This window comes from Podarcis liolepis (genome assembly GCF_965112155.1).
Source record: "Podarcis liolepis genome assembly, chromosome: 6".
NCBI classification, from domain to species: Eukaryota; Metazoa; Chordata; class Lepidosauria; order Squamata; family Lacertidae; genus Podarcis; species Podarcis liolepis.
In genome coordinates this window covers 4717176-4781426 of record NC_139559.1, presented here as the reverse complement: position 1 = coordinate 4781426, position 64251 = coordinate 4717176, and the positions used below count along the sequence as shown (strand labels likewise).

At 47.2% G+C, this 64251-nt stretch overlaps 1 protein-coding gene across 2 annotated transcripts; it reads right to left on the bottom strand.

Annotated features, from left to right (window-relative positions):
* Nucleotides 1-9466: 9466 nt before the first annotated feature.
* Nucleotides 9467-47746, bottom strand: RSPO4 (R-spondin 4). Of its 2 annotated transcripts, none has more exons than XM_083507751.1 (6): nucleotides 47728-47746; nucleotides 46744-46822; nucleotides 16246-16434; nucleotides 15091-15234; nucleotides 12935-13120; nucleotides 9467-10392 (listed from the first exon to the last, which is right to left on the bottom strand). In XM_083507751.1, exons 2-6 carry the CDS (start codon nucleotides 46820-46822, stop codon nucleotides 10310-10312), a joined length of 681 nt encoding a protein of 226 aa, XP_083363877.1. In that variant the 5' UTR covers nucleotides 47728-47746; the 3' UTR covers nucleotides 9467-10309. The 2 variants fall into 2 exon arrangements, with proteins under 2 accessions (XP_083363877.1, XP_083363876.1); XM_083507750.1 differs by lacking the exon at nucleotides 47728-47746 and adding an exon at nucleotides 47189-47305.
* Nucleotides 47747-64251: the final 16505 nt, after the last annotated feature.

The window sequence follows — 64251 nt, the reverse complement described above, 5'->3', positions numbered from 1 at the left end:
CCCCTTTCACTGTTTTTTCACCCCAGATTCTGCTTCAGTTTCACACCCTGCTCGTTCTTTCTGCCTCTTAGCCTTGCACCACTTCTCTAGTCAGAGGCTGCTTGGTTGCAAGAGTGTGGCACCCTGGCCCCATCCTAGGAGGCAAAGCAGACAGCGACCCTCTGAAGCAAAGAGCATTTCTTTCTTAGCACCCCTCCGCTCTCCATGCCATAACTCAGCAAATCCTTCTCTGATCAGTACCAGCTGTGACCTTGCTGGGTTCAGCTGAGCCACATTCAGATTAGATTCAGGGCTTCCTCCTTCTCTGTGGTCTATTTATAACATCCCAGGGAAATGAGTCAGGACTCGCCTGCAAACCTTTCTCACATCAAGGGATATTCTCTCTCAAGCCACAAAGGATTTGGAGTCCTTGAGAGGACTTCTGAGACTTCTTGAATAGGATGGGGGAGTCCGTTTGATTTGCATTTAAAGGCAAACTGCCTGAGTCGCACTTTCTGAAAAGAGACGCAGAGCAAAACACAACTGTCTGTTGAAATTTGCACCCTCCCGAATTTTGCAATGCAGTTCTCTGGCTCATTGAAATATACTCGGAGTTGAGAGTGGATTTCATGCTCTTTATTTAGCTCACAGTGGTGAGGAGGAAAGGAAATTCCCCCAGAATGTCTGCTTTATATACATTATTTACACAATGGGCCCCACGTGATTGGCTAATTCTGGGATTCACCTGTAGGCCAATCAGGTTGCGGATTCACTTCCACCTGGAGTTGGATTGGGTGGCTCCTGTGGACCAATCAGACTGCTGCATTCTGGACCCTATTGTTCTAGGACCAATCAGACTGCTGCATTCTGAATCCTATTGTTCTAGGACCAATCAGACTGCTGCCTTTTGAATCCTATTCAACTCAGTACATAACATAACCACAGATGCTAGGATAAGTGTGCATATATATGCATGTATTAGTGAAAACAACACAGAAAAATGCATTGCATTGGGCCAAATTGCTTTGCAAACATTTGGGTATAAGACAAATTGCCCACAACCAAGTTCCTCAGCACTAAGGAACATACCGGTGAGAAACATTTGCTTTGGTGCCATTTTAATTTTGGGTATGGATTATTCTCGTGCATTGAGCACCAGCCTGTTATAATATGAATTTATCTGTCATTTCAAATTATATCCTGTCCTTCCTCCCAAAGCGGGAGAGAAAGAGACACGTTTTGTTGGATACAAACCCATGACTAGGGGGAATCTCTGGAAACCTAATGGAGAAGTGAGATCTGTTGGGGCGTGTTAATGCTGCGAGCCCCTTCATCCTACGCTCAGGTTGTATATGTGTGTAAATAAAACCATATATCTGAAAGACACCACAGTCTCCGCATACTTTCATTCCAAGGAAACAGAACCTGGGTAAGCACCTCAAACCCCTGGGGTCTTTCACCACTTGGAGACTGGGGCAGTATGGAACAATAAAAATAAGGACGAGAAAGAGCTGTGAAGCAGCATGGGCTCAATAATTCACACACAACAAAGAATGAAGTGAGATGATCTCAGGAATTACAACCTTCCTCCTGAGCCTTATATCCTGAATCTCAAGGGTGGAATCTTGGTGATAATGGGTGGATCCTACTTGATTTTAAAAAAGACCCAAAGTAGTTTACGAGAAAGATAAATCAATAAACTCATCAGTAAGAATTAGAAGCAATAATTTAAGACTTCTGTTAAAATAAAGGTCAAGGGACCCCTGACTATTAGGTCCAGTCATGGCCGACTCTGGGGTTGCGGTGCTCATCTCGCTTTATTGGCCGAGGGAGCCGGCGTTTGTCCGCAGACAGTTTCCGGGTCATGTGGCCAGCATGACTAAGCCGCTTCTGGCGAACCAGAGCAGCGCATGGAAACGCCGTTTACCTTCCCGCTGGAGCGGTACCTATTTATCTACTTGCACTTTGAGGTGGTTTAACCCACAGCACCACCCACGTCCCTTCTGTTAAAATAACTGTAGACTAAAAACAGATTACTGAAATTTCTCCACACTTCTTATTAGGGTCATGTTTTCTGGACCATCTTTGGGGCAAGTGATCTTGTGATGCACACTCCTTCCAGTTAAAATAATTCCGTAATCCCAAAGATGGAAAGGCTTTTGTTTGGAGAGATTTTGCTCTGTTGTCAGTCAACAAATGAAAAATGGTTCTACTATAGCTGGCTTTCAAACTTAGCTGATTACTCTCGAAGGAATTGGTAACCGGTTTTTCCATCCACCCCTCTTCTACAGACTTCAGGCCTGGACACCAAGCCCGGGACATGATTAACGGCAGTCGCAGTTCTCCGTGCCAGGCCAAGCTTGTTTTCGAGAGCATCCCCAGGGAAGTTGAAGAGGCCCTCTTTGCACAACAGTGTGTTGCCAACCATAACACCAGAGAGAGAGAGAGAGAGAGAGAAAATATGAACCAGTGGCCTCCCAGTTCTGGGGACCCCAAAGTCTTCCTCTGCATTGTTTCAAGACTACCTATTTATTGAGCATTCATCATCACTTGCTAGTGCAAAGGCTACAGCCACTGTCACTCTGTTTCCTGTGTCCAGTTCTGGGCGCCACAATTTAAGAAGGATATTGACAAGCTGGAACATGTGCAGAGGAGGGCGACCAAGATGATCAAGGGGGCTGAAACCAAGCCTTATGAGTAAATGGTTGAGGGAGCTGGGTATGTTTAGCCTGGAAAAGAGGAGTCCAAGAGGTGATATGAGTTGGTGCATGCTCTGGTTATCTCTCACTTGGACTACTGCAATGCACTCTGTGTGGGGCTACCTTTGAAGGTGACCCGGAAACTACAACTAATCCAGAATGCGGCAGCTAGACTGGTGACTGGGAGCAGCCGCCGAGACCATATAACACCGGTCTTGAAAGACCTACACTGGCTCCCAGTACGTTTCTGAGCACAATTCTAAGTGTTGGTGCTGACCTTTAAAGCCCTAAACGGCCTCGGCCCAGTATGCCTGAAGGAGCGTCTCCACCCCCAACGTTCTACCCAGACACTGAGGCCCAGCTCCAAGGGCCTTCTGGCGGTTCCTTCACTGCAAGAAGCAAAGCTACAGGAAACCAGGCTGAGGGCCTTCTCGGTAGTGGCACCCAGCCTGTGGAATGCCCTCCCACCAGATGTCAAAGAGAAGAACAACTACCAGACTTTTAGAAGACATCTGAAGGCAGCCCTGTTTAGGGAAGCTTTTAATGTTTAATAGGTTATTGTATTTTAATATTCTGTTGGAAGCCGCCCAGAGTGCGGGGTATAAATGGGCGGGGTATAAATAATAAAATTTTCTTCTTCTTCTTCTTCTTCTTCTTCTTCTTCTTCTTCTTCTTCTTCTTCTTAAATTATTATTATTATTATTATTATTATTATTATTATTATTATTATTAGCTGAGTGGGGGGTGCTTGTGTAATCTCACTGTATACAAGTTGTACAAGTGACAATAAAGTATTTCAGTAATATATTGCTGAAGGAATGAAATGTCCCTATTTTCATTGCAGGAATGTTGGTGAAAATCGCAGAGCCCAGGCAGGTTCATAGGGGAGAATTCGGTCCTTCAGATAGCCTGGGCCAAACCTTCTTATGGATAGAGAATATTCTGCAATGCCTTGCAGTACAGCTAAGGTTCTACAATGTGGTTTATTGCCTTCTTCTCATTATTCAAACCCAAGGTGATGCATTGCTTAGGTCCAAACAACGCAAGAGAGACTCTTCGCATTTCTAGTCCTTGTCAGAGATGTTGCAAGAGAAACTTGGAGGAATTCTCCCTTTCCGCCCTGCCAGGCACCCTGGGCCCATGCCAGCTGGGCAAATAAACATCCCAGCCGGCTCTGTTTACATGTTGAGCGGGATCGCTCCTTTGAGATGCTGCCCTTTGGCCTGCAGTTGGGATGGGAACTAGCCCAGCTTTTCCTGCGTCCTAATGGAAACGGGAACGCTTGATGCAAACCCAGCCCACGTTAGGCCGATGGGGCAGGCTTGCGAAGCCCCACTTTGCCCCTCCTGGGAAGCAACTGTGAGGCTGCTGCCACTTCTGGGAGGCTATTGGTGCAGCCCCACAGAATCCTAGAGTTGGAATGGGTCCCAATGAGTTATCCAGTCTAACCTCCTGCAATGCTGGAATCACAGCTAAATAATCTGGCTGTTCTTCTTCAAGCCTGCAAGAACTACTTGGTTTTCTACTGGAACCCGCAGGTCAAATAACCAGAACCAGGTGCAAAACAAGGGGGTGGAACCCTGGAAACACCCAGGACGGAGAAAATGAGGCATTTCCACCACATAGGTAGGGATGCCAGTTCAGGAGCACCCCAGATGCTGAAATTTCAGGACACAAAGCTGAGACCGGGGGGGGGGGGCATGGCAACGTCACTAGTGGAGGCCATTGGTGATGTTGTTGTGACAATCCCCTGATGATGTCATTGGCTGGGCCCTGGAGACGGAGGTTAATTGGGAGAGGGGAGCGGACAGAGTGTCTATGCCAGGGGTCAGCAAACTTTTCCAGACCTTGTGGGGTGGGGGCGGACTATATTTTGAAAAGAAAAAAATATATGAATGAATTCCCATGCCCCCCAAATAACCCAGAGATGCATTTGAAATAAAAGGACACTTTCTACTCATGTAAAAACACGCTGATTTCCAGACCGTCCACAGGCCAGATTTAGAAGGTGATTGGGCCGGATCCAGCCCCTGGGCCTTAGTTTGCCTACCCATGGTCTATATCAGTGGTTCTCAACCTGTGGGTCCCCAGATGTTGTTGGACTACAACTCCCATCATCCCTGAGCTCTGGCCTTGCTAGCTAGGGGTGATGGGAGTTATAGTTCAACAACATCTGGGGACCCACAGGTTGAGAAATGCTGGTCTATATGCTATACTTTGCAGGCATCTCCTGCTGAGCTGAAGCTTGCAAGGAGCAGGCACGGCCCTATTATCATCATAGTTATGGCTGTTATTGTTGTTATTGCTATTATTACTACTAAAGGCCATATTGTTCACCTGGAGATCCATATCCTCCAACCTGCCACCTGGAGAGAGCCAGGTGAATCTGGAGGTCTGGCAACCCAACACACCAGCGCATCTTTTTGCCTTCCCTCCACTGACTTGCCCACCAATTGAAAGGGATGGTTCTGAGAGTTTGTATTCTGTCCTAATCGAGCCACACCTGGAGAATCACATCTGGTTCTGAGCACTGCAGTGCTATAAAGGAGGAGAATCCTGCCAAAGGCTAAAGCCACGATCATTTTGTTTCCTCTGTCCAGTTCTCGGCACCACAATTTAAGCTGGAATGTGTGCAGAGGAGGGCAACCAAGATGATGAAGGGGGCTGAAACCAAGCCTTATGAGTAAATGGTTGAGGGAGCTGGGTATGTTTAGCCTGGAAAAGAGGAGTCCAAGAGGTGATATGAGTTGGCGCATGCTCTGGTTATCTCTCGCTTGGACTACTGCAATGCGCTCTACATGGGGCTGCCTTTGAAGGTGACCCGGAAACTACACTAATCCAAAATGCGGCAGCTTAATCCTCCTCTAAATAAGCAAGGCACAACCTTGATGGCAGAAAGTGAGGAGGATTAAAGAACCTTTTAATGAGGGTGAAAGAGGAGAGCGCAAAATATGGTCTGAAGCTCAACATCAAAAAAGCAGAAGACAGAAGTGCCTGGCATGCTCTGGTCCAGGGGGTCACGAAGAGTCGGACACGAATAAACAACTAAACAACAACAACAACATATAATGCACACATTCAGAAGTTTTGGTTTTTTTAAAAAAAGAACGTTTTTATTGGAAAGCAAACAAGTCAGACAGCTGCCCTGCTTTTGAAAATGATACAAGCAATATACAAAACCGTAGCAGTTGCAGATTTTGCGTTTCACTTGCATTCACTAGAAGGCAACAGCCGAAATTGTATTAAATGCAAGAACGGAGTACCAGCCATCCTCTACTCTGTAGCGCCCCCAAGTGGTAGCTGCAAAAAATGTGTATGTAAAAACAAAGCAAAAAAACAACAACAAAAATATCCCTTTCCTTGGAAAACTTTTCTTTTAAGATGTGGTTGTGTCCATCTTCCATGCAATCACATTTGTTTTTTTCAGCCTAAGTCTCGACAAGGTTTCAAACGGAGGTTGCTATTTACAATGCATTAAAAAAAAACAAAAAACAAAAATACATTTAAAACAAAATTGAAGAAATAAATCTATATGACGAAGAGCATTTTAAATACATTGACATTCTACAAATAAATTCTCTATATTATATATTTATTTATTTATTTATTTATTTATTATTCATAGCAACAATAAAATGTAATTTGCTTTCATCCAGAATCACAGGAACCTATCCAAAAATCTGCATCTTGCTGAAGAAATGTACCTATGTGTAGGCTTACAGTGCAAGTTTTCTCAAAGGCAAGTAACTAAAATAAAGGGGGTAGATTGTTGGGGTTTTGGACCCTCCACAAAGCCTCAGCTGGACAACATAAAGTGGGATGGGGGAGAGGATTTCTTTATTAAGTATAAAAATTAAGCTGATACTTAGCCACGAGTTCACTATGTAGACTCAGTTCCAAGATGCAGATCGGGCGCTGAATGTGGTGCTGTTTTGTACTTTCCCCCTTTCCCTTCCATCCCCCCCTCACTTCCTGCAGTTTGTGCAACCTCTAGGCTGATGAAGAGTTCTGTGGAACTCAAAAGCTCACGCCACTTTTGTGACGTATTGCTCAGTTATCCCAATAAAGGTCTTGCTCAGCTGTGGGTTCCGAAGGTCGCCCTCCTTTGCCACTTATAGAGCAATTGAGATTCCTTCATTTTTCCTGTAGAACTAACAGGATTTCTCCACTGGGAAGTTCCTCCCTGTTTGGGCCTTGTGGAAAACCATCGCTGCTATAGGTTTTGGTCATGCAGGAGAGCTTCCTGTGTGCTGTGTCAGGGAAATGCAACTCTAGGGCCCTGGTTAATTTTCAAATCTGAGGTTTTGTAGCAGGAAGGATGACGGCTATGGGACTGATTTAGCAAACGCACTTTCTCTCTCACTCGCTCTCTCTTCAAAATTTTGACTTGGAAACTCTGCAAGGCCATTGTAGCAGATGGTAGACAGAGACACAGCTCCAACTACAGGATAAATCCTCATGATCTGTCTGTACAAACTGGGTTGGGTTATTTCTCTTCTGGGCCCTGTCCCGGGGCATTTCAGGAGCTGGAGTCACTTCCAGGAGTTCTCCGGCAAGAGAGTTGTCCTTCCTTGACTCTCCAGGCTTGTTGAATCCAAAGTGAGCCCCGATCATAGCTGTCAACTTTCCCTTATTTTGCAGGAAATTCCCTTATTCCAGTGCCGTTTCCCGCTGCTTCCCACCGCTACCCCGGATTGTTAGATATCCCGTAGACTGTCCCCAGGACAGGTGAGGCTGCTGATCTCTTATTTTTGAGGCTGCTGATCCCTTATTTTCAAATCTGAAAGTTGACAGCTATGGCCCCAATGGCTCGGCTCCAGGTGAAGTTAGTTGCCCTTAGTTCCCACTGAAATTGATGAGATATAAGTCGTTCAGTGGCGGAGCAAGCCGATTGGGCGCCTGGGGCTGTGCGCGTGTTCTGCGCCCAGGGGTGGGGCCAGCTACCTAGGGGGCGGGGCTAGTTGTCTGTGGGGCGGGGCAAGCTGGGGCAGGCCACTCCACCAGGCCTCCGAGGCATCTGCCTGCCTCCTCCCAATCAGCCGCCTCACAGCTAAGGGGGAGGCAGTGGGCAGACCATCTGGGGCAACATGGAGCCTGCAGGCACCCAAGCCACCGCGTCACTCCCAGGAGAGACGCGTGGCTCAGGCGCGCTGCGGGCCCCGCGGTGAGTGCCGCCCAGCGTTTTGTCACCCCCCTCAGTGGTGACACCTGGGGCAGTCCACCCCCACTGCACCCTCCTTCCTCCGCCACTGAAGTCGTTATGACCAACTTGTCCCATTGATTTCAATGAGCCCTAACTTCAGCTAACCTAGTCTGGATCCAGCCCATTGAATAGTGCCATTTGGGCTGTAGCCTTAGAGTACCACTTGCTCAGACCCCAAATCTTTCCTCATCCTCCCCCCGTACAGCGGTATGCATTCATTTCATAACAAATTTTAAAATGCACCAAAATTAAGCCAATAGCTCGCAAATGCCAATAGGGATGGATAAAACTAGGTTCATGACTGATATCCCATATATGCACTCGTTCCTCATGTGTCATTCAGGATTATGTGGAAAGTTCCTGCAGTAGAAGTGGAAACAAGAGACATTTTGTTTTCCCAGAATGCCCTGGGTGTTGCATCGTTCCAGGTCGTTAAATGGCAGCTGGCACTCCTCTCCGTGTGCTCCAGAATGACACGACAACCAGGGGCATTCTGGGAAAATAAAGCAAGGGTTGCTGGGAAGATGCAGGCAATGAAATCAAGCTCTGCTGCCGCTGCTCCAAACTTGGGGGCCGAGCCACAATAAACGAGGAAAGGAAGGAAAGCCTGCAGAAGAAAGGAGCTTTTTTGCAAGTGAATAACGAGAACAACTGCCATTTCAATAAACGAAAGGAGTGGCGTTATTAATGCCAAAAACAAATGGAAGAACAACACGGACGGGGGGGGGGGAGATATTCATGCACCCCTCATGGTCGCCTGAATGGAGAGAAACCACTGGAGGCCTTTCAAAGACTTCTTTGACACGGAGCCATCTTGCAGCAAGAGCCTCTCCAACGAAAGTGCGCTGGAGAAGCAGAGCAGAAGGTGACCTGGAGGTCTCAACAGGTCTAGGGGTTGGCTTGCTGGACTCACCACATGCATCAGTGAGCCCCTGTCAACTGCCCAGCCATCACACCTCCTCCTGCGTGAAGAAGACGGAGATCAAGAGATACTCCGGGCAAACCGCTTTGGCATCTGTGCAGAGAGGATCCTGCCTTTATGGGTTCCAAGTGGGGAAGGGAGGCGGGAGAGAGAGAAGGCAAGCATTGCATGGCAGCCTAGCAAACGCATTGTAAGACTTCCCGGCCTCTTCTTAGGAGGAAAGATACGCTGGGGGGCTGCTAGATCCTAGCCAGCTTCTTCCGTTCATCAGTTCTGCTAGGTGAGCTTGCCTGCTCCCAGGCAAAGGGTGCAAGGCAGTCTGGGTCGGCCCATTTGGGAAAGCCAGGAGAGCTGGTTATCCACCCACCTGTGAACACCTGTGGTATATTTGCATTGCTTTGGAAGGAGATAAACACAAGCCTCATAGTTAAAGCTATGGTTTTCCCAGTAGTGATGTATGGGAGTGAGAGCTGGACCATAGAGAAGGCTGATCGCCAAAGAATTGATGCTTTTGAATTATGGTGCTGGAGGAGACTCTTGAGAGTCCCATGGATTGCAAGAAGATCCAACCTCTCCATTCTGAGGGAAATCAGCCATGAGTGCCCACTGGAAAGACAAATCCTGAAGCTGAGGCTCCAAGACTTTGGCCACCTCATGAGAAGAGAAGACTCCCTGGAAAAGACTCTGATGTTGGGAAAGATGGAGGGCACTAGGAGAAGGGGATGACAGAGGATGAGATGGTGGGACAGTGTTCTCAAAGCTACCAGCATGAGTTTGACCAAACTGCGGGAGGCAGTGGAAGACAGGAGGGCCTGGTGTGCTCTGGTCCAGGGGGTCACGAAGAGGCGGACACGAGTAAACGACAACAACAACAAACACAAGCCTACAAGCCACCAAGTCAGGGTGACTTGCCGCCTCTGGAACATAAAAGAATCTGCCTCGTACCAAGTCAGGTCATTGGTCCATCTAGCTCAGCTTGCCTACACTGGCCGGCAGCAGCTCTCCAGGGGTTCAGAGAGGCCTTTTCCAGCCCCAAACAGGTGCTCCACCTTTGAATTACAGCCTCTTTCCATCCTTTGGGAGACGTCCTCCTTCTTCGCTCTTCTCTGAGTCCCTCTGGGGTGCCTTTCCAACGAAGGCTGTGCAGGGAGCGTCAGTGACACAACGCCGTACGGCCCCCGGCATCCTTTTCCATACTGTTCTGTCTCTGCCGGCAATCTGGGGGTGAGGAGGGAGATGCGTGTGTGGCAACAAATTAGGACCTCTAAAGGGGAAACATCTGACAGGCCGCAAAGGCTTCCTTTTCTCTCTTTCTGGAAAGAAGGATTGTGCAACGTGATCTGGATGGAAAAGATGGAAAAACAACAACAATGCGAAAATAGCTGAGGAAGGAACCTCGCAGAGGCAGAGAAAGAAGGTCTTTTTTTTCGTCCACTAGGATGCCCCCTGCTGGACTGCCTCATGTACTGCTCCCCTCCCGGACATTTCCACTTGCTCTGACGGCGATTAAATAACCATGAGAGATTCCAGCTTTTTCTTCCTCCTCTGTTTCCTCTCCCTTTTTGCGTTCTTTTTCTTTTCCTTGTTCTCTGAAAGGCAAAACCAGAACCACGTTTAGTTCAGGGGGTTGTTCAATGCCACATGCAAAAAACAACAGCAACAGAAGCTTTTGGGATATGCATTACTTTTAGCACTGAAAATATCATTTCTAGGCTCTGTAGAAATAATTTAGTTTCAGATGATGATTTAGAGGTAGTAGCAAACCTCCTCACTGCTGCAAAAATGTGTGTAGGAAATAACTGCTGGGGGGCAGGGTGGAAAGTAGTGAATTTCCCATGAGAATGAGATGGTTTGATGACCCTAGTATCCCACAATACTATCTAAATTAGCATTTTATAGGAGATCAAGTCATGAACAGCCCTACAAGTCCTTAGGGTGCTTCCAGACACCCTATTTGCTGAGCATTCACCCTGATCTGTTTGCAACCAGATTAGATGATGCTGGGAATTTAGCAAGCATTTGTTCCAATTGGTTAGCAGGGATGTTAGACGACAGTTGCGTCAAAGGACTTTATTTATTGCAAGAAGTCCCAATCAACTGCGATTCTGCAACCTGAACATGCCAGTATGTAACTGTATCTCACCAGAAAAGAGCGGGAACCTAGAAGCACTCTGAGAGTGCTGGTCTTAAAACAATAAAACACTTACAGCATTCTGAAGACACAATTTAAGACATCTAAAAGCAGTTTCAGTTAACAACGTCATTCCATCCAGAGATCTCGAGTATGCCAGCCTTAGCAGCATCCTGCTTGCAGGAGTGGAAGTATTATGGGATGGGAAATAGGTTGCTTAGCCTCCTTGCCCACCCCCCGGCCACCAACCCTCATCTTGTTCTGTTTCCTGTTAGTGATGATCTGCTGCCATCCTTTATTGTTTCGCAATTGCCATTTGGTGAGTCTTGGGGGATGCTGGTGTTATTTAAAACGTCCTTGCCTTGCTTTGCAGTGTATTCTCTATTTATTTAATGAATTGTAGGAATCTCAATGCCGCTCAGCTTCTAAAATGCTCTTCCTTTCACACAAGTGTCCTGACTGGAAAACTGCATTGGCAAAATTCGGAGCAGTGTGAACTTTCGGTCTGCAGAGCATTCGAGAAAGTGGGAAGTGGGGAGGTTCGCCTTTCAGTGCAAACAGAGACAAATTTCACAGTACCTTGCAGGGAAGTGCCCTGTGCAGCCAATGCAGAACTGCAGTCCATGAACCTGCCGATCCAGTGACATCACCAGTTGATTGGCAGTTGATTGGCAGGTGGGCAGGGCCAGATTTAAGTTTGATGAGGCCATAAGCTCCTGAAGGCAATGGGGCCCTTTATATGTCCAGCTGTCCTTTGTTAACAACAAATTGTCACTGTTTTTTGTGTTGAATATATGCTAGATACCTTGCCAACAAAGGTCCATATAGTTAAAGCTATGGTTTTCCCGGTAGTGATGTATGGAAGTGAGAGCTGGACCATAAAGAAGGCTGATCGCCAAAGAATTGATGCTTTTGAATTCAGGTGCTGGAGGAGACTCGTGAGAGTCCCATGGACTGCAAGAAGATCAAACCTCTCCATTCTGAAGGAAATCAGCCCTGAGTGCTCACAGGAAGGACAGATCGTGAAGCTGAGGCTCCAAGACTTTGGCCACCTCATGAGAAGAGAAGACTCCCTGGAAAAGACCCTGATGCTGGGAAAGATGGAGGGCACAAGGAGAAGGGGACGACAGAGGACGAGATGGTTGGACAGTGTTCTCAAAGCTACCAGCATGAGTCTGACCAAACTGCGGGAGGCAGTGGAAGACAGGAGTGCCTGGCGTGCTCTGGTCCAGGGGGTCACGAAGAGTCGGACACAACTAAACGACAAAAATATGCTAGATGGTAATTTATGGACCTGACAGGTATCTAAAGCCATTTGTACATGTTGCTGTGCAACCAGTCCATGCAGAATGTAGGCACCCTATACACAGAAATGAGCAAACCAGCGATAGTTTAGGGAGCAGGCTAGCAGGCAGGGCCCATGACTTACATCACAGGAGCCTACACAACACAAAACACTGTTGCTGTATGTAGGCTTTATTTTATGTGGTTTCTTTATCCTATATTTTGGAAATCCAGTTTTTTCCTTTAATTTTTTGGGGGGCCCCCAAGAGAGCGGGGCCCTAAGATATAGCTTGTTTAATTTATACAGTGGTACCTCAGGTTAAGTACTTAATTCATTCCAGAGGTCTGTTCTTAACCTGAAACTGTTCTTAACCTGAAGCACCACTTTAGCTAATGGGGCCTCCAGCTGCTGCTGCGCCACCGCCGCACAATTTCTGTTCTCATTCTGAAGCAAAGTTCTTAATATTTCTGGGTTAACAGAGTCTGTAAGCTGAAGCGTATGTAACCCGAGGTACCACCCATCTGGCACTGCAGGTGGGTGTAGTTTGGGGGGAATTGCCTCATGGGCTGAACTGGAACTCTTGGCAAGCTAAACTTTCCCTGTGCACCAGAGGTTTCCCAGCCCTGTCTGGGATTCAGAAACATTGGCAAGTTCCTATCTCTTTGCCCTCTCCCCACAGCATGGCTACCCCTCCCTCCATCCCTCTGCACCTCACCTCCCGGACAGATCTTCTTCAATCGGCACTTCCTGGACTCGGAGAGCGTCTGGCATGCGGCCGCCTCATCTTTGCTGGGCCTGAGGACCTCACGGACCCGGGTCGTCGAGCCCCACTTGGAGCCGCACGTCCGTCCTTGATTGTTGCAGGGGCTCCAGCTGCCCCAGGGACCCACCTCACATTTTTCTGGCGGGGGTGAGATAAGGAAGAAAAACCCACAACCACCATGTCAGAAAACAGGAAGCCGGCTTGGTTTGAGCTTTGTCCATCTAAGTCAGTGGTTCTCAAATGTTGTTGGACTACAACTCCCATCATCCCTGAGCTCTGGCCTTGCTAGCTAGGGGTGATGGGAGTTGTAGTTCAACAACATCCGGGGACCCACAGGTTGAGAAAGGCCGATGTAAGTCCAAGATTGTTTCAGGGGCAGGGAACCCAGGGGCCAGATTTTCTTCCATGGTCTAGAGACACTCCATGGGCCAGTTAAGAAGATCCTTGGGGTTGCATGTGGACCGTGCACCTGAAGTTCACCACCTGTCAGGGACTGGTTGGACATGGAGGAACCAGCTGGGGAACCCCCATGGGAAGAAGGCTTAGAGTCTGGGGATTGGTGGTGGGCCAGGTTGCTCGCCGGAGCAAGACGGTTTGAGCATATTGCACCGATCCTGGTCCCACTGCACTGGCTAGCCATGAGTTTCCGGGCCCAATTCAAAGTGCTGGTTTTGACCTATAAAACCCTAAAGTGACTCAGGACCAGCGGCGTAGCGTGAGTTGTCAGCACCCGGGGCAACGCAAGTAATTTGCGCCCCCTAACCCGGGGCAAGGCACATAATTTGCGCCCCCCAACCCCTAACCTGCGAGTTGCCGCTGGCGCTGCTGCCCAAACGACGCCGCTTGCCCGGAGGAGGAGGGGGGCAGAGAGGGGAGGAAAATGCAACGGCCCAGCAGCTGCAGCAGCAGCGGCGGAGGCGGGGCTGTGAGGAGGGGCTGCCTGGCGCGTCCTCCGCGGCAAGCGCTGAGAGCCGCTGCCTGCCGGGCGCCTTCAGCCGGGCGCCGCGAGACATGCGGCTCTGCTACAGCCTGCGCCCGAGGCTCTTCGGCGACTCCGGAGGCAGCGAGCGCGCCCCCCCAGATGTTGCGCCCGGTGCGGCCTGCCCCCCTTGCACCCCCCACGCTACGCCACTGCTCAGGACCACAATACCTCAAGGACTGCCTCTTTCCATATACCGTATTTTTCGCTCTATAGGACGCACCAGACCATAGGAGTGGGAGAACGGGGGGGGGGGGGAATTCTCCCCCTCTCTGCTCAGCCCCTTCTATTTCTCCCCCCGCTTTGCTGAAGGGGCACTGCGCAGAGAGGGAAAACTGTGCAGTGCCTCTCCAGCGAAGCGAAGCCTGGAGAGCAAGAGGGATAGGTGTGCACTGCCGCCTCTCGCTCTCCAGGCTTCAGGCGGCTATCCACAAGCCTTCGGAGCACAGCGGGAACTCCTGCTGTGCTCCGAAGGCTTGGGGATAGCTGCCTGAAGCCCCCGGAGTGCAGCAGGAACTCCCGCTGCGCTCCAGAGGCTTCAGGCGGCTTCAGTGAAAGCAACGCGAAGCCTCTGGAGCGCGGGGGGAGCTCTCCCTCTGCGCTTCAGAGGCTTCGCGTTGCTATCGCTGAAGCCAAGGAGCCTGCATTCGCTCCATAAGACACACACACATTTCCCCTTAATTTTTGAAGGGGGAAAAGTGCGTCCTATAGAGCAAAAAATACGGTAAACCTACCCAGACCCTGAGATCATCTTCTGAGGCCCTCCTTCGTGTGCCTCCTCCTTGAGAGGTGAGGACGGTGGCAACACGAGAACGGGGCCTTCTCTGCAGTGGCTCCCCTTCTGTGGAATGCTCTCCCCAGGGAAGTTTGCCTGGTGCCTTCATTATACACCTTTAGGCGCCTTTAAAATACCTCGGAAACTGAATTTCATTTTTGGAGATTTTGCCAAAAAGGCTCAACAACTTTCTCCCAACTTTGTGTCCAGCTTTCTGAAATACGGCAACCCTAATGTACTTGTATACATTTTTATTTAATGTAAGTCACTTGAAGACCTTTGAGTGACAAGTGACTGATAAGCATCCCTAACAGAGCCTGGGGTGGGTTCTTCGCGACTCCTTGCCTGGCTTACCTTGGCATTCCCGGGTGCTGTGCTGGGCCACAGTGTCCTGGGGACACGAGCTGAAGCATTTGCCTTTGTGCAGGTAGAATTGCTCTTTGCATTTCATGCAGAAGTCTTTGCTGAAGCAGCTGTCGCAGCTGGGAGACCGGCACTCTGCACGGGGCAACAGAGAATAAAGTGGGAGGGAGGGAGGGAGGTCAGCAACACCTTGCCATATATTTATTTCTTCCTGGATATCTCCAACCCACTTCCCACGGCAACAGGACTCTCCCAACTCTACAGTTCTATGATTCTATAATTCTGATGGAGGAATCTGCCAATTTCATTTTCTTCCGGGTTTGCATTTTCAGCCTGTGAGTTCAGTTCAGCTTATTTATCAGTTTGATATTATTATTATTATTATTATTATTATTATTATTATTATTATTATTATTATTTGTCTATAAAAATTCATATGCTTTCCCATGCATTTTTCATGAATTATACACAGTTTTGCAAACAATCCTGCCCATTATAATGCATTCTTGTATGTTGTTTAAACAACATGTGCATTTTTCTATATAAGGTAAAGGTAAAGGGACCCCTGACCACTAGGTCCAGTCGCGGACGACTCTGGGGTTGCGGCACTCATCTCGCTTTATTGGCCGAGGGACCCGGCGTACAGCTTCCGGGTCATGTGGCCAGCATGACTAAGCCACTTCTGGCGAACCAGAGCAGCACACGGAAATGCTGTTTACCTTCCTGCCGCAGTGGTACCTATTTATCTACTTGCACTAGTGTGCTTTCAAACTGCTAGGTTGGCAGGAGCTGGGACTGAACAACGGGAGCTCACCCCGTCGTGGGGATTCGAACCACCAACCTTCTGATCGGCAAGCCCTAGGCTCTGTGGTTTAACCCAGAGCGCTACCTGCTGTATACTTTCCCCTATTAAACACGTTTTTGCAATACTATTTGTCCAGGGAACTGCAGAGCAAAATTCAGAGGAGTGCAGGTTCTGAAGGTTTCATTTTGGGAAATGAAAATGAGGTAGTTTGGCTTTGCAATTCCCCTCCCCAGCTGCAACCTCCACAGAACAGAGAGGTCAGACCTCTGAACGAACCAAGGGCCAGTGATAAGGAGTCCCACTGGGATAGGAGAGACCCGCTTGCGCAATCAGCCACCTACTAATGCAACGGTTGACCTCTTGGCCTCGCACCCCAAAGTATCCCGGTGGACAGGCGTGAACGCAGGCCCCGTACTGCCGGATCCCGTCCCTCCAGATGAGCAGGAAGAGCCTCTGCTGGCAGGAGATGCAGCCGTTGTCCTCCGAACACATGACGCACCCGGTGCAGTTCTCAAACAATGTGGTGGTTACTGGTAGGGAGAGAGAGGAATCAGAGATGGGAGAGAGGCAGTGAACAGGGACTATTGGCAGCATGAGCAGTGCTAGATTTACATATAAGCTAAACAAGCTATAGCTTAGGGCCCCACTCTCTTGGGGACCCCCCAAAAAATTTAAAGGAAAAAAACTGGATGTACATTTCCAAAATACAGTCATACCCTGGGTTACAGCTGCTTAAGGTTGCATCTTTTCGGGTTGCGGACTGCTGAAACCTGGAAGTACCAGAACGGGTTATTTCCAGGTTTTGGCGGTCGCACATGCACAGAAGTGCTAAATCACGTTTTGCACATGCGCAGAAGCGCCTAATTGCAACCTGTGTGTGCGCAGACACGGGTTGCGAATGCTGTGGGTTGTGAATGTGCATCCCGCACGGATCACATTCGCAACCCAAGCATCCACTGTATAAGATTAAAAGAAACACATAAAATAAAACCTACATACAGCAACCGTGTTTTCTGTTGTGTAGGCTCCCACGATGTAAGTTATGGGCCCCGCCTGCTAGCCTGCTCCCTAAAATATCACTGGTTTGCTTATTTCTATATATAGGGTGCCTACATTCTGCATGGACTGGTTGCCAGGAAACATGTGCAAATGGCTTCAGATACCTATTCGGTCCATAAATACACCATATAGCATATATTCAACAAGAAAAACAGCGACAATTTGTTGTTGACAAAGGACAGCTGGCCATATAAAGGGCCCCATTACCTTCAGTAGCTTAGGGCCGCATCAAACCTAAGTCCAGCCCTGAGCATGAGGCAAACCCTCAAAGTGTCCCTATTTCCCAGGGACAGTCCTGGAATTACGAAAGCCATCCCAGCTTCTGCTTTGATCCTGGATGCAGAATGTCCCTTTTGAGCTTGTCCTAAGTGGCAGCTGTGGCTGCAGTGGACATGAGAGAGGATCCTGTGGCCTCTCTGTAGCCTCTCCATGGCTGGGTAGCTCATAGCAGCTGCTGGAGAGCTAGTGAGGAGGATGGAAGTCTGATGCCATCAAGGGCCACCTCCCCTGACTCTGAGGGGCAGGTAGAGGTCAGGGCCACCCTGGGCAGGAAGAAAGGGGGAGCAGAAAAGAGCACAAGGGGTATTGGTTGTTGTTGTTTTAATGCTTTGTGCATCTGCGTCTAACCTTTCCCCTCTCTAAGATTTATTTATTGGCGTGCGTTTTTCCTTTTGTAAATCTACAAAAGGGCGTGTGTGGCTGTGTCCCATTGGCAAAGTGGTGGAGACACTCACCCTTCTTCCGACAGGAAAGGCTCTGCAATCATTGTTTATTTCAACTCGCTTGTGGGAACAACTCAGAGGCCGTGAAAGAAGGAAGGTTAACAACAGGCAGATTTAAAGGCACTATTGGAAATGCCTATTAAAAACAGCAGAGATATAAGATGATGGCCACCTCATGAGAAGAGAAGACTACCTGGAAAAGACCTTGATGTTGGGAAAGATGGAGGGCACAAGGAGAAGGGGACAACAGAGGACGAGATGGTTGGGTGGTGTTCTTGAAGCTACCAGCATGAGTTTGATCAAACTGGCAGTGGAAGAGGCAGTGGAAGACAGGAGGGCCTGGCATGCTCTGGTCCAGGGGGTCACGAAGAGTCGGACACGACTAAACGACTAAACAACAACAACATAAGATGATCAGAGTCCCCCCGAACTTGAAACATGGGAAGTCCCAATAAAATTTTTATAATTCGGCAGAATATTTGGATTATTTGATATGTATATGTATAATTTGGAATATTTAATGTGATTTGATTGGATTGTTAAAATGGAAAACTTAATAAAAATGATTTTTAAAAAAGGAAAGGCTCTGCAAATTCCACAAACGTTAAAATATTAACCTCAGCTGTCAAAATGCACAAGCCCAGTAAAACATTGACATTATAAGCATCCAGAATGAAAACATGCAATAAAACAATCTCATTAAAAACTGCGCAGCAGATGGAACAGGCTGAGAGATTGTAAAGCTCAGGGATTTTGGAGTGTAAGCCCTTTGGGGTCAGGGACTTGTCCCTTCGTTTTTGCAAAGCATCCTGTGCGTGGATGGTATACTATAAAGAACAAAGTTTGGGCCAAAGATGTGGCTTTGAAATGGTGTTCCAGGAAAACCTGAGGTTGCTTGGAAGCAGGTCTCCATGAGAAAGTCAATAATGGCAGACTAAAGGTAAAGGGACCCCTGACCATTAGGTTCAATTGTGACCGACTCTGGGGTTGCGGTGCTCATCTCGCTTTATTAGCTGAGGGAGCCGGCGTACAGCTTCCGGGTCATGTGGCCAGCATGACTAAGGCACTTCTGGTGAACCAGAGCAGCGCACGGAAACACCATTTACCTTCCCGCCAGAGCGGTACCTATTTATCTACTTGAGCTTTGACGTGCTTTCGAACTGCTAGGTTGGCAGAAGCAGGGATCGAGCAATGGGAGCTCACCCCATCGTGGGGATTCGAACCACCGACCTTCTGATCGGCAAGTCCTAGGCTCTGTGGTTTAACACCACCTGTGTCCCTAATGGCACACTAGCTTCCCTGAAAAACAGGAAATCAGCACTACAGATCTTCCCGTGCAATGCACAGACCCAGACAGTGTCCATTTTTATTTACCAGGCAACAGGGAGACCCACACAACAGACCTTGCCAATGCTCTCTGGTAATGGACACGGGGATATAGGAAACCAGCTGTGGTATTGAGTAAGTAAGCAAGACACAGTGGGCAGGATCACCTACAGCCATCTGGGGGAATGATCATAGCTGAGGGGCCTTGCATGCAGAAGGTTCCATATGGGAAGCGGGAGAAGGAAGTGGGATAATCAGCTTTACACACACGAAGCAAACTCCACACCCTCCAACCTGGTGCCCTCCAGATGTTTTTGATGACACCTGTCACCATGCTTCCTCCAGGCACTGAGTCTCATCCCTGTACTCTCTGACAGAAGCCACCAGCAAGTTATCAAGATGAGCTACTCCACCAGCGATGGATGAGTCTTGGCAATGTTGGCTTCTCTCAATTTCTCATTCTCCACATCTATGATTTCTGTTCATCCCACTTCCACATCTGTCTTCAAGAAGATACTAACACATTTTTGCTAGCATTTTTTTCCTATTACGATGCATTTTTAAAAGTTACTTTCACTAACACATGCATTTTTGTGAACACTTTCCCCAGGACTTTTTTCCCAGGAGGAAAACTCACCGGAACTCAGTTCTGACACCTCTCAGGTGGGTGCCATTGCCATTCTAAGAGCAAGAGGGAGGCATTCATGGTGAGTTCTGGCACCTCTTTTTCTAGAAAAATAGCTCTGACTTTTCCTGATATTCATCCTAGCTAGTAGTCACTGATAGCCCTCTCCTCCATGCATTCTTTCCAATCCTCTTTTAAAGTCATTCAAGCTGATGGTCAGCACTCCCTCTTGTGGGAGTGAGTTCCATAGGTCAACATGCACTGTTTGAGAAACTTTGTCTGTTCTGAATCTTCCAAATTGCATCACAAAATTCAGAGAACTGCAAATTTCAAAGGGAGCCATTTCCCCCCCCCCATCTGCTTCCTAGTTCCAGAAGAGCAAGTCAGGCAGCTTCACATTAGAATGTAAACGGAATCCATTTCCATGTGGTTTAAGCAGTAGTGCTTCATGTGGTGAAAGCCACCAAGGAGTCTTTTGTTCCAGCAGGTCTTTCTATATCTCCCATACTCTCATTAATGATTTCCTAATTATATGGTTATAAAAACTTCTGTGAACCTTCCTTTCCCAGACCATAAATAGGCATGCCAGCCAAATCTGTTATTGTGTCCTTCTAATTCTAATCCCTCTTGCTTTTCCAACCTCATCCAGTCCCTGATCCATACCAAACAGGCAGATTCATAATACAATTTAAGGTCTGGGAGGGCAAACACACCTCTATCTTTCACATCTGTAAGTATTTTATATTTTATCCTTGGCCCTTATCCCTACCCAACAGTATGCAGTCCTTTAAAGGAAACTAGAATTGTGCCCATTCCCCTGTCTGGCCAAGAGAGGCAATTAAGGTGAGGCAATGCACCTGTACCCACTTCCAGTTCCAAGATTTGGATAAGACAAGCATCTTTCAGAGCAGGGTTTGGGAACCCCCATGGATCCAGTTTGACAGGAGGGAGGGGCTTCCCACCTGTCATTCACCCGACCCAAGGTGACCCACTTTGGCCCAATGTAGTTTGATATCAGACTATGCCGCTGGAGGAAAAGCGCTTTGCAAATGCCCACTGTCAACTGATCCTTGGCACTTGCAAAACCCAGTCCACATATATTACACCAGGGATAGGCGGGCAGGACTTGGCCAAAATGCCCCCGCAAGACCAATGGGGAGACTTGGTGGTCCCCACACTGCACAGTCCCAGCTGTCTGGTGTTGATGTGGAACAGGCATCTAGATTTCGCATGGGCCAAACTGGTCCTTTCTCAGAGTGAGGCACAGAATGCAGAGGGCCTGTGCTGCTACCAAGGGGGGAAGATATAGAGGAGGGGGCAGCGGTTTTTGTGATTTGGGGACTATCATGCTCACCATCTGAGGGATTAAGAAGGACCGAGAATGGTTTTCATCCTGCTCAGAGATTGTTGTACGCTCATCTTCAAAACCTGTGTTTCTTCAGTCACCCTGACCAGTCCCCCAAATAGTGCAATTGTGAAATTGAAATTTGTATTTAAGCTTACTAACAAAAAAATAATAGTGATGGCAATTGTTCCATCCTGACATCCATTGTTTCTGACTTGAATTTGAGCGGAGGAGAACCGACAGAGAGCCAGGATCCCAGAACAATTATGGAATGGAACCGTTCCATTCCACTCATCCCTAATTCCAAGACATTTTGGCGCCTGGAACAGAACATGCAAATCGTGCTCCCCATGCCCACAGCCAATGTGGTTAAAAGAATAATACTACGACAAACAAAATATCTTGATGCTTCCCCCAAATCTGCAGCGTTCGTTTCTGCATGGAGATGTCTCACACCCTGTCCTCATCGGGCTGGTCTTACTAACTCCACCATTATCACCACTGCGCTTCTAGAATAATAGAACTGTAGAAGGGATCCTAAGGGTCATTTAGTCCAACCCCCTGAAATGCAGGAATCACAATTACAGAATCCCTGGCCATCCAACTTCTGCTTAAAAACTTCCAAGGAATGGACTATGCAGAACTAGATAAATTAACAGGAAAGGTCCGAAACCGACGAGATCACAAATTTACCGAGGACTGGAGTAAATTTGTGGGCTATATGAAAAGCATATGTGATGCACAAATAACGTTGGTGGGTTTACAGGAAGCTTTGTGAAGAAACAATATTAGGAACACTGTAAAAAAGGGAACAAGGGAATAGGTTTAAATCAAATCAAAAGGCAATGTTAAATTCAGAATTGCGGATAGAAGATTAGAAAACGGAAGATTCGCGGATGAGCTGAAGGAAGTCAAAATTATGTATCTGTGACAATATTGAAAATGTATGTTTAAATCTTGTATTGGAAATTGAATAAAAATAATTTGAAAATAAAAAATAAAAACTTCCAAGGATGGAGAGTCTTCTGAGGGAGACAGTTCCACTGCTGAACAGTTTTTACTGTCAAAATGTTCTTCCTAATGTTTCCTGGTGCTTTCTAATGCCAACATCTTCCACACGTACCAGCCTCCCTCATTTCAGTGGTCTCCCCCCCCCCCCGCCAGATCACTCCAGCAAGTTTCAGTGTGTCAACAAAAAGCCCAGCTTTAAGTAGACACAATAAGAATTGAGCAGTGGTTCTCCAAGGGTGTGGTGTGAGGATGGCGAGTGTGGTAGGAAGATCCAGGGACCCTCAAAGAAACATCTAAACCTTTCAGTGTAGCACGGTATGAAAATAAAACTTTTTTGGACACACAACTACAAACAGTATCTGCGTCTATCTCTCTTCAAGAGCGTTGGCTATTCTGCTGTTCACCACAAACATATAGTTGGGAACAGGGATTTTCAACTCTGGCGAATATGAAAGGAAAAGAGAAAGGCTTCTTTGTGTCAATGAGGAGACGAGAATTTGTCTTTCTCAAATCAGACCTCATCTAAATGAGATGGCCCAGCAAAAGCAAGCTCACACCTCTTGTGGAATCATAGAATTGGAGAGCTGGAAGGGACCTTGAGGGCAGAGAGCAAAATAAGGCAACCTCTCTGCAATCTGAAGATGAATCAATAGAACCTGAAGGTTGGAGGGGACCTTGCAAGCCATATTTTGCTACCCCACTGCTCTGTGAAGAAAATCTGGACTTTGAGCATCTCCCACAGACGCTCCTCTGGATTCTGCTTGAAGAGCCCACCAGGAAATTGGTTCCATTGTCGGGACGTTTCCACTAATGCTCAACCGAACTCTATCCTCCTGCAATGTCAGCACCTTCCATCTAGTCCTGGCCCCTGGGAGGCAGCAGAGAGTAGCCTTTTGTCCCGGTCTGTGTGTCAGCCCTTCAGGTATGTGGAGAGAGACAGAGAGTGATATTATTGCCACCTCTCACTCTTCCCTCCTCTAGGCTAAACATACCCACTTCCTTCCACCTTTCCCTATATGATTCCTCGTGAGATTCATAAGCAGGGCATCTCCTACCATCGTAGAATCATAGAATTGTAAAATTGGAAGGGACCTCAAGGGTCATTTAGTCCAACCCCCGGCAAGGCAGGAATATTTTACCCAACGCAGGACTCGAACCCACTGTTAGAATTCCTGGTTTGTGACTGCAGTCAATGGGATTGTTGTCTATCACATGACGGTGTATGTTTTGACTCCACAGAGTGGGAAGTGATGGAGACAGGATGTTTGTGTTACTGTGTTCCGTGAAGTGGGACTATTGTCCTTTGTTCTTTCTCTTTGCTGTCTGATGCTAGAGAGAGAGGGAGCCATGTTGCAGTGCTCCGTGTGTGTTTATATGTAAATAAAGTAGATTAGCCAAAATGCTGAGTTGTTGAGGTCTGTTACGCAAACTGCGAACACTCTGTGGATCCCTAAGTGTGCTGATGTCTGTTGGCATCGTTCGCTGTGATGTTCAGGCAGAAGAAAAGCTTTTGAATCTCCCAAACGAACGACCAGGAGGGAGAGAACATGCCAGTCAGGCGTGTGTCTCTGCCAGGGTCCTACTCGAGTGTAGGCTGAGCTCCTGACACCCACAACCCTGAGTTTAAGAGTCTTGTGCTCCTGGAAGGAGGAGGAGGAGGAGGAGGAGAGGAGGAGAGGAGGAGAGGAGGAGTTTGGATTTGATATCTCGCTTTATCACTACCCGAAGGAGTCTCAAAGCGGCTAACATTCTCCTTTCCCTTCCTCCCCCACAACAAACACTCTGTGAGGTGAGTGGGGCTGAGAGACTTCAGAGAAGTGTGACTGGCCCAAGGTCACCCAGCAGCTGCATGTGGAGGAGCGGAGACACGAACCCAGTTCACCAGATTACGAGTCCACCACTCTTAACCACTACACTACACTGGCTCTCTGTTTGCCCTGTGTCAATAATGGATTGCCTAGTTTTGTGGGCACTGGGTTGCAGGAAGTGGGGTTAGTGAATCCAGAAGGAAACCTATCCCATGAACAGAGGAAGTTGTTCTGTACCCAGTCAGACCACAAATGCACCTAGTCCAGAACTGTCTACTTTGCCGGTGCATCTTCCGGTTCTCAAGGTGAGGAGATTCCCTGTCTTTTAACTGGAGACCCCTTTTAACTGGAGGTGCCAGAAATAACCTGGGATCATCCATATGTGGGCCAGGCACTCTCTTGCTAAGCTGTGGCCCAAGGCAAACTGGACTAGACAGCAACTTTTCATTGTCCTTTGCAAAAGCAGCCAAACTTCAACAATGGCTGCACCCCAACCCTGGCAAGCTCCTTTGTGACATGGGTATTATTTGACATGGGATGCAGGTGGCGCTGTGGGTTAAACCACAGAGCCTAGGACTTGATGATCAGAAGGTCGGCGGTTCGAATCCCCATGACTGGGTGAGCTCCCGTTGCTCGGTCCCTGCTCCTGCCAACCTAGCAGTTCAAAAGCACGTCAAAGTGCAAGTAGATAAATAGGTACTGCTCCGGCGGGAAGGTAAACGGCATTTCCATGCGCTGCTCTGGTTCGCCAGAAGCGGCTTAGTCATGCTGGCCACATGACCCGGAAGCTGTACACTGGCTCCCTTGGCCAGTAAAGCGAGATGAGCGCCGCAACCCCAGAGTCTGCCACGAATGGACCTAATGGTCAGGGGTCCCTTTACCTTTACTTTTTATTATTTGACATGGCTGCTGCTACCGAGAGAGGTCAGAATCCTTTCCTCCCATTACTAATGCACCTGGGAGTCATAAGACGTTATGGTTTGCATTTGTCAAATGCTGGCTGCGTCACTTTTTCAGGCTCCGTCTCAAAGGATCTCCCTGTGACATCATGTCATGTTTGATTTGATCTAGTTTTCTTTCAACTTCTCTTTTAAAAATATACCTCTGTTTCCTTCTCTTCTGGGCCCTTAGTGCGAAAAGAAAAAAGAAAAAGAAAAAAGTACCGTATTTTTTGCACCATAACACTCACTTTTTTCTTCCTAAAAAGTAAGGGGAAATGTCTGTGCGTGTTATGGAGGGAATGCCTATGGGTGGCATGCCTATGGATTTTCCTCCTCTAAAAACTACGTGCGTGTTATGGTCGGGTGCGTGTTATAGAGCGAAAAATACGGTAGTTTTACGGGAATTACCAATGGAACGGTATCACCAGTTGCAATGTATTTCCCTTCATGAAGCTGAAACTGAGTTTTTGGTGGAAATAAAATGTTTGGGCCTAATTCAGATCAAACATGAAACTGTACTTTCCCTGTACATCAATGAACCTCATGCTTGGACTCTGTCCCCACCCTTTCTCTTCCTTTTTTGCACACTGGAGGAGGGAACTGCAAGCACCCACTTCCTGTTTTAAACAAACCGCAGTTCCCCATGACGTCCAAACCCAGGGAACTGTGGCTTGATATAACTGTAGTTTCCGCATGCTTTGTCCTCACTGTAGATTAATCCCAGGTCTCTGAGTTCAGGTGTTGCAGGGAACTGTGGCTTTTTGAGGATCGAGAACAAAAGTCTACTGGCTTCTCTTTGTGGCATGAAATTGGCACATAGAAGAGGAGGAGTGTGTGAGCCCATTTCCTGCTGTTTCTTAACCAGTCTGTGCCTTCGCCTTTGAGGTGCAACTTATACCATGACTGTCCACACACTTCCCTGCTACTGCTCCTTTGATGGAGGGCTTGATCTAATAAAATGACTCACCCCTTTGGCCAGCCTGATGAATCACGTAACCAGAGAATGCACAAACCCTTTTCCGGTTAGATTAAAAAGCCGGGGCCCATATTTGGACAAATGAAGGCAGATATCCACCTCTGAAGCTCAGAGCCCACAAGAATGCAAGGCTCTGGTCCACATGGCTTGCTATAGTGGAAAATACCATATTTTCCCATGTATAACACACCCCTGTGTATAAGACACCTCCTATTTTGGGTTATGCAAAATTAAGAAAATGGGGGGGGGGTTGCTCTGAGTTGTTGGGCTTTTAGGGGGGAGGGTTGCCCAGACTCCATGAGCTTTTTTGGTGGGGGTACCCCAGGGTTGATGAGCTTTTTTTTGCTCGCCCACCGGACCTACACTGTGACTCAAACGTGTCACAAAGGCCACCTATCATCTGTCCCAGCACCAGTAGGAGAGCCACCAATCGCCCACCCTAGTGCCGCAGTGACAGCAAATCAACACCAGCCCTTGCCACAGCCACCAATAACACGCCAAATAGCCGCTGACAATCTCCGGCTCGCTGCAGCAACCAATCCCATATCACCCTTATACACTATCCGTGTATAAAATAACCTCCAATTTTTAACATACCATATTTTTCACTCTATAGGACGCCCTTTCCCCCCTCTAAAAATTAAGGGAAAATGTGTGTGCGTCCTATAGAGCGAATGCAGGCTCCTTGGCTTCAGCGATAGCAACGCGAAGCCCCTGAAGCGCAGAGGGAGCGCTCCCTCTGTGCTCCGGAGGCTACGCATTGCTTAAGCTGAAGCCTAGAGAGCGAGAGGGGTCGGTGCACACTGACTCCTCTCACTCTCCAGGCTTCAGGAATAGCCGCCTGAAGCCTGCGGAGCACAGCGCGAGTTCCCGTTGCGCTCCGCAGGCTTCGGGTTTCTTTCGCTGAAGCCAGCAGAGCAAGACTCTCCTGGCTTCAGCAGAGAGGGAGAGCTGCGCAGCTCCCCTTCAACCAAACGGGAGGAGAAATTGAAGGGGCTCTGTTTCTCCTGTCGCTTCACTGAAGGGGCGCTAAGCAGAGAGGGGGAGATTTTTTTCTTCTTGTTCTCCCCCTCTAAAACAAGGTGTGTCCTATGGTCCGGTGCATCCTATAGAGCGAAAAATACAGTAATTTTTTAACAAAGAAACCTCGTCGTATACACGGAAAAGCACAGTATTTCAGGAGTCTCCGTATGTTTCTCTGTTTCGATTCCTTAATAAAACGAATCACCGCAAGTTAGTCAGTGTCGCCTTGTCCCTCTCTGATCTGTGCTACGTGCCAGCTCGCTTGGCACAGGACATCTGCAAACTAAGAGTTGGCAGACACTTTCCTGGCATCACGAGGAGTCGTCTGGAAGTTGTTCAATGACTCCCCCGCCCACGATTTCTCGGACACTTAGTGCTGCCTACGATCAGAAGTGGTCACTGAGGTGATGGCTCTGACCTGGTGGAATGCTCTGTCCCAGTAGACTAGGGCCCTTCAGGATTTAACCTCCTTCTGCAGGGCCTGTAAGACAGAGCTGTTCCGCCTGGCCTTTAATTTGAATTCAGCCTGATCTTTTATTTCCCTTCTCTTCCCTCCCCCTCCCCTTTATGAAGATTACCCACTCTGGGATCCCACAGCTAATTCTCCCCTGGCCTCCTCGCTGGCCCAAGTAGGACCAATTCAGCCAGCTAGCCCTGGGGATTATCTAATTGATTTTTGATTTTTATTGTTATTCATGTTTTTATACTGTACTTTATGCTGCTTTTATAATTAAGTGTTTTAAAGTGTTTTAAATTTGTTGTTAGCCGCCCTGAGCCTGGTTTTTGAACTGGAAAGTGCAGGGTATAAATAAAAAAATACTATTATTATTATTATTATTAGTGGGGCAAGGGGTGACGCTGGTTCCTGAGATGGGGCGTAGGGTGAGGCATGGTGCAAGCACGGCAGCAGAACCAATCCTGCTGCCGCATCTACCTCTGCCTGCCTCGCCCCTCCTTCTCTCCAAAACCAGAACAGATGTTCGCTGTTCAAAAGGAAAGTGAGTGGCATCATCTCACTTGTGGCCCCCACCAACTGCTTTTGGCTATGATGGGTTGAGAATCCCCCTGGTTGGGCTTTAGATAATCTAGCTCGGTGGTTTCCAAAGTAGGTGGGAGCGCCCCCTGAGGGTCGTGGGATTACCTGGGGGGGCACCAAGAGGCAAAGGTGCAGCAGAAGGGACTCTGGAAGCGTAAATTACTATCAGACTTTGAAAAGCTGGCATCGAGTTCATCGGTTTTGTTGAACTCATTAAATTGTTTTCATTGGATTCTGATCAAAGGTGCAATTGATGGTTACTGTTTTGAATTTTATTGGGTTATCATCTTCCTTAGTGGGTTGTGCAAATTGCTATTTTTTTAATAGGGGTGGGTTGGGGGTGAGTTTATGGAATCAAGGGGGTGGCGGAACGACTGCTCTAGCGACTTGTAGATTTCAAAATAGCTCCAAGATTGCACCAGAACCTGCAGGATGGCAGCACATCTTAACCACCATGTCTACTCAGAAACAAGGCCTGTCAACCCCAGGTCAGTGGGGTTTAGGATGCAGGTGAACTTGTATTCTGGGGGGAACAGAATGTGCTTTCCCACTGCCGTTGTCTCTTTTGACACAGTATATGAACTGCTGCCCTGTCTAACACCCTGGAGGATTCTGACCAAGCAGTAAGAATTTCAGAACACGTCTGTCCTGGTAGATAGTTATTCCGTTCAATGCCTTGTTTCTATGGCCTTCTTTTCTACTGAGAGCCAGTATGGTGTAGTGGTTAAGAGCGGTAGTCACGTAATCTGGTGAACCGGGTTCGCGTCTCTGCTCCTCCACATGCAGCTGCTGGGTGACCTTGGGCCAGTCACACTTCTTTGAAGTCTCTCAGCCCCACTCACCCCACAGAGTGTTTGTTGTGGGGGAGGAAGGGAAAAAGGAGATTGCTAGCCGCTTTGAGACTCCTTTTTGTAATCAATAAAAGCTGTTTTTTTCAAGCAACGCGGAGCCAGAGTAAAGGTAAAGGGACCCCTGACCATTAAGTCCAGCCGTGGCCGACTCTGGGGTTGCGGCGCTCATCTTGCGTTACTGGCCAAGGGAACCGGCGTCCAGCTTCCGGGTCATGTGGCCAGCATGACTAAGCCGCTTCTGGCAAACCAGAGCAATGCACGGAAACGCCATTTACCTTCCCACCAGAGTGGTACCTATTTATCTACTTGCACTTTGACGTGCTTTCGAACTGCTAGGTTGGCAGGAGCAGGGACCGAGAGACGGGAGCTCACCCCATCACGGGGATTCGAACCGCTGACTTTCTGATCAGTAAGTCCTAGGCTCTGTGGTTTGACCCACAGCGCCACCCGCATCCCATAGTAGAGCAATTCAAATTAAATCTTCAGATATGGTTTTCCAAATTAGCTGCATTTGCCGACACCTTTACCTTTCTGCGTTGATTAGAAGATCATAGGGAGCTGCTGTAGACTGAGTTCATTTTTATCCATTAATTCATTCACTCATTCAATTTATTCATTTACTACATTTATATCCCACCGTTTCCTTCAAGGACCTCTAGGTGGTCTACACAGTTTTCCTCATCCCCATTTAATCCTTTTGAGGTAGGCTACGCAGAGACTGAGTGGCACAAGGGGACCCACTGAATGTCATGGCTGAGTGGGGATTTGAACCCGGGTCTCTTCCGTGTCCTAGTCGGGTGCTCTAACCAGTATACCACACTGCCTCTCCATATTCTCAAGCACCTACCTTGCTATTGGCAGGGACAGGGGCTCTCCAGCTTTCCAGGAAGGGGACATTTCCAGCCTACCAGTAGATGGAGGGAATTGAACCTGGAGCCTTCTGCACCTGGGGGGCAAACTTGAATAATTTTGGGGGGGACCCAGGTAAGCCCCACCCTGCATAATCGATCACATGACACGGTGCACACACACCACTTGAATAATAATAATAATAATAATAATAATAATAATAATAATAATTTATTATTTGTACCCCGCCCATCTGGCTGGGTTTCCCCAGCCACTCTGGGCAGCTTCCATAGAAACCAAAAAACACTAAAATATCATACATTAAAAACTTCCCTGAACAGGGCTGCCTTAAGATGTCTTCTGAATGTCAGGTAGTTGTTTATCATTTTGACATCTGGTGGGAGGGCGTTCCACAGCGCGGGTGCCACTACCGAAAAGGCCCTCTGCCTGGTTCCCTGTAGCTTTGCTTCTCGCAATGAGGGAACCGCCAGAAGGCCCTCGGCACTGGACCTCAGTGTCCGGGCAGAACGATGGGGGTGGAGACGCTCCTTCAGGTCCCATAAACTTTGTGGGGTCCAGCCCCCTCAAATATTTTATTGTGGGGCTGAAACCCACACAGCCCCTAGAAGTTGGCTCCTACGTTCTGCATGCAGAACAGATGTTCCCCCATTCAACTATGGCCTTCTTTTCTACATTTGGTCTCAATGTTTTCAGCTGGGTCTTCTTCTGCAAGTCTAATGATAGCCCTAATGGCGTTGATGCTTGAGTGAGTTAACTGGGTTTCAAATAATGGGTTACTAGGTGATGTTGGAAAGATCCTACACACACATACCTACGGGACCGCCTCTCCTGGTATGCCCCGTGGAGGACCTTAAGGTCCCCAAATGACAACATTTTGGAGGTCCCAGGTTGCAAGGTGGTTAGATTGGGCTCAACTAGGGCCAGGCCCCAACTTGGTGGAACACTCTGTCACAAGAGACTAGGGCCCTGCGGGACTTGACGTCTTTCTGCAGGGCCTGCAAGACAGAGCTGTTCCACCAGGCCTTTGGTTTGGACTCAGTCTGACCCTTATGTTGCCCTCTCCTTATGGTCTTGATCTATCGGCTACTTTAAAATGAGGCTGCATTTTAAATTGCATTTTAACCTGTATTTTAAATTGGGTTCCCCCCTCTCTTTTTCAACTATTATGTTTTTACTGTGATTTTATTGGTGTTAGCCACCCTGAGCCCGGCTCTGGCCGGGGATGGCAGGGTATAAATAAAATTTATTATTAATAATAATAACAACAACAATAATTATTATTATTATTATTGGAGAAGGGGACGACAGAGAATGAGATGGTTGGATGGTGTTCTTGAAGCTACCAGCATGAGTTTTGATCAAAATGCGGGAGGCAGTGTAAGACAGGAGTGCCTGGCGTTCTCTGGTCCACGGAGTCACGAAGAGTCGGACACAACTAAATGACTAAACAACAACAACAACCCTTACAGGAACAATCAAACCTATAAGAACTACACTTTCAGATCAGTCCAAGAATCCGTGCGACCCAATGTTTGGCTTCCCACAGTAGCCACTAAACGACTAAACAACAACAACAATAATATTACACTGCGTGGAGCCACGAACTTGCATGAGGTCTAAACTCTTAAGCAATTCCTCTAAAAGTGACCCCACTTCCTTGAAGAAAAGAGAGTGAATGACTTGGGTGAAGGAATTGAGGGGATGCAGATGACACCAAACTGGCAGGGGTAGCCAATGTCACAGAAGACAGAATCAGGATTCAAAATGACCTTAACAAAATGAATTTCAAATGTAAGGTTCTGCACTTAGGCAAGAAGAACCAGATGGGGAACACCTGGCTTACTAGCAGTACATGTGGAAAGGATCTAGGGGTCTTGGTGGACCGCAAGCTGAACATGAGTCGACAGTATGATGCAGCGGCAAAAAAGGCTAATGTTATTCTAGGCTGCATCAACAGAAATCTAGTGTCCAGATCAAGGGAAATCATAAAGGTAAAGGGACCCCTGACCATTAGGTCCAGTTGTGGCTGACTTTGGGGTTGCGGCGCTCATCTCGCTTTATTGGCCGAGGGAGCCGGCGTACAGCTTCCGGGTCATGTGGCCAGCATAGAATCATAGAATCATAGAATCATAGAGTTGGAAGAGACCACAAGGGCCATCGAGTCCAACCCCCTGCCAAGCAGGAAACACCATCAGAGCATTCCTGACATATGGTTGTCAAGCCTCTGCTTAAAGACCTCCAAAGAAGGAGACTCCACCACACTCCTTGGCAGCAAATTCCACTGTCGAACAGCTCTTACTGTCAGCATGACTAAGCCGCTTCTGGCGAACCAGAGCAGCGCACGGAAACATCGTTTACCTTCCTGCTGGAGCGGTACCTATTTATCTACTTGCACTTTGACGTGCTTTCAAACTGCTAGGTTGGCAGGAGCAGGGACCAAGCAACGGGAGCTCAGCCCATCGCGGGGATTCGAACCGCCGACCTTCTGATCGGCAAGTCCTAGGCTCTGTGGTTTAACCCACAGTGCCACCCGCATCCCCTAAGGGAAGTCATAGTTCCACTCTAATTCTGTCTTGATCACCTGGAATACTGTGGCCAGTTCTGGGCACCATAATTTAAGAAGGATGTTGACAAGCTGGAATGTGTGCAGAGGAAGGCGACCAAGATGATCAAGGGTCTGGAAACCAAGCCTTATGAGGAGTGCTTGAGGAAGTTGGGCATGTTTAGCCTGGCAAAGAGAAGACTGAAGGGAGAAAGAATAGCCATTGATAGCATCTTCCTCCTCCATGAATTTGCTCAATCCTTTTCAAAGCCAGTAGTTGGAATCCATCACTGCCTCAAGTGGGAGGGAGTTCCATAGTTTAACTTTGTGCTGTTGGGCATTTCGGTGACTGAGCCAGGAATCTTCTGCACGCCAAACCGTTGCTGTACAACTGAGCTACGGAAGAACATAGGCGTTCAGAAAGGGCTCACATCTACGAGTTGAAAGTACACATGTTACGGGAGCCCCACCTGTAATTTCTCTCAGACTGACGCATGAGCCTGGCGCACCTTCCCACACCAGCCCAAGGTCCAGGCATCACAAGTGGCTGCTGCATCCGTTGCCATGTCCTTCAGCCTCAAAATTATCCTTCCACCAGAACCATTTGAAATCTCCCTCTTACAATCACCTGCAGGTGGCCTGTCTCATATCCTCACGAGAAAGTGTGACTTGAGGGCAGCAAACTCATCCTAGTTTGTTCCCAGACAGAGAAAGGGATATCAGTAAGTATGGGTAGAAATGCAAATTTGCGTTTTAAAGGCGTAATAGGTAATTCACACTTCTCAAACCAGCCATGAGCTGAAACACCCTGCCGAATTTAAACTTTTCTGAATTTTACAATGCACTTCCCCAACCTAACGATGTGTACAAAAGTGCCGACGTTATTGGGAAGTATACACAAAAAGGCATTGATTAGAGAAAATAACATTGCTTGCTTTTCTTAAATTGATTTTTTTGAAGAAGAATTGTGAATTGCTGCAGATATGGAGAGAACTAAATCCAGGATTAGAAAGCGAGAGAAAGTGAAATAGGCAGATTTGTCCATGCACGTTCGTGTGCATGCGTAGTTCTGCGAACACAAGGAGAACCATACAGAATCAGGTCAGTAGTCCTTATAGGCCCAGTATCCTATTTCCAAGAGTGGACAGCTGCAACGTAGGAAGTGAAAAGGCAACAGCCCTGCTCCCCACTGCTGGATTTTATAGGTTTGATGTTCTGGAGTTTCCATGTGGCTATCATGGCTAATTTAGCCATGGAGAGAAATCTCCTCTTCCCTGAAATAATCTAATTCCACTTCTAAAGCCAGCAAAGCCACACCTTGTGTCAGTGAGTTCCACAGATTAACTCAGTATTAACTTCTTTCTTGTGTCCGATCCTCAGTCTATGGGGTGGAGGATGCACTGTCTGCATGTGCCCCCCCCATGCACACACCAAACCCCTCAGAATCATTGCATGTAGAAATGTAACATGTCAGAGAAAAAGCTGCAGCTAAATGATTTGACTGCCCCCTACCAAACAAGAAAAGCACAGCTGGATCAGGCCCATTTAGCTCAACTGCTTCCTGTTCTCACAGTGGTCCACCAGGTGCAATCAGGACCTAAGTGCAGCAGCTCTCCCCTCTGAAGGGATGTTCCAAAATCTACTGCTTCCAACAGTGGAATTAGTGGAACATCTCCATTGTAGCTAGTAGTCCCCTTGAGGCCTTATCCTCCAGGCGAGTGAACGAATCTCTATTTGATGCTATTTTAGGTTGCATCAACCAAAGTGTCCAGGTCAAGGGAAGTCATAAAAGGTAAAGGGACACCTGACCATTAAGTCCAGTCGTGGACAACTCTGGGGTTGCGGCGCTCATCTCGCTTTACTGGCCAAGGGAGCCGGCGTACAGCTTCCGGGTCATGTGGCCAGCAGGACTAAGCCGCTTCTGGCGAACCGGAGCAGCACACGGAAACACCGTTTACCTTCCCGCCGGAGCGGTACCTATTTATCTACTTGCACTTTGACGTGCTTTCGAACTGCTAGGTGGGCAGGAGCAGGGACCGAGCAACGGGAGCTCACCATGTCACGGGGGTTCGAACCGCCAACCTTCTGATCGGCAAGTCCTAGGCTCAGTGGTTTAACCCACAGCACCACCCGCGTCCCTTAGGGAAGTCATAGTCCCACTCTATTCTGCCTCGTTCAGACCCCACCTAGAATACTGTGTCCAGTTCTGGGCGCCACAATTTAAGAAGGATGTTGACAAGCTGGAAGGTATGTAGAAAAGGGTGCCCAAGATGATCAAGGGTCTGAAAGCCAAGCCCTTATGAGGAACGGTTGAGGGAGCTGGGTGTGTTTAGCCTGAAAAAGAGGAGACTGAGAGGAGATATGAGAACCACCTTCAAATATCTAAAGGTCTGTCACGTGGAAGATGGACCTACACTGCTCTGGGAGTGCAGGACTCGAACCCATGGCTTCAAGTTACAAGAAAGGAGATTCCAACTAAACATAATAATAAAATTTTATTCATATCCTTGCCAGCCAAAGCCAGGCTCAGAGCAGCTAGCAACAGTGAAAATAACACAGTTTATATAAAATCACCATCAATTAATTGAAAGACATTCTAAAATCAATTCATTCTAAAATCAATTCAGAGTCAAATTAATGGCAACCATTGGGCTAGAGTTCTGTGAGGATTACCAAAGGAGGGGGTCAGACTGTGCCCTTGCCAAAGGCCTGGTGGAACAGCTCTGTCTTGCAGGCCCTGTGGAAAAATGTCAAGTCCCGCAGGGCCCTAGTCTCTTGTGACAGAGTGCTCCACCAAATCGGGGCCACGGCCGAAAAGGCCCTGGCTCTGGCTGAGGCCAGCCTAACCTCCCTGTGGCCCGGGATCTCCAAGATGTTTCTGTTTGAAGACCGTAAGGTCCTCCGTGGGACATACCAGAAGAGGCGGTCCTGTAGGTACGAGGGTCCTAGACATGATTCTAGCTGATTAATGGGGCTCAAAATTAATTTGGGGAATGATGGGGAAATTTCAACATATTTGGTTTTTTCTCTTCCTCTCTTTCCACTACAAGGGCAGGCTATAGACCAGAGATGGAGCAACGTGGGTGCTGTGGGTGATGTCTCCCCCAGGTATCACCTCCGAGGGGGGTGGCAAAATGCTGTTTGGCACTCAACGCCTGCGAGAGACGCTGTGGCTTTGGCATGCGGATGCTTCCTGCTTCTGAAACTGTCCGCCCGGCGGCTCCCCCTCAGATGTAGGGCGGCAGGCAGACTCCTCGTTGCAAGGCACGCGATCTCCGCTAAACTACTCTGGCTGCACTAAAAAATAGCTCAACAGCTTTTGCTCCACAGAAATAAAGTCAAACCCTAAATAAATAAATAAAAATTCAATGTGTGTGAAGGAGGTGACAAGAAATTTTCTGCACCGGGTACCACGTAACCTTGCTATGCCACTGCTACAGACCATGGAAAAATATTTGAGACTACTAATACCTAATTCACTGGACTGGGATGTGGGTGGCGCTGTGGGTTAAAGCACAAAGCCTAGGACTTGCCGATCAGAAGGTCGGCGGTTTGAATCCCCGCGACGGGATGAGCTCCCATTGCTCAGTCCCTGCTCCTGCCAACCTAGCAGTTCGAAAGCACGTCAAAGTGCAAGTAGATAAATAGGTAACACTCCGGTGGGAAGGTAAACGGCGTTTCTGTGCGCTGCTCTGGTTCGCCAGAAGCGGCATAGTCATGCTGGCCACATGACCTGGAAGCTGTACGCCGCCTCCCTCAGCCAATAAAGCGAGATGAGCGCCGCAACCCCAGAGTCGGCCACGACTGGGCCTAATGGTCAGGGGTCGCTTTACCTTTAACTCACTGGAAGGACAGATCCTGAAGCTGAGGCCCCAATACTTTGGCCCCCTCATGTGAAGAGAAGACTCCCTGGAAAAGACCCTGATGTTGGGAAAGATGGAGGGCACAAGGAGAAGGGGACGACAGAGGACAAGATGGTTGGACAGTGTTCTCGAAGCTACCAGCATGAGTTTGACCAAACTGTGGAAGGCAGTGGAAGACAGGAGTGCCTGGCGTGCTCTGGTCCATGGGGTCACGAAGAGTCGGACACGACTAAACAATAACAACAACAAAAATACCTAATATTTCCAATAATCCCTAGCCCGCAGGGAGAGAGACAGTTCAGAATCCCTTGTGCACACACAAAGACAGTTTCTGCTACGATCTGACATTCATTCAGCGCTGATAGTCCGATGTCTCAGTGGCGTAGCGTGGGTTGTCAGCACCCGGGGCAAGGCAAGTAATTTGCACCCCCTAACCCATGGATTTGCGCCCCCTAACCCGTGGATTTGCGCCCCCTAACCCTAACCCCCAGATGTTGCACCCGGTGCGGCCGCCCCCATGCACCCCCCACGCTACGCCACTGTGATGTCTGTGGCTTCGATGAACCCTGGTCTCCTAGGTCTTAATACAATGCTCTAGCCACTAGGCTGCACAGCCTCTTTCTCTGCTTATGTCCCTGGATGCATTCCTTCTCTTCCCTTCATCCAGTCCCCTCCAGCTCCCGGAAGCGTCTGTTTCGCAAACAGGTGTCTTTGTTTTGCAACCGGAGCTGAGCAGAGCCAAGTCAGAGGTTTGTGACCCACAGCCTCCGCTCCGACCCCCAAACCAGCCTGCCTGCCACCTCTTTCATCCCTCACATGCAGGAATTCCGAGAAAGCCGGGGTTTTAGTGAAAGTATTTTGCGTCTGGAATTGTCGCCACTCGAATTCAAGGCCTGCATTTTTTCGGCTTAAGTCCCTGGCCTGGAGCCTGCTCTGGTTCGAGCATCTAGCGCTTGGCCGCACCCACCCGGAGGTGCAGAACAGAAACTGAGAAGAAAGACCATGCAGATGATAGCAGGGGAATCTCAGGTTCAGATGCCAGTTAAGTCATCAGCAGGCTTGAGTGGTTTTGGCAAGTCCGGCAGCCTCAGTTCTCCATCTGTGAAATGGGTAGATTAAGGGCCAACCTTCAATGGCTACTTTGAGGATGGACAGAATGTGATCGGAAATGTAGAATGAGCTGCTCCCAGTGTGCTTTCATCCCCAAACTTCCAGGCTGCCACCCAGCCAGGATTCTTTAACTCTGGGCTAACCATCAGGATGGAGAGGGACAGGAGAAATTTGACCCAGTTTGCGTTTAATTTGCTCTTTTGAAAGCAATGTGCAAACCCAAACATAGCTGCACATCAAAATCCGCCCTTCTCCGTATTGTGTAATGCGTTTCCCCAGCCAAGTAACGTGCTCAAAAATGCACAAACCAGGGTAAAGCGTGCACAGAAACGCATATAATAGGGAAGACACCATGCAAAACTGCTTTGGATTAGGGAACGTTGGTTTGCAAGCATGGGTCCCTTAGGCAACAGCGCATAGAAAAATGTGCGTATCAGCAGCACTAAAAAGCTGCTAAATTTTCGTGCAGATTTTTTTTTAAAAGGAGAAAAATTTCAGGCTGATGTTGGAAAGAGGAGGACTGAATGGAGGACTGGAGAAAGGAGAAACTGAAAGAAACCGAAAATGGACCAATTTGCTTTGCCCTCACTGCCATGAATGTGCCTGCGTTCTAGTAGATCGACGAACAAGCCTCTCCTTCCCTTTCGGAATGGCGTGTGTGGGCGGCACTAGGCACCAAAGCATCCCAGAACTGTCCACCCTCGGCCCCGTGCGCCACTTGCACACTGCATTGCGCCAGAGCCAGAAGGCAGCCATATTTCCTCCATGCCAATTGTTTCATCTTTGGCACAGCCAGGGGTGGACCGGGGTCCAGAGCTCCAAGTCTTTCCTGCCGGGCCCCAGATCTCCTATTACTTCCCTACTCTTTAAAAACTTTAATAATAATAATAATAATAATAATAATAATAATAATAATAAAGTTTGCTTACAGAATGGGTTGGAGGAATCGCTTGTCTTCAGTTTCTCTCACTTTCTCATTATTCCACCCCTAAGTTGACGTTTTCACAACAGTTCGCCATCTGGGTATTTATTCTGAAAGTCCTCACAAAAATTCAGCTGCCTTTCAGTGCGCAGCTCTTCCTAACGTACACATTTCCCCATGCAGTTTCTCCCAATATAATGCATATTTATACCCAGACTTATTAATATAGTAATTGTGGTTGTTCTTAATTATATGCATTTTTAGAAATGCTTTTTCCTAGTGTATCCATTTTTGTACCCAGTTTTTGGGGTTGGAAACACACATTTCAAAGGATAGCTGCGTGTTGGTCCACATACGGTTTTGAAAACTGTCTATTAGGTAGGTTTGCATCAGAATGTGACCTGAAGTGAATTTCTTCCTCCAGCCAACGCCTGGAGGTCCTGTATACATTAAGGCACCTTTACGCTGCAGATCCGAAACTTGAGCTCTTTAGCTACCCAGCAATGCCCCTGGCTCCTGCACACAATATATTTAAAGCACACACGCCCCTCAGGAATCCTAGGATCTGTAGTTTGTTTAAGGGTGCTGGGAGTTCTAGTTCTGTGGGGCACAAACTACAGTTCCCAAAATTCTTTGGGGGTGAAATGTCCTTTAAACCTATGGCGTGTACACAGCCACAGGGAATTATAAAACCAGTGCATCTGGCTAGGTCCCCATGTTTCAAAGACCCCACAAACAACTTCATCCTCACATTACAAGCCATAACTTTTACCAAACTTTCAGAAGACATCTGAAGGCAGCCCTGTTTAGCGAAGCTTTTAATGTTTAATAGGTTATTGTAGTTTAGTGTTTTGTTGGAAGACATTCAGAGTGGCTGGGGAAACCCAGCCAGATGGGCTGCATATAAATATTAAAATTATTATTATTATTATTATTATTATTATTATTATTATTATTATTCTCACATGTAAAGCCATGCCTCAAAAGTGCTGCATTGTCAATAACAATATCCTGAATTGTCTGGGAATCCCCCCATCACTGGCAAACTGAGGCCTTTGCAATATTTCTGCAGCCGCTCTTTCAAATGAGATGATTTCCTACAGGGAAACTTCTCCTTTTTGCTACTGGGGAGGGGGAATATGGGGCAAAAGGGCGTAGCTACCGGACCGGACAATGCCATTCAGACCTGGACAGCTTTTGCCCAGCAGTGGGCCAGCCAAAGCCTTGCATGCCCCGTGCTGTGAGCATGACAGCGCCTAAGCAGCTCTAATGAGAGGATGGTTTTTTCCGTACGCTGAATGCCAAGTATTGCTCAAACCTTTCAGACGGCACAAAACCCATCCGGTTCTTATAAAACCCACCAAATCCATCCAGTTCTCCAGTATCTCATATGCTCTGCTGTATCCCTTTTGTTTTCCGTCTCTTTACTTTTCCATGGACAACCAGCTCTCTCCACCTGCTCCTCTCCAAAAGCCATGTTTGCCACCATCATGAAGTCTGGCTTGCAGTGGAATGGAGGGGGCCTAACTGAGCTTGCCCCCCCCCCTCAGAGATCATTTAAGGGGCCTCAACTCACAGATCAGAAGACCGCGATTGCGGCTGTGGGAAGGAGAGGAGAGAGGTTAGAGGGTTTGCAAAAGGAAAAAGAAAGCAAGAAAAGGTGATTAAACCCGCATCCTTGTGTGGTGCCCAAACCCTCTTGCCAGTGTGCCAAATAGGAGAGGGTTCTCCATTCCTCACAGCTGGGCTCAGCAGGCAGTTTAAAGGCTGAACACACATTTCCAAGCCCCAACTGGTAGAGATGATAACCTTACTCTCTATGTGCCCACCCCACCACTTCTGCCTGTGCTGTTTTCCAAATGTGGATAGGGTATTAAAAAGGTAAAGGGACCCCTGACCATTAGGTCCAGTCGTGGCCGACTCTGGGGTTGCGGCACTCATCTCGTTTTACTGGCCGAGGAAGCCGGCGTACAGCTTCCAGGTCACGTGGCCAGCATGACTAAGCCGCTTCTGGCGAACCAGAGCAGCACACAGAAACACCGTTTACCTTCCTGCCGGAGGGGTACCTATTTATCTACTTGCACTTTGTGTTTTCGAACTTCTAGGTGGGCAGGAGCAGGGACCGAGCAACGGGAGCTCACCCCGTTGCAGGGATTCAAACCGCCAACCTTCTGATCGGCAAGTCCTAGGCTCTGTGGTTTAACCCACAGCGCCACCCACGTCCCACGGATAGGGGACGGATTTAAGGGGCCTCGGATTAGGTACCACCTAATGCCCTTTCCACGGTTGGAAAAAAGCAACATTTTTGTGGCGCGACACCTAGGAACTCCCGGCGGATGGACACTTTCACTGAACTCTTTTTGGTGCCTGTAAGAAACATTTTTGTTTAGGAAAGTCTACCCAGATATTTAGAACATTTGCATGTGTTTTAATCGTACCACTGATTGTAGTTATTATTTGAATGCTTTAACAACTATTTTTACGGATAAAAACAGTTATTGTGTTATTCTTTTTGTAAAGTGTTCAAGGTTTATTGGTTTTTTTCATAATCAAATGAAATGTATTTTTTTGTATTTTTAAGTTTTAATGTATTTTTAATCTTTTTAATCTCCAGAGTGGCTGGGGAAACCCAGCCAGTTGGGGGGGTAGAAACAATAAATTATTATTATTATTATTATTATTAGCAGCAGCAGCAGCAGCAGCATAAAATAAAATAAATAAGCATGCAACCTGTCCTCTGCCCCCGATTGATCGCTTCACACTCTCTGATATCCATGAAAACTCAATGGAGTCTTTAAGATATGTTTGCAATATTCATTTCATTTCATTTAGTCTAGCGGCAGCTAGACTGGTGACTGGGAGCGGCCGCCGAGACCATATAACACCGGTCTTGAAAGACCTACATTGGCTCCCAGTATGTTTCCGAGCTCAATTCAAAGTGTTGGTGCTGACCTTTAAAGCTCTAAATGGCCTTGGTCCAGTATACCTGAAGGAGCGTCTCCACCCCCATCATTCAGCCCGGACACTGAGGTCCAGCTCCGAGGGCCTTCTGGCGGTTCCCTCACTGCGAGAGGCCAAGTTACAGGGAACCAGGCAGAGGGTCTTCTCGGTGGTGGCACCCGCCCTGTGGAACGCCCTCCCACCAGATGTCAAAGCGATAAACAACTACCTGACATTCAGAAGACATCTGAAGGCAGCCCTGTTCAGGGAAGTTTTTAATATGTGACATTTTAGTGTATTTTTCATCTTTGTTGGAAGCCGCCCAGAGTGGCTGGGGAAACCCAGCCAGATGGGCGGGGTACAAATAAATTATTATTATTATTATTATTATTATTATTATTATTATTATTATTATTATTATTAATTTATAGCCCGACTTTTCTTCTCCAAAGGAGCTCACAGTGGCATACAAATTTCTCCTCCTTCTCCCCTTTTTATCCTCACAAGAACCCTGTGAGGTAGATTAGGCTGAGAGGAAGGGAGCTTCCATAGCTCAGGGGGGATTCAAACCCTGGGCTCCTGAGTGATAGCCCAACACTCTAACCACTACACCATGCTGGGTCTCCAGCATATTTTCTGAATGTCTCTTTGTCCCCCATGAATGGGGTTCTTCTTGTTTTGGCTGTTGGTTGACTGTGTTTGCTGTGGGTGCAATTCTGCCTTCAGAACATGCAGCTCGTTGCAAACTGATGTACTTTGGCAGTACAGGCAGTACAGTGGTGCCTCGCAAGACGAAAAGAATCCGTTTTGTGATTCTCTTCGTCTAGCGGTTCTTTCGTCTTGCGAAGCAAGCCCATTGACAGATTAGTGGATTAGCGCTATTAGCGCTTTTAGCGGCTTTTAGCGGCTTATCTGCTGATTGGATCAGCTGATAAGCGGCTAAGCGGCTTAGAAAAAGGGGGGGGAGGAAAAAAACCAGCAGGAACTGGCAAGACATTGTCGTCTTGCGAAGCAAGCCCATAGGAGATTCATTTTGCGAAGCACCTCCAAATCGGAAAACTCTTTCGTCTAGCGAGTTTTCCGTCTTGCGAGGCATTCGTCTTGCGGGGCACCACTGTAACTGCAGTTGGAGGGAAATCCCGACGCAACTTTCAGTGTCCATTCAGCCTATCTACGGGACCGCCTCTCCTGGTATGCCCCGTGCAGGACCTTAAGGTCCACAAGTGACAACACTTTGGAGGTCCCAAGTCGCAAGGGGGTTAGATTGGTCTCAACTAGGGCCAGGGCCTTTTCAGCACTGGCCCCAACTTGGTGGAACGCTCTGTCACAAGAGACCAGGGCCCTGTGGGACTTGACATCTTTCCACAGGGCCTGCAAGACAGAGCTGTTCCGCCTGGCCTTTGGTTTGGACTCAGTCTGACCCTTATGTTTCCCTCCCCTTATGGTCTTGATTTATCGGCTACTTTTTACAATGAGGCTGCATTTTAAATTGCATTTTAACCTGTATTTTAAATTGGTTTTTTTTCTTCTTCCCCCTATTATGTTTTTACTGTGATTTTATTGGTGTTAGCCGCCCTGAGCCCAGCTCTGGCGGGGTATAAATAAAATGAATAATAAATACAATAAATAATAATAAAACTATTATTATTATTATTATTATTATTATTATTATTATTATTATTATTATTATTATCTCTTCTGCTCCACTCAGCTTGAAGAGGCAAAAAATTTCCCTAGGGCAGAATAATACAGTGATACCTCGGGTTACATACGCTTCAGGTTACATACGCTTCAGGTTACAGACTCCACTAGCCCAGAAATAGTGCTTCAGGTTAAGAACTTTGCTTCAGGATGAGAACAGAAATCGTGTGATGGTGGCGTGACGGAGGCCCCATTAGCTAAAGTGGTGCTTCAGGTTAAGAACAGTTTCAGGTTAAGAACGGACCTCCGGAACGAATTAAGTACTTAACCCGAGGTACCACTGTATTACAGAAGGTCGTGATGATTGCTATCTGAAACCATCAGTGGCATAGCGTGGATTGCTGGTGCCCGGGGCGGGGCAAGTGTTGCACCTTCCTTTTGGACTGGGCAGCTGGGCTGGGGCACATGCTGGGGGGGGGGCGTATGGAGCCCATGCAGAGGGTGGACGGATTCAGCCTCCAACAGGCTCCTCACCTGCTGCCTCCATCCACCTGCCCACTAAACCAACCTGCCGGCTGCTGCTCCTCAGCTGCCAGGTCTCCATGCCTATCATGATTGTGCCCCTTCAAAAATGTGCCCTGCCACCTGGTCACACCATGCTATGCCTCTGGAAACAATATCCACATTGGGCTGTATCTGACCAAATCGGAGTAGACCCATTGAGTTCCACCAGCTTGACTTAAATCCATTGGTTTCAATGGGCCAGCTCTGAGTATGACTTACCGTAACCAGATTCCCCATCGGAAATCCAGCCTTGCAGGTGACAAGGGCATCTCAAACCACCTGGCAGTCATAGGAGAGCATCTCTCCCAGTCCCTACCTGATTCCCTGAATGCATCTATGATTCCATGAATTCGATAAATGTATGGTGCTGGAGGAGACCCTTGAGAGTCCCATGGACTGCAAGAAGATCAAACCTCTCCATTCTGAAGGAAATCAGCCCTGAGTGCTCACTGGAAGGACAGATCGTGAAGCTGAGGCTCCAAGACTTTGGCCACCTCATGAGAAGAGAAGACTCCCTGGAAAAGACCCTGATGTTGGGGAAGATGGAGGGCAGAAGGAGAAGGGGATGACAGAGGACGAGATGGTTGGACAGTGTTCTTGAAGCTACCAGCATGAGTTTGACCAAACTGCAGGAGGCAGTGGAAGACAGGAGGGCCTGGCGTGCTCTGGTCCATGGGGTCACGAAGAGTCGGACACGACTAAACGACTAAACAACAACAACAACATCTGCACTTAGAGAGCCTGTGGTGGTGTATTGCTCAGAGTGTCAAACTCAGACCCGGGACAGAAGAACCAGGGTTCAAATTCCCAGTTGGCCAAGCAAAGTTCATTGGGCTGTTGACTGCCTCTCAGGCCTCTCAGCCTGTCCTACCTCACAGGGTTGTTGTGAGGGTGAAACGGGGAGGAGGAGAACTACGCAAGGCCACCTCGAGTTCCTTGCAGGAAAGGAAGGGAATAAATGTAATGAATTTAAATGAACAAATAACACACCCCTCTTGCAATTACTTCTGGTATACTAATTTCTTTTAGCATTTGGCATCTGTTTCCTTCTATGATTCCTCCTAACATCATCAGTCTCCCATCATCTTTTTTTCCCTTAATTTTTATTGATTTTAACATATAAACTTATCACTTATACAATCTTTTTAGACTTCCATCAGCACCTCTGATGACCCACCGTTTTAACCACTTCTTATGCATTTCTTAACTTTATATTGCCTTTACAACTCCTAACAAATCATCCTTCCCCTTCTCCATTTTTGCAATACTTCCAATAATACGCCTCACAAAAATTCTTGCAAACCTACAAACATTGTCTGATCTTCACAAATACTTTTCAAATAGTCCGCAAATTTACTCCAGTCTTCCGTGAATTTCTGGTCCCGCCGGTTTCGAATCCTTCCTGTTAGTTTATCTAGTTCTGCATAGTCCATTAACTTCATCCTATCAGTCTCCCATCATCAATAGGCATTGCATTACTTTCCCCTTCACTTTATGCTCAAGATACTTCTATTGCACCATTTTGCAGTGCGCAGAAAGAGATCACACACCATACAGGTGTCCTCTATTCCAATCTTTCTGTCCAGGGAGACAGCAATGCTTATCCCAAACTATTCACAGTATCCCTTTAACATTTGCCCGTTGTCTGTATTTTCCAGGACCACCTCAGGTGTCTTATTTAACACCAAAGCATCTCAGCAGGAACATAAACCCTTCATCGAGGAAGCTATCCCCTGTGACATCTGCAGAGTATAACATCGGGTATCATTTCCTTCAGGATATTTCCATAGGATTCTGTGGAAGCCAATGAAAGTAAGCCCTGCTGAATCAGACCAAGGCTGGTCCATCTCACCCAGTATCCAGTTTCCAACAGGGGACAGCCAGGAACCTCTAAGATGCTCACAAGCGGGGCAACTGGTCTTACTGGATAGCCCTACCCTTCACAAGCGGAGCCAATCCTTTTTTTTGGACCACCTGAGTAGGTGGCTCGCATCACCACTTCTTGTGGCAGTGAGTTCCATAAGCTAACTGTGCGTTTGCATGACGAAGTCCTTTCTTTGTTCTGTCTGAGCCACCTGCCGGTGAGTTTCTTTTAGCAAATGGCCACCAAAGAAAGAAAGGCAATTGTGTGCTTTCTCAACACCCTGATCATATCCTCTCTCGATTAAAAAGCCCCGTGTGATTTTAACTCTCCTCGGGTCAAGGTCCCCAACTCTTTTAGCTGCGATTGCAGCGGGTTGGACTAGATGACCCTTTGAGTTCCTTCCAGCTCTCCAATTCTATGATTCTGAGGTTACCCTTTTCTGATTCCTTTTCAACCCTCTGTTTTTAGATTTGTCATTTGCTTTTCACTTCCATGCTGTGCGTTATCTGATTTTGTCCACCTGTTCACACACACATGCACACACCCACACCCTAGAAAACTTCATCATTTGGGGACGAGAGATACCCAGTCACACAAGTGTGGTTTTTCAGGTGATGCACCTGGTCTGGAAGAACACAAGCTGTTTTTCTTTCACAGCACCTTTTCCAGAGCAGAATCTACCCTGCAAATGCTTCAGATGGAGCAATGCTCAGCTCAGAATGGGCAACATTCAGATCTGAGTCCAGCAGCTGGGATTTTACTTCTCTGGGGAGCCTTCGGGAGACGGAGGAAGGTGAGAATATGGCCTGCCTCATCCCCATCAGCTAGGCCTGGCTATCCCACGATCAGTTCCGCTAACAGGTTCTTCAGGATTCTGGAGTACCTGCCAACCTGCACAACCTATTTGATTGCAGATGAAAGCAGGGCACAAAAGACAGGTGAGGACAAGTGATGATGAACCATCAGTGAGGCCTCTATTATAACACCTTGAAAGAAAATGTCTCTGACCTCTTAATGCCTGTCCTCACTCCCTGCCCTGATTCACTTACTGGGTCTCGGGGTGACACTCATGTCCGATCCTTCCCACTCTATCCTATCCAGAGCTATCTGGATAGGGGGCAAGAACTGGGATGGGTGTGATAGGGGGATTTCTGTCTTGTCTGCTCTTTTGAATCAAACACAGGACCAGCTGGTTCATGCCTAAAGGCTTGTGCCTGACTTAATTTGAACATGCATCCTGAACAATTCTTGCCCTGCCTTGAAAAAATATTCCCAGACTAGCATTATTGACAATATCTCAAGGTGAGGGCATTGACCTTCTAAGAAACTGATAATTTTTTAGTAGCAGCTTATAGCCGCAACCTGGAAGAGTTTTGAATACATGCAGATCTCCTGGTGGCAATAAGAAAGCACGGACAATAGCTTTGTCTGAAAAATTGACCAAATAAGCGAAAAAATCTCAACTGAGAGTTCCACGAAGTGGCCTCCTCTGGACTCCCAGTTTCAGCTCTGGAGAAATGTTTTTCCATAACCGCTCTGCTTTTGGGGAGAGCAGGGATAGTGGGGGTATCTGTGTAAATTACTTGTTCTTATAAAATTAAAAATTAAATTAAAAAGAGAGATTTTTCCAGAGCAGTTTGGGATCGAGCACAACGGACGGCAAATTGCAAACACCTGTTGCGGAATTCGCAAGACTGGCTCGGCACCGAAATCGACCTGTGTTGGCACCGTGTGGTGGGAATAAGCGCGGAGCCCTGCTCTGGAGGCGAAACCGACCGACCGAGCGGACGCGACCCCTACCTCGTTTCTTCCTCCTGGCTTGAGCGAACATTTCCATGGAGTTTACGAATAACAGCAACAGGAACAGAATCCACTGCATCTGGCCAGGAATAAATTGGCGCAAGGGAAGAATCAGATCATTCAGGCGGCTGACAGTTCTCCTGCTGCCAAGCGCAGATTGAGCAAAAGGAGGGAAAACAGCTCTCTCTCTCTCTCCCTTTCTCTTTTTGGAGGGGAGTGGGATAAAAGAAAAAAGTGGGAGGAAGAGAAAACGATGGGGACAAAAGCACGGTTCACAGCATCCCCCGTGAGGTGGGTCGTGGCACCAGCTGGTCACCAAATGTGGGCTCTCTATGGTGGCATCAGGGAAGATGGCAGGAGTTCAGCGGCCGGTCCCAAGAACCATGGCGCAGAAGAAGCTTCGGTGGCAGATCCAGGGCTTAGAAGTGGCAGTTCTCCTCCTCACCTGTCTCACGGGCAGCACTCCCAGGCCAAAGGGAACAAAAACCTGCAAAGTTCCCTCTCTGGAGAGCTCCAGGCTTCACCTCTGCGGAGAGCTGCTGGTCTGCCTTGCGCCGCTCAAGCTGAACTTCTGCCATGACTCGGAAATCAGGTTCAATGTAAAGCCCTTCCAAATTATCGGGGTGGAGTCAGGGAATTAACCGTGTCCCTGCCGGCGAGCCGCTCGTTCACCCTTGCCCCGTGTCGCCGTGGGCCCCCCCACCCCGTTAAAAAAAGACAGACTCCGACAGACTTTCTGGATTAGTCAGACACAAATGCTGGTCTCTCCCCCAGACTTTATTTCAGAAAGGGGAAATTTAATCACTTCAATTTACTCAGCCGCATTCCATATGACAAAGTCGGTGTCTTTTGGCAGGGGGTATGAACAGCCAAAAAACGAGAGAGAGAGAGAGAGAAATGGGAATCAAAGGGACTCCCTCTTTGCATTTTTACAGCCACTGTTTATTACAGCAACTAATAAATTTTCATTTGATAGCTACTGACCTGGGACGTTTGTTTCCCAATGTTATCTCTGCATCGTGGGTGATTTGTTTCTTCATTCCCCTCCTGTGAGCAAAACAACAGCAGATTTCTTCTGTATGTCTTGCGTGTTCGTTAGCTGCAGTGCTGCTCTTTGAATTTTCCACACATTTTCGGCCAAAAATGAACGTTCTCCTGGAAAGGAAAATCCAGATTGATTTTTAAGGGGCGAAACAACAAAGGTCAGAAAACAAGAGGCAGCTGCTTTTTTAAAAAATGGAATAATTTCCCTGTCACAACTGAGCTTCTAATCATTCACGTTATCTACATTTGGACAGAACACCATTGCACAGTAATATTAAGGAGGGGGGCCTTGGGAAACTTTTTAAAATAAGGAAAGTGCCGTTTTAATCCCCCCCCCCCAATCCTCCTGGTGACGGAGCATATTGAACATAAACTTCAATCTTCTTTGCTTGGAAATCTTAGAAATGAAGAATGTTAATGTGTCAACTTTTATGTATTCATTTAGCAATATTTATATGCCACTTAATCAAACATATCTCTGAAACCATTAAAGGTAAAGTATAAAGGGACCCCTGACCATTAGGTCCAGTCGTGACCGACTCTGGGGTTGCGGCGCTCATCTAGCTTTATTGGCCAAGGGAGCCGGAGTACAGCTTCCGGGTCATGTGGCCAGCATGACTAAGCCTCTTCTGGTGAACCAGAGCAGCGCACGGAAAGGCCGTTTACCTTCCCGCCGGAGTGGTACCTATTTATCTACTTGCACTTTGACGTGCTTTCGAACTGCTAGGTGGGCAGGAGCAGGGACCGAGCAACGGGAGCTCATCCTGTTGCGGGGATTCGAACCGTCAACCTTCTGATCGGCAAGCCCTAGGCTCTGTGGTTTAACCCACAGCGCCACCCGCGTCCATTATGCATCTCTAAAAAGGGCATGAAATAGGCATGCAAAATGATGGTTAAAAACTTTCACAATTAAATGAAAAGATGGCTGCGCATTAATTTATTATTTCTTCTCTCTCTCTCTCTCTGCCCCCCCCCCATCTGCATCCTGCAGTTAAAAAGTAGTATCACACCACTTTAAACATTCATGGCTTCCCCCAGAGAATCATGGGAAGTGTAGTTTGTTAAGGGTGCTGAGAGTTGTTAGGAGACCCCGCCCCCTATTTCTCTCACAGAACTACAATTCCCAGAGTTCCCTGGGAGGACTGACTGGCTGTTAAACACTTCTGAGAATTGTCATTTTCTTGTGGAAAGTCATCAGCATTTTCATGCAAATTTATCCTAATATGCACATGTTTGCATGAAATTGTGCCTAATTATGCACCTTTTTGCAAAGAAATTTCCCTTAGTATAATGCATTTTTGTGCACTGTTTTTTACTGATATGTGCCGTATTTATGCACATTTCATACCCCAGTATATGAATTTTGGTAAACATTGCTCGGCTGGAGAACTGCGTCGCAAAATTCACCTATCAATGCAAACAGAATCAAATTTCTCCCCCATCCCTAGGGGGAAGAAAAATTGCTGGGGGAGGTGATTTGTAGCAGGATCATACCTTACTGACATTAAGAATTTGGGACTTTCTGTCCTTTCCACCTTAGCTGCGTGTGTAGGTCCCCAGACCACCCCTCAAATAACTTCACACATAACACGTAATTTTAGTTTTGGTTTTGGGGCACTATTTTGGCCACAACTTTATCAAAATACAAAATCAGTGAGTGGTTGTTTAGACATTGGTTATGACTATCTGTCCCCCCGCCTGGGACAGAACTGACATCCCGAGGTCCGATCGGTAGCCAGTAGAAGGGAAAGTCAAACTTGGGGGTCATTTGAGCTAAGTGTCGGACCCACGCCGCTCACCCCAGCAGCTTCCCGAAAGCTTGCCGGCCCTGGTCCCATGACAGGGATTGGGCGGCCCTGGTCCCATGACAGGGATTGGACGAAATCGTGGCAAGCCCCAGGATTCCTTTAACGGGATTCCCTTCAGCACAATAGGAGGGGCAGGCACAGCCTATCCTGACCCCTCCACCACCAGCATATTATAACCAATGCCTAACTGCAACCTTACAAGTTGTGACGAATTGCTGAGTAGTAGGCAAAAACCAAATGGCACAGCCAATCACCAAATGGCAAAATTCCTACTAGGCCCCTGCTCCAAAGCAGACGACCCCATGACAGGCAAAGCAAGGTCAACCGGAAAAGAGGGCGGGCAGGCGGGTGATCCGATGCACTCTGCAAAGAGAAATAGAAACCAGAGTGTACCAATATTTAAAGACTATGGTCCCACCCACCCAATTTGCAACATACAATTTGCCCCAGCAACCTGGTTATCCAATCACAATGCCAGTCAACAACTATTAACCTGCCTGGCAACAAGAGGTCTGGCCCGGTGGCCCGCACCGCAACACATGCTCTCATTTATTGGAGAACACGCTTTCTGGGTCTCCAGAACCGTGGAAATATTTCACATTTCGTCCTTTAGCCTTCCAGGTTTCTCCACCTCCTGCGATATTAAAGAAAGGTTTTCCCCAAACGTTCGACTTCAGCGAAGGCAAGCTTTCAGTCTTCAGCTTCTTGCCTTCCTTTACAGATTCTCCTTCTTGCTATCAGAGAACCGCATGTGCACGGCTGGAGGTGGATGAGGGTCAGGAAGAAGCCACAGATACCTACAAATTTAATGTTGGCGTGCAAAATGATTTTGGCACCTCGGGATCGGCAAATATGTTCCAGTCCCGAACATCTCCCCTTTAATCTTCTGTTCTCGAGTGTCAGGAAGTGGTGTTCCTTCATCTCTTCCGCCTACAATTTTTCTTCTAGATCTTTGATCAGCTCCATAACTCTGGAGAAATCCTCTCCAACTTTCCAGTGCTTTGCCAGGGCTGCGGTTGCCTAGAAAAGACTCTTTGTACTGGAGACTTCGAAGGGCCAAGCTGCGTGTTACCTGGGGCTGGATTCAACCCGTCAGACTAGGGAGAGCCAGAACAATGGGTGCTGCTAGTGCAATAGGGCTTTCTCCCCCACCAGCCCACGCTTCCCTGCTGCCCCCCAAACTGGCCTGGGGGTGGCATTGGAAAAGCCCTCAGAACAGCACGATTGGGGAGGAGAGAGGATATCATTTCAGGCAGCAAGCAGAAACATTTCAGCTAAACACATGAACTTAATAACTGTGTCCTATCGGGACAAGGATAACTGTTATGTACTGAGTTGAATAGGCTCCAAAATGCAGCAGTCTGATTGGTCCTAGAATAATAGGATCCTGAATGCAGTAGTCTGATTGGTCCTAGAACAATAGGATTCAGAATGCAGCAGTCTGATTGGTCCTAGAACAATAGGATCCAAAAGGCAGCAGTCTGATTGGTCCTAGAATAATAGGATCCAGAATGCAGTAGTCTGATTGGTCTGCAGGAGCCACCCAATCCAGCTCCAGGTGGAAGTGAATCCGCAACCTGATTGGCCTACAGGAGAATCCCGGAGTTAGCCAATCACATGCTGTCCATTATGTAAATAATGTATATAAAGCAAATATTTGGGGGGAACTTCCATTCCTCCTCACCACTATGAGCTGAATAAAGAGCATGAAATCCACTCTCGACTCCGAGGATATTTCAATAACCTACCTAACTTCTGTCATCTGTGCTCTGGTAACTGCTAGGTTTGATTACTGCAATGGATTTTTCATGGGACTAACTCTGAAAACGGTTTCGAAAATTCAGCTGGTGACGAATTCAGGGGCCAGGTTGCTCACCGGGGCAAGGCGGTTTGAGTGTATTACAACAATCTTGAGCCAACTGAACTGGCTGCCATTCAGTTTCTGGTCCCAATTCGAAGTGCTGGTTTTGACTTATAAAGCTTTAAATGGCTCAGGACTGCAATACCTCAAGGACCGCCTCTCTCCATATGAACCTACCTGGACCCTGAGATCACCATCTGAGGCCCTCCTTTGTGTGCCTCCTCCTCAAGAGGTCCAGAGGGTGGCCACATGAGAACGGGGCCTTCTCTGCGGTGGCTCCCCATCTGTGGAACACTCTCCCCAGGGAAGCTTGCCTGGCACCTTCAATATATATTTTTAGGCACCAGATAAAAATGTTTCTCTTCAGCCAGGCCTTTTTGGGTTATCAGCATTCTGTTGTCTTTCAAACATGCTAGTGGGAGGGGGGTATTTATTATTATTATTATTATTATTATTATTATTATTATTAATTTATTTTGTGTTCTCGCTTTCTGTTTTTATATTGTGCAGCAGCCTGCGATTTTCAGATGAAGAGTGGCATACTAAGCAAACAAACAAAGCAACATTGAATTCCTCCATTAGACTCCTTTTTCCATTTTAAAAACTATTTCTATACTGCCAACTCACATATACACCCTCTAGGTGATGCACACAAATATATACAGGTACAAAAAAACACACAAAACGCCTGGCGGGGACGACAAAACAATCCAAATAGTTATTAAAATGATCAGCTAGTCAAGGAAGCTGCCTAGGCCTGTCAGAGGCAGAAGATGCTCAAGAGAAATCTGGAAGTCAACAGTGAGGAGCCCTGCAGAATTTCTGCAGGGAAAATATTCCATCGCAGGCAGCTAGTGACTAAATTAAAGCATGCCTGACCTATAGTTGAAGCCAGGTGGGCTTCAGCAACATGGCGGGGCCACTAACAGCTTGTCCTGAGCACCTTAGTTGCCGTACAGACCATTTGAAGCACAGTTAGAGCAAATACACGTGCACCCCAAAGAATTCTGGGAACTGTAGTTCTGCAAGGAGTAAACCGCAGTTCCCAGGATTCTTCGGGACGGATGTGCTTTAAACACATGCAGCCTTTGTGACTGATCTGAGGAGATGAAGGCTCAGGTGGTCCTTAAGGGATCCCGGACCCAAGTTGTAAGGTAAAGGTAAATAGGTAAAAAAGGTAAAGGACCCCTGGACAGTTATGTCCAAACCAAGTTGTATATTAACAAGAGACAGACAGACAGACAGACGGACGGACAGACAGGAGACAGATAGAGAAGTAGATAAATAGAAAAATGTGAGCTTTCTTTTGCCAAAGTTGTTGAGCATTTGCCGGTTTTGAGCTATTTTTATGGAAAATCGTCAAAAACGGCACTGCCGACGTGGGCAGATTTCCCTGGACATTTTGCTGATTCCCACCCAGGCACTGCTGCTGAGGGCAGTATTCTGGGCATGCGCAGGTTGCGAATCGGCACTTCCGTGCATGCACAAAGCGTGATTTAGTGCTTCTGCGCATGCGCGGCCACCGAAACCCGGAAGTTACACATTCCGGTACTTCTGGGTTTCGGCGGTCCGCAACCCGAAAAAACACAACCTGAAGCAGCTGTAACCCGAGGTATGACTGTATGTCCTTATTGCTTCAAAACTAAAGGGAAAAAAAGGGGGGGAGACTGAGATTCTTTTTTTTTTTTTTTAGGCAAAGCAGAAAATCCAAAGCCACACTGGCCTCCACATCTGGAATTCAGAATATAGACTGCCTTCGTACGAGGAAGTTCCATTTAGCTATGACAGCCAACAACCCCTGACAGACACTTCGTTTTTATTAATGGAGCTAATCCATTTTCAAAGCCATCTGAGCAAAAGCATTCTTTGAGGAAACACTTTCTCTTGTCAGTACTAAACCCGATGCAACTCAACTTGATGCACTGGCCCTGAATTTTATGCTTTATTGTTATGAGAAAGAGAGAGAAAATGCCCCCTTCACCGCATTTCTCGTATTTCATAAAACTCTGCTGTTACAAAAATCTTCGGGCTGAAGGAAGACTCCACGCAGCAATGGGAAAGGAAAGGTGCTTATTTAGTGCTAGCTAGCAGAAGGTCTCAGAGGAATTATTTCCAAGTCTGAGCCCAGAACACAGGGCTAAAATACCTTTTATAGTTCACTATGTATCAATTGGGGACGCGGGTGGCACTGTGGGTTAAACCACAGAGCCTAGGACTTGCCGATCAGAAGGTCAGCGGTTCGAATCCCCGCGACGGGATGAGCTCCCGTTGCTCGGTCCCTGCTCCTGGCAACCTAGCAGTTTGAAAGCACGTCAAAGTGCTAGTAGATAAATAGGTACCACTTTGGCGGGAAGGTAAATGGCGTTTCTGTGCGCTGTTCTGGTTCGCCAGAAGCGGCTTAGTCATGCTGGTCACATGACCCAGAAGCTGTACACCGGATCCCTTGGCCAATAAAGTGATATGAGTGCCGCAACCCCAGAATCGGCCATGACTGGACCTAATGGTCAGGGGTCCCTTTACCTTTTTGTATCAATTAAATTATACCATTCAACGAATCACCACCTGTCCAGTAATACCTTAACTGTTACTTTCCAACTATGTATCAATTTTCCAGCAGTTTTCCTAATGGGTGATACCCTTATTTGGTGTCCTAGGGTACGTGTCAACTTCATGTAATTATATATTCTGCACTAATCTAAACTCATTAATAACTTTGAGTGATATCGCTGCCTCACTGCCATGTCCCATTTCCCCTCCTCAAGTTGTATCTTTTTGCCACGTAGTAGTGAAATCCTGTACAAGCCTCCTCAGAAATTAGAGCTATGGAGTTTTATGAAATTTACATCTTGGATGGAGTTGTCAATTTTGATTTTCCTCAGTTTAGCATTTCCAAACCATTCTCTCTCATTCTCTCTCTCTCTCTCTCTCTCTCTCTCTCTCTCTCTCACACACACACACACACAGACACAGACACAGACACACACACACACACACACACACAGACAGACAGACACTCTCTCTCTCACACACACACACACACATTCCTCATGAAAGATCACCACTATTTTAGTACAAATTTCTCCTAATACATAATTTTGTATTCAGTTGTTCCTAATAAACACATTTCTGCAAAGCAACCTTGCCTCATTTAAGGCATAGTCAAGCTACCTCATTTGCCACCTAGAGCATAAGCTACACGCGTATGGTGCTGGAGGAGACTCTTGATAGTCCCATGGACTGCAAGAAGATCAAACCTCTCCATTCTGAAGGAAACCAGCCCTGAGTGCTCCCTGGAAGGACAGATCGTGAAGCTGAGGCTCCAATACTTTGGCCGCCTCATGAGAAGAGAAGACTCCCTGGAAAAGACCCTGATGTTGGGAAAGATGGAGGGCACAAGGAGAAGGGGACGACAGAGGACGAGATGGCGGGACAGTGTTCTCGAAGCTACCAGCATGAGTTTGACCAAACTGCGGGAGGCAGTAGAAGACAGGAGGGCCTGGCGTGCTCTGGTCCAGGGGGTCACGAAGAGTCGGACACGACTAAATGACTAAACAACAACAATTACTTATAGCCCACCCATCTGACTGGGTTGCCCGCTCTGTGCAGCTTTCAAACGCAATATAAAAACATAATGAGATAATGACGACCACAACAACAACTACTACTACAACAACAATATATTATTTATACCTCGTTCATCTGGCTGGGTTTCCCCAGCCACTCTGGATGGACATCAAACATTAAAAACTTCCATATACAGGTCTGGCTTCAGGTGTCTTCTAAAGGTTGTATAGTTACTTATCTCCTTGACATATGATGGGAGGGCGTTCCACAGGGCGGCCGTCACCACTGAGAAGGCCCTCTGCCTGGTTCCCTGCAACCTCACAGTGAGGGAACCACCAGAAGGCCCTCGGCGCTGGACTTCAGTGTCCAGGTTGAACAATGGGGGTGAAGACGCTCCTTCAGGTATACTGGGCCGAGACCATATAGACCTAAGAAGCTGAGGTTTAAAGTTTAGGCCTTTAGACCTAAGAACCCAAGGCAGATTATAACTCAGAACTTGTATAAAATAGCCCTTAATGTTATTCAGTCACCAGTTTTTAACATACATGGAACGGTTCCATTAAAGGGTGTCACTCAGGTTTGGCCTAATCCTGCTGCCACTGTTGTGGTGCGACATTTTGGCAGAACCCAGAAGGAAGAAGGAGCAGCTGCACAAACCAGGAAGAGCCGTGGTATTGGACCTTTTAAAGCTTGCCTTAAAAATAATGTCAAATCTCTCTTTCCTCCCCACCCTGTCTTCCTTTTTTGTGCAATCCAGAATTCTTTCTTCTGGTTGCCATTAATAACGTGACATTTACTGGGGTTTCTCCAGATGTTTGCGCCAGCAATGTCCTTTCGAAGGAATTTCTGATTACTGAGGCTTTCATAAGGACGTCCACGTGGTTCTCTTTGCGGATGGAGACGTCGGGGGCGGACCGGAAGCGCTAACCGAAAGGGAGCCAGGAGCGAGCGCTAACCCTTCGTAACGTTGCTCATCCTCTGCTCCAGGTGACGCAGCTCTCCTGTCTGTTGGCAAGGAGTGGAAAGAAGGGAGAAGGTAGACAGTGGCTTCCCGGGTGACTCACGAAAAGAATTGCGAGGCAGTGGAGGAACAGCTGGAGCCGAGCTATTTAATAGCAACAATACCCCCGGTTCTTGGGAAAGAGACAGTGGAAATATACCACATGCGACCACAGGCATTTATAAATGAAATTCAGAAAATATGAATGAAAGCCCCTCTCTTCATTGGATAAGTATGTCTCGCATATTCAGCCCCAGTCAAAGGGAAGCGGGTTTTCTCTGATCTGCCATACAGATTTGGCCAGAGGTTCTCACTTCAACGCGTGCTCTTGTCCAAAAGCGGGGAAAGAAGAAAACACCAGGATCTTCAAAGTCAGAAAGCTGGGATTCTCAAAGATCTGCTTCATCCATCCCCTTCCGAAAGGGGTGTCTTTGGGAAGAGGGTCAAGTTCTTGTTATAAATCAGTCCGCGTCTATTAACACCCACCAAAGTGCGAATTTGACACCAATTAACGCAGATTCTGTCCTCCTTAGCAGACTCCAACTCCCCTTTTATGGGATTGCTTGTTCGGAATGTGTCAATTTGTCCCAGGTTCCCCATCCATATTTATGGGTGTTTTTGCACAAATGTTTTCCCTCCTCTTTTAACACTGAGGCAACCAGAAGAAATGGGAATCTAATAAAATGGTGTTAGCTTGGGAAGCTTAAAGTCGGGGGCAGAGAACTTTCCCTACCAAATCACCCAACCCCAAACTCACCCTGAGTCTCACACCCACACCTCCTTCCTGCTCTCATCTACTAAAAATCATGTTCAAAGGATTAAAACTAAGTTTTAAACCCCAGGTCATGAGCCCAACTTCCATCTCAGCCTAAGGACAATATGAGCCATTGGCCTGATCAAGCAAACTTTTCTTATGTTCTTAGAATGATGGAGAGAACTTTGTTGTTGTTGTATAGTTATCTAGTCGTATCTGACTCTTCGTGATCCCTTGGACCAGAGCACACGAGGCACTCCTGTCTTCCACTGCCTCCTGCAGTTTGGTCAAACTCATGCTGGTAGCTTTGAGAACACTGTCCAACCATCTGTCATCCCCTTCTCCTTGTGCCCTCCATCTTCCCCAACATCAGGGTCTTTTCCAGGGAGTCTTCTCTTCTCATGAGGTGGCCAAAGTATTGGAGCCTCAGCTTCAGGACCTGTCCTTCTAGTGAGCACTCAGGGCTGGTTTCCTTCAGAATGGAGAGGTTTGATCTTCTTGCAGTCCATGGGACTCTCAAGAGTCTCCTCCAGCACCATAATTCAAAAGCATCAATTCTTCAGTGATCAGCCTTCTTCATGGTCCAGCTCTCACTTCCATACATCACTACTGGGAAAACCATAGCTTTAACTATACGGACCTTGGTCGGCAAGGTGATTTCTTTCATTTGCTGCTGCACAATCAATGCAGACTCCCAGCCTTCTGGAAAGCCAGGTTTTTATAGCAGCACGACATAGATGAAGACATCGTGTGCAACTTGAAAAACTGCAGCAGCAGAAGCTGGCCTGATGGGAAGTGGCGCATTTCCATCCCGTTTGGTGTGTGGCACATTCCTGGGGCAGACAGCTGTGCAAGGAGGCAAATGTCTTGAAGGAGAGATGGACAGCTTATTCAGAAACAGACACCGCAATGGGGAGATGTCGCAAGGAGGAAGGCCACAGGTCAATTTGCGCACGTTCAAACGTATGTGCTGAATAAATATAGGGACGTGTGAATCACCAGCTCAAGCCCACGGAAGCGCACAGTTGCTGACAGTTGTACGGCAGTCATTCAACAGCCCTTTAATGCTCTGTGAATGGTCAGCAGTCATCACCTCTTTGAGACCAGCCATTTGCAAATGTGCACTGATTAAGATTTTTGCTCGCATGTGGACTGTGTCAGAGACAGGACAGCTGGAAAACATGTTGCACCAGTTCCATTCCCGGGGAATGAACACCTCATCAGCAGTTCATGGTGTCAAAGTGAACTCACAGGGTGTTGCTGTCTGGTCCCTGTTCCTTCCAGCAAATGGTTTAAAAAAAAATTAAAAACTAGGTGATGCAACAAAACATATTATCTTAAAACATATCCTTAATTTCCCCCCTCATTTTCCCCTCTCCCCCCTCCCTCCCATAAACAACCTGCCCTCCCCACCCCCGCCCCCCCACTTCCCAATCTCTGGTTTCTCTATAAATGCTATTCTCTGCATGTTACAGAACTGTTCTTAATAACCGTATTTTTCACTCTATAAGACGCACTTTTCCCCCTCCAAAAATTAAGGGGAAATGTGTGTGCATCTTATGGAGCGAATGCAGGCTCCATGGCTTCAGTGAAAGCAATGCGAAACTCTCCTGGCTTCGTTTTGCTGGAGAGGCACTGCGCAGAGAGGGAGAGAATTTTTTTTCTTGTTCTCCGCTTCTAAAACTAGGTGCGTCTTATGGACGGGTGCGTCCTATAGAGCAGAAAATACGGTAATCTAATGAATTATTATCAATAAAAAAATTGTGAGTGTTTATTCAAAGCCTGCCAAGGAGTCCAATTCACTTTGTTGCGTCTTTAGGCACTTTGTAAAAGGTTCCCATTCCTCTTTAAAGTCACAGTTATCCTTGTCCCGTAGTTTTACCAGTTCTGCATAGTCCATCAGTTTCTCTTGCCATAATTCTTTAGTCGGGATTTCCTCGTTCTTCCATCCTTGTGCTATTAAGACTCTCGCCACTGTTGTCGCATACATGAAGATGTTCTTCAGCTTCCTTGGCAGGTCTTTTCCTACAATCCCTACCAAAAATGCTTCAGGTTTTTTAACAAATGTTAGATGGAACATTTTCTTCAATTCATTCCAGCAAATGGTTTTGAGCACACACTTTGACCATGTGTCTCCAGTCACTGTTTGGCTACCAGGGATTGCTGTCACCCTCCTCCTGGGTCACTTTCCAAGGCCAGTTTCTGGTGGTTGTTTTCTATCATTCCCTTAGGGAAAGTGGGGCATTGTATATGCAGAGGTAGAATTTCAGCAAAGCTTCTTTTCAATCTCTTTATCCCTTGCATTCATATCCCGGCTTTCCTCCAAGGAGCTCAAGGTAGCATATAGGGCTCTCCTTCTCCCCATTTGATCCTCACAACAACCCTGTGAGGTTGGTTAGGCTGAGAACTATGAGCCATTCTCTTTAAAGTTTCCAATTGACATCACAAAACCAAAACGCAGCAATTATTACCAGGTGCTTCTTTAAACCGGTCCAAGTTCAGATTGTATCAATTTGTTGCTCTGGTGATGGACATACTTTCCGCACTTCAGCAGATCACAGAATTTATATATAGGTTACGAAAAACCAGCTCCCTGATCCAGCTCTAATAGTGCATAGTTGTTGCTGCTGTTTAGTCGTTTAGTCGTGTCTGACTCTTCGTGACTCCATGGACCAGAGCACGCCAGGCACGCCTGTCTTCCACTGCCTCCCGCAGTTTGGTCAAACTCATGCTGGTAGCTTCGAGAACACTGTCCAACCATCTCGTCCTCTGTCGTCCCCTTCTCCTTGTGCCCTCCATCCTTCCCAACATCAGGGTCTTTTCCAGGGAGTCTTCTCTTCTCATGAGGTGGTCGAAGTATTGGAGCCCCAGCTTCAGGATCTGTCCTTCCAGTGAGCACTCAGGGCTGATTTCCTTCAAAATGGAGAGGTTTGATCTTCTTGCAGTCCATGGGACTCTCAAGAGTCTCCTCCAGCACCATAATTCAAAAGCATCCATTCTTCGGCGATCAGCCTTCTTTATGGTCCAGCTCTCACTTCCGTACATCACTACTAGGAAAACCATAGCTTAACTATACGGACCTTTGTTGGCAAGGTGATGTCTCTGTTTTTTAAGATGCTGTCTAGGTTTGTCTTTGCTTTTCTCCCAAGAAGCAGGAATCTTTTAATTTCGTGGCTGCTCTCAGCATCTGCAGTGATATGGAGCCCAAGAAAGTAAAATCTCTCACTGCCTCCATTTCTTCCCCTTCTATTTGCCAGGAGGTGATGGGACCAGTGACCATGATCTTAGTTTTTTTTTATGTTGAGCTTCAGACCACATTTTGCGCTCTCCTCTTTCACCTTCATTAAAATATTTTACTTCAGAATATAATTTTTTTTGTACACGTTGCCAGGCTGGAGCACTGCATTGCAAAATTCAGAGAAGTGCTGATTATTTAAAGTGAAAAATTGGGAGGGGATTTTGTAACAATACTTAGTTACTCAGTTCTCTTTAGCTGGTTGCAGTCTCTGGAAGCTCACGACCAGCACTTTTAAACAGGAGCATTTGTAGGTTTTTTTTGAGGAGGTGGCTTGGAGCGCTGTCTCACAATATACATAGGACCAAGAGACAGGGATGGCAAGAGAGATGCTGTGCCATGTTTGTTTTCCTGCCTGAGAACCAAAACTGCACCTGTAACAAGTGCAAGCTGGTTGAGGACCCTCCAAATGTCCCTATTTTCCAGGGACATCCCTGATTTACAGGAGCCATCCCCGTTTCCAATTTGATCCCACTTTTCCTTAGGGTGTCCCCAGTTGCTTCTGGTATGCCCTGCGGAGGACCTCAAGGTCCACAAAAAACAACACTTTGGAGGTCCCAAGCTGCAAGGTGCTTAGATTGGTCTCAACTAGGGCCAGGGCCTTTTCAGTACTGGCCCCGACTTGGTGGAACGCTCTGTCACAAGAGACCAGGGCCCTGCGGGACTTGACATCTTTCCGCAGGGCCTGCAAGACAGAGCTGTTCCTCCTGGCCTTTGGTTTGGACTCAGTCTGACCCTTATGTTGCCCTCCCCTTATGGTTTTGATTTATGGGCTACTATTAAAATGAGGCTGTATTTTAAATTGTATTTTAACCCCTATTTTTGTTTTGTTTTGTTTTGTTTGTTTGTTTGTCCCCACCCCCATTATGTTTTATTGTAATTTTATTGGTGTTAGCCACCCTGAGCCCAGCTCTGGCAGGGGAGGGCAGGGTGTAAATACACATTTTTAAAATTACTATTATTATTATTATTATTATTTCATTGGAGAAATGTTGGAGGGTATGGAGTTATCAAAACCCTAAGCCGTCTGAAGGCAATCCTGTCTAGGGAAGGTTTTTAAATGTTTTATTATGTTTTTGTATATGTTGGAAGCTGTCTCGAGTGCCTGGCACAACCCAATAAGATGTGTGGGGTTTAAATAGTAAAACTATCATTATGGAATGGGGCGTCCCTATCTTCATCAGAGAAATGTTGGAGAGTATGTGACTGTGTTGCTGAAATAGAAGGTACGGTATCTTAAGGTCTGCCTATCCATACTTTGAGCTATTGTGCAAGGTAAGGAATTTCTCGATAGAGCAGACTGTCCTGGGACAGCGGCACATGTGGGGGCCCCTAGCGAGGAGGGAAATCGCCCACTGCAGGAGACAAAACACTGGAGGAATGTGCCACGCAGAGGCAAGACTGTCAGGAGCCATGCTGGGCAACCAAAACTGTACACAGTTCGCTAAATGCATTCGCACCACAGATTTGTAGAATGTCAATAGCATTCTGGAAGTTTTACTTTCAATTCCTTTCAACCATCAAGGGAGCATTTCTCCTGATATACACATTTTTTTGGATTCAGTTTTTTCCTAATATACACATTTTTTCCAAGGAATTTCTTTTATTTCCAAATAAAAGCCCGGTTTAAGGCAGTTTTTCATGTGTGATGTTCTATCGCATTTTTACCATTCTGCTGAGAGCCGCCCAGAGTGGCTGGGGAAACCCAGCCAGATGGGTGGCATGCAATTATTATTATTATTATTATTATTATTATTATTATTATTATTAGATTAGCATGTACACTTTTTACACTTGTTTGGGGTTTGCAGAACTGCAAAGCACAGAGATGCAAATTTCAAATGCCGCTGTATTCAAGGGAAGTAATAGTGCCACTGTATTCTGCTCTGGTCAGACCTCACCTGGAGTACTGTGTCCAGTTCTGGGCACCACGGTTCAAGAAGGACACTGACAAACTGGAACGTGTCCAGAGGAGGGCAACCAAAATGGTCAAAGGCCTGGAAACGATGCCTTATGAGGAACGAGTAAGGGAGCTGGGCATGTTTAGCCTGGAGAAGAGGAGGTTAAGGGGTGATATTATGTTCAAATATATAAAAGGATGTCACATAGAGGAGGGAGAAAGGTTGTTTTCTGCTGCTCCAGAGAAGCGGACACGGAGCAATGGATCCAAACTACAAGAAAGAAGATTCCACCTAGACATTAGGAAGAACTTCCTGACAGTAAGAGCTGTTCAACAGTGGAATTTGCTGCCAAGGAGTGTGGTGGAGTCTCCTACTTTGGAGGTCTTTAAGCAGAGGCTTGACAACCATATGTCAGGAGTGCTCTGATGGTGTTTCCTGCTTGGCAGGGGGTTGGACTCGATGGCCCTTGTGGTCTCTTCCAACTATGATTCTATGATTCTATGTATTTCAGTTTGCAGATTGAAATGAATTCCTCCCCCTTTCCCTAGTTATACAGCAGGTTATTCCCTAGTTATACAGCAGGTCCCTATGTTCTTCCCTCCAAAGGAAGCCAGACCAGTTGGCCATTGTGGGAACAGACCTCTGTACATGATGGGCCACTAGCAATACAATAAATCCACAACTCAGGTCGAAGTTACGTTCCAGAGATTGTACCTAAAGCCAAAATCACATATAGTCAAAACACAGTGGGTGGAATTGCCAAAGTCCCCCCCCCCCCGGACACCTGCTCTCTTTCTGACCCAGAGAGCCAGTGTGGTGTAGTGGTTAGAGCGGTGGACTTGTAATCTGGGGAACCGGGTTCGAGTCTCCGCTCCTCCACATGCAGCTGCTGGGTGACCTTGGGCCAGTCACACTTCTTTGAAGTCTCTCAGCCCCACTCACCTCACAGAGTGTTGTGGGGGAGGAAGGGAAAGGAGAATGTTAGCCGCTTTGAGACTCCTTAAAGGGAGTGAAAGGCGGGATATCAAATCCAAACTCTTCTTCTTCTTCTTCTTCTTCTTCTTCTTATTATTATTATTATTATTATTATTAATTTATTTTTATTTTTTATTCTTGCCAAGTGGATAAAGCTGAACACGCACAAATTAAATTCACGTGAGTTGTGGAATTGCTCTGTAATTGCGCAACCCATTCTCATCACTTGGGGAAGCAGGAAGCAGGATGCAGCAATCTATACCTGCACAGAACGGTCTCTGCAATGTCCTAAAATAGTTCCCAAGCAAAGCAGAGTAATTGGGGGAAAGCTGCTGTTAATTAGTCAGGAGCCATAAATTGCCACGTCTGGAAAAGAACTGGTTAGCGCAGTTGCTGGTGCTCTGCTCTAATACAACCTTCTATAGATTCATTTGGTTTTTTGTCCACTGTCTCATGTTTTATTGAAAAATCATTTATAAACAAATAAAAGCATAAATAAATGAAGAATATATATCTACTTCTTTGGCGATCACTCGTAGCCGAGAGAGAGAGAGAGAGATGGAAACTGGACAGAGTGCTTATTAAGAGTAGTAAAAAGAATAAGTACAGTGGTACCTCGGGTTACATACGCTTCAGGTTACAGACTCCGCTAACCCAGAAATAGTTCCTTGGGTTAAGAACTTTGCTTCAGGATGAGAACAGAAATCGTGCAGTGGCAGCGGGAGGCCCCATTAGTTAAAGTGTTACCTCAGGTTAAGAACAGTTTCAGGTTGGCCGCAAGAGTTTTAATAGCACAAGGATGGAAGACTGAAGAAACCCCAACTAAAGAATCATGGCAAGAAAAATTGATGGACTATGCAGAACTGGGAAAACTGACATATAAGCTACGGGACAAGGATAACTGTGACTTTAAAGATGAATGGGAACCCTTTACAAAGTATTTGAAGACACAACAAAGCGAACTGGACTCCTTGACTGGTTTTGAATAAACATTCACAAATTTTTTATAGATAATTATCAGCTAAATAGTTTGAGGATCTATACAACTGTGTAACATGCAGAAAACAGCATTTTTAGACAAATAAAAGACTGGAACTGAGGGAAGTCGGGGTGGGGGTGGGTGGGTTCTGTGGGGGAGGGAGGGGAGGCAGGAAAAATGGGGGAAATTAAGGATATGTTTTTTGGATAATATGTTTTGTTTTAATTTTGAATAAAAAAGTAATTTTTTAAAAAAAGAACAGTTTCAGGTTAAGAACGGACCTCCGGAATGAATTGTCAGGTGTGCGTGCTGGAGCCAAGCCCTGTG

What these genes read in the sequence shown, in the direction of transcription:
- RSPO4 (XM_083507751.1), bottom strand. Translation starts at nt 46,822, where the DNA reads ATGCAGTGGATTCTGTTCCTGTTGCTGTTATTCGTAAACTCCATGGAA. An exon ending in AGAGGTCAACCGTTGCATTA is followed by an intron (nt 15,235 to 16,245) that starts GTAGGTGGCTGA and finishes TGCCCCGTGCAG; the next exon opens with AGTGCCGGTCTCCCAGCTGC. An exon ending in CAGCACCCGGGAATGCCAAG is followed by an intron (nt 13,121 to 15,090) that starts GTAAGCCAGGCA and finishes CACCCCCGCCAG; the next exon opens with AAAAATGTGAGGTGGGTCCC.